This window comes from Dipodomys spectabilis, unplaced genomic scaffold, assembly GCF_019054845.1.
Source record: "Dipodomys spectabilis isolate Male_0828 unplaced genomic scaffold, ASM1905484v1 ptg000018l, whole genome shotgun sequence".
Taxonomy (NCBI): Eukaryota; Metazoa; Chordata; class Mammalia; order Rodentia; family Heteromyidae; genus Dipodomys; species Dipodomys spectabilis.
In genome coordinates, this window is record NW_024870695.1 from 14,441,497 (window position 1) to 14,509,005 (window position 67,509).

At 51.3% G+C, this 67,509-nt stretch overlaps 5 protein-coding genes across 8 annotated transcripts; 1 reads left to right on the forward strand and 4 right to left on the reverse strand.

Moving 5' to 3' along the window:
* Nucleotides 1-10,253: 10,253 nt before the first annotated feature.
* Nucleotides 10,254-26,646, reverse strand: Osbpl7 (oxysterol binding protein like 7). The gene is made up of 23 exons (XM_042674015.1): nucleotides 26,518-26,646; nucleotides 25,139-25,272; nucleotides 24,918-25,043; nucleotides 24,712-24,765; nucleotides 23,341-23,454; nucleotides 22,892-22,987; nucleotides 22,660-22,777; nucleotides 21,832-21,935; nucleotides 21,093-21,185; nucleotides 20,875-21,007; nucleotides 20,697-20,791; nucleotides 20,412-20,507; nucleotides 18,832-18,969; nucleotides 18,231-18,324; nucleotides 16,871-17,118; nucleotides 16,515-16,652; nucleotides 13,749-13,812; nucleotides 13,559-13,637; nucleotides 12,144-12,288; nucleotides 11,900-12,044; nucleotides 11,686-11,812; nucleotides 11,379-11,501; nucleotides 10,254-11,243 (listed from the first exon to the last, which is right to left on the reverse strand). Exons 2-23 carry the CDS (start codon nucleotides 25,211-25,213, stop codon nucleotides 11,135-11,137), a joined length of 2,514 nt encoding a protein of 837 aa, XP_042529949.1. The 5' UTR covers nucleotides 25,214-25,272; nucleotides 26,518-26,646; the 3' UTR covers nucleotides 10,254-11,134.
* Nucleotides 26,647-30,633: 3,987 nt separating this feature from the next.
* Mrpl10 (mitochondrial ribosomal protein L10) lies at nucleotides 30,634-39,141 on the reverse strand. The gene is made up of 5 exons (XM_042673748.1): nucleotides 39,056-39,141; nucleotides 35,709-35,878; nucleotides 33,108-33,272; nucleotides 32,776-32,920; nucleotides 30,634-30,935 (listed from the first exon to the last, which is right to left on the reverse strand). Exons 1-5 carry the CDS (start codon nucleotides 39,105-39,107, stop codon nucleotides 30,682-30,684), a joined length of 786 nt encoding a protein of 261 aa, XP_042529682.1. The 5' UTR covers nucleotides 39,108-39,141; the 3' UTR covers nucleotides 30,634-30,681.
* A 157-nt stretch (nucleotides 39,142-39,298) lies between these two features.
* Nucleotides 39,299-45,262, forward strand: Lrrc46 (leucine rich repeat containing 46). The gene is made up of 8 exons (XM_042673985.1): nucleotides 39,299-39,552; nucleotides 39,653-39,758; nucleotides 41,434-41,542; nucleotides 43,522-43,568; nucleotides 43,830-43,939; nucleotides 44,101-44,170; nucleotides 44,416-44,561; nucleotides 44,801-45,262. Exons 1-8 carry the CDS (start codon nucleotides 39,543-39,545, stop codon nucleotides 45,154-45,156), a joined length of 954 nt encoding a protein of 317 aa, XP_042529919.1. The 5' UTR covers nucleotides 39,299-39,542; the 3' UTR covers nucleotides 45,157-45,262.
* Nucleotides 45,263-46,695: 1,433 nt separating this feature from the next.
* Scrn2 (secernin 2) lies at nucleotides 46,696-51,066 on the reverse strand. Of its 4 annotated transcripts, none has more exons than XM_042674034.1 (8): nucleotides 50,982-51,066; nucleotides 50,447-50,620; nucleotides 49,754-49,935; nucleotides 48,815-49,014; nucleotides 48,198-48,412; nucleotides 47,919-48,088; nucleotides 47,599-47,779; nucleotides 46,696-47,373 (listed from the first exon to the last, which is right to left on the reverse strand). In XM_042674034.1, the coding sequence occupies exons 1-8, from the start codon at nucleotides 51,048-51,050 to the stop codon at nucleotides 47,215-47,217; spliced, it is 1,350 nt and encodes a 449-aa protein (XP_042529968.1). In that variant the 5' UTR covers nucleotides 51,051-51,066; the 3' UTR covers nucleotides 46,696-47,214. The 4 variants fall into 4 exon arrangements, with proteins under 4 accessions (XP_042529968.1, XP_042529970.1, XP_042529969.1 ...); XM_042674036.1 differs by lacking the exon at nucleotides 50,982-51,066 and adding an exon at nucleotides 50,927-50,966; XM_042674035.1 differs by lacking the exon at nucleotides 50,982-51,066 and adding an exon at nucleotides 50,909-50,929.
* A 6,662-nt stretch (nucleotides 51,067-57,728) lies between these two features.
* On the reverse strand, nucleotides 57,729-58,896 carry Sp6 (Sp6 transcription factor). The gene has a single exon (XM_042674132.1). It carries the CDS (start codon nucleotides 58,868-58,870, stop codon nucleotides 57,731-57,733), a length of 1,140 nt encoding a protein of 379 aa, XP_042530066.1. The 5' UTR covers nucleotides 58,871-58,896; the 3' UTR covers nucleotides 57,729-57,730.
* Between the last annotated feature and the right edge of the window lie 8,613 nt (nucleotides 58,897-67,509).

Below are 67,509 nucleotides of genomic sequence, written 5' to 3' on the forward strand. Positions count from 1 at the left end.
CTTCCGGCTTTTTTCTTTTTTCTTATGTGGTGCTGAGGAATCAAACCCAGGGCCTCAGGCATGCAAGGCAAGCGCTCTACCACTGAGCCACCTTCCCAGCCCGGAAAGGACACTTTTAAGTTCTCTTATATGAGGTGGTGTCAGGATGGAGGCTATTTTTGGAGGCGGAAAGGTGGGGGAGTGGGAGAGTCTTGCAGGATTCCTTTATCTGGCCAAATGCCACCTTGGTACACTACTCTGATCGGATGAGATCTTTGTACTTCCTTTGGAGAAGGCTTGACTTTTCCCAAGACAGAGATTCTTCCTTTGGCTTCTGTACAGGTATAGAAGAAATTTATTATTCTTCTTTTCACTTCTGATACTCAAGATTTTGTGGCCCAATGTATTTTTTTTTTGGGGGGGGGGTCCGGTCATGGGGCCTGAACGCTGTCCCTCAGCTCTTCAGCTCAAGGCTAGCGCTCTACCACTTGAGCCACAGTGCCACTTCCGGCTTTTTTTCTTTTTGCTTATGTGGTGCTGAGGAATCGAACCCAGGGCCTCAGGCATGCAAGGCAAGCTCTCTACCACTGAGCCACCTTCCCAGCCCCCAATGCCTGTCTTTATGTTAATGAGCTGTAAGGTCAGGGAAAGACCTGCTCACAGAAGAGAGAGGCCTCTCTCTCACATGGATCCATCAAGTTGCATCCACCACTAAAAACAGACCATCTGACATTAGAAAACGATTTCAGGCAGAGTGGCCTCCTCTATGCCCTCGCATTGGCATCAGCTTCTGTAGCTGTTAGTGAAGATCCTTCCTTCCTCCCTTTTAACATTCCTTCCTTCCTTCCTTCCTTCCTTCCTCCCTTCCTTCCTTTTAACTTTCCTTCCTTCCTTCCTTCCTTCCTTTCTTCCTTCTTTCCTTCCTTCCTCCCTTCTCCTTTTCTTCTTTCCATCTTTCTTCTCTTTTTTATAGTGCTGGGGATCAAAACCAGGACCTTACACATGCTAGGCAAATGTTTTACAATTGAGCTGAACTCCAGTCCCATTGCTTCCTCTTTTAAATTCCTGTAACACTATGGTATGTTCTTGATTAATGTGTGTACGTGTGTATGAATGTGTGTGTGTGCATGTGTGTGAAGGGAGGCAATTGCTTTCACCAGTCACTCCAGTCGGCTGTGAGTGCTCTCTTGCAGGAATTCCTCTCATGCGTGTGATTTGTGGGTATGACTATCACTTTAGTACTGAGGATGATTTTAATTTGTTTTGGTCATTTCATGAATGGAAAGGTATACACAACCATCCATCTGCCAGCAGCTCTCCATTTCTAGCCACTGAATGATTAGTTCAAGTAGAATAACAATGCCCCTCAAACTGAATGAGGTTTACAAGGGTCCATGTTTATCGGGGGAGTTGTGAATGGTAGAGAGGTCACATGACCTGACGGTCCAGAGCAGTGACAGGAAACAAAAGGCAGGAGTGCCCATCATGCTTGCTGTCAGCCAGGACACCAAACCCAGAACAGAGAATGAGGCCTCAAGGCCTGCCCCAAACACCCAGCCACATTGTTCTCAAATGCCAAGGAAGCTCCACAGGACTCTGACCTTATTTTTTTTCTTTTTGGTCATGAGGCTTGAACTCATGGCCTGGATGCTGTCCCTCAGCTTTTCAGCTCAAGGCTAGCACTCTACCACTTGAGCCACAGTGCCACTTCCAGCCTTTTCTGTTTATGTGGTGCTGAGGAATCGAACCCAAGGCCTCATGCATGCCAGGCAAGCACTCTACCCCTGAACCACCTGTCCAGCCTCTGTGACCTTATTTTGGAAAAGAAATTTTGAGTCACCACCTCTTGGAAGATAGCATCAGGAGAGGCAGGCTGGAAGATTCCAGAACAGGGTCAAAGTGAATGCCTGAATGGGAAACCCAAAGCTGTATGGAGACCAACAAGTTAGTGCCCTCTGCTGTCCATGGTCCTGGTGGCTGTGAGCATTTTGCTGTAGAAGAGACTGAACTGTCACCAGTTTTGACACGTGGTCTGGTGATCAAGAACTTGAGAAAGTTCCCTACCAGGGCAACGTGAAGTCAACCATCTTGACCTCATCTAGACCACTGTATAAGTCTTAGAATTTCCTTGAGATGGAGCATCACGAGAATCCCACATTAGAAGGAGCTCGATGAGGGTCACTCACTGAGTATTCAAGCAAACATCAAATCAGGCCTATAATCCCAGCACTCAGAGGCATGAGTCAGGAGGATTGTGAGTTTGATGCCAGCCTGGGATATATAGCAAAACCCTGCTCCAAAAACAAAAGAGCATAGTGCAGTGGTTCATGCCTATAACCCCAGCTATTTGGAAGGCTGAAATCAGGAGGATCATAGTTCAAGACTAGTCCAATTCCCCCCCCCCCCCCCCCCGCAAAAGAAAATTAGTGAAGTGCCAATAAAAATCAGCACAAGCTGGGTGCCAGTAGCTCACACCTGTAATTCTTCCTACTCAGAGATTGAGATCTGGGGATGGCAGTTCAAAGCCAGCCTGGGCAGGAAAGTCCATAGACCCTTATCTTTAATAAATCACTAGAAAACTGGAAGTGGTGCTGTGGCTCAAGTGGTAGAGCACTCGCCTTAAGCTGAAGAGCTCAGGGACAGTGCTCAGGCCCGGAGTTCAAGCCCCACAACTGACCAAAAAAAAAAAAATCTGAGCACAACAGTGTACACCTGCCACTTAAGATATGTGCAGTGACTGTCTAAACTAGCCTATGCAAAAAGCAAGACCCTATTTGGAAAATAGCAAAAATAAAGACTGGAGATGTGGTTCAAGAGATAGAGCACCTGCCTAGAAAGTGTAAGACCCTGAATTCAAATCCCAGTACCACCAAATCAAAACAAAAAAAGCATGAACTATATTCATCTTATTTGCCAAATGTTTTAATCATTAGACAAAATATCAGTCACCATGTATTTGAGAATAACACATAGGTCAAAGAAGAAAGCATAGGGGCTGAGGGTTTAGCTCAGCAGAAGGGCGCCTGCCTGGCGCATGCAAGGCCCTGGGTTTGGTCCTCAGCCCTGGGGTGGGGGGGGGGAAGCTACAACATAAAGCTGGGCGCCAGTGGCTCACACTTGTAATCCTAGCTACTCAGGAGGTTGAGATCTGAGGATCACGGTTCAAAGCCAGCCCAGGCAAGAAAGTCCGTGAGACTCTTATCTCCAATAAACCACTAGAAAACCGGAAGTGGTGCTGTGGCTCAAGAGGTAGAGCCCTCACCTTGAGCTGAAGAGTGCAGGCACAGCGCCCAGGCCCAGAGAAAGAAAGAAAGAAAGAAAGAAAGAAAGAAAGAAAGAAAGAAAGAAAGAAAGAAAGAAAGAAAGAAAGAAAGAAAGAAAGAAAGAAAGAAAGAAAGAAAGAAAGAAAGAGAGAGAGAGAGAAAGAAAGAAAGAAGAAGAAGAAGAAAGCATAGCCAGGCACCAGCAGCTCATGCCTATAATCCTACCTACTCAGGAGGCTGAGATCTGAGGATTGTGGTTCAAAGTCAGCCCATGAAGGAAAGTCCACGAGAGACTCTTCAGTTAACCTCTGAAAAGCCAGAAGGGGAGCTGTGGCTCAAGTGGTAGGGTGCCAGTCTTGAGTGGAAAAGCTAAGGGCCAGCTTACACCCAGGCTCTCAGTTCAAGCTCAAGACAGGCATTAAAAAGAAAGAGAAGGGAGGAAGGGAGGGAGGGAGGGAGGGAGGGAGGAAGGAAGGAAGCAAGCAAGGAAGGAAGGGAGGGAAGGAGGAAGGGAGGGAGGGAGGAAGAAAGACAAAAGAAATTCCCATCTTTTGAAAAAGCCATGGAAGGAGAAATGGCCTTCTCCTACCGACCCTCTTTACCTCTCCCTGCTGCAGAGCCCCGCGCATCCTGGGTCCCGCGTCTCCCCGCCTTGGTTCCGCGTCTGCAGTGGGTGGCCTCTGACGCTGACCGCGGTTAAGGAGGGGACCCCAGGACTGGGGTGCCCCAGGCGGGCTCTGCAGCAGCAGCGATGCCGCTAAGGCCGCAGCCCGGGGTCCCACGCCGCCGGGAACCTGTGCCTGTGCCAGGCGGGAACCCTCCCTGCCCGCGCGGTCCAGGCCACGGGGACGCGGCTGCGGACGCGGCTGGCCCTTGGTCTCCCGGCCAGGGCTCGTGGCGACCGCTCCCTGCCAAGCCCCAGCGAGGTGTCCCCACCACAGGGAAACTGAGTCTGAGCGCTGCGACGGCTCTGCGCCTCCCCTGAGCGGCAGAGCCTGGCCATCCTGGGGGCCCTGGGACCTGGGCCGCAGCTCCATCCCGCTCCATCCTGCTCCGGCATCTCCAGTCCCCTGCCTCGCCTCGCCCGGACCCCACAGGCTGCTCCTGAGCACGCCTGCGCCAGGCCCTGCCCGGCTGCTCCTGGGGGCCATGTTCCCAGATTTCGTCCCATCTCTGGGCATCCAGACGGCATCTGGACGCCAGGGAGGGGGTAGGCACCTATTTCTGCCTCTAACTTTGCTAAGCCGGGACTTCTGTCGTCCAGGACTTTCTATCCCTGTCCCAGGTTGCAGGGTAGCAGGGTTCTCTGGCATGGGGGCTGGGGGACACACAGGGTTCCTCACAGCTGGAAGGTGGGACCAGTCAGTGGCAGACCCAAGGATGCTGAGTATCCTAGGGCACACCAGTAATCCCTACAGCAAGGAGGCTGGAACAGGTGTATTCCAGATCCAACCGGGCCTGGGCTGCTGGCAAGACTTCCCTCAAGCAACAATTAACTGAAAACACAACGAAACAGACCAGAAAGCCCAGTGGTGAAGGGGATCCGAGATGAGTTCTGCCTCTTCACCTTGGCCAATTGGCAGACTCTCCCAATTTCCCCTTTTTTTTTTTTTACTTTGGCAGTCATGATGGGTGGGGTGATGGGAAGATGGAGAGCTATGGCACCTATGGAGGGCCAGTGTCACGTGCGGCTCTGCAGCCCCTGAACTGAGCGTCCTCATGTGGAAAAGGCCATCCTCAGAAACGCAGAACAGCGAGAGCGCAAGCATGTTCACATCAATTGGTCTCTGAAGTGTCCCCACACATTGTCAAATGCAAAGCATCGTTCCAAAAAGGTGAGGGAAGCCAGGTGCTGGTGACTACCACCAAATCCTAGCTTCTCAGGAGGCTGAGATCTGAGGCTCACAGTTCGAGGTGACTACCACCAAATCCTAGCTTCTCAGGAGGCTGAGATCTGAGGCTCACAGTTCAAAGCCAACCTGGGCAGGAAAGTTGGTGAGACTCTCATCTCCAATAAACCACCAGAAAACTGGAAGTGGGGCTGTGGCTCAAAGTGGTAGAGTGCTCATCTTGAGTGAAAAAGCTCAGGGACAGCACCCAGGCCCCATGACCACCAACAACAACAAAAAGAAGAGAGTGGAGGCCAATGTACCCTGCCATCCCCACATCCCACTCTAGAAGTCCATGGTGAAATTCTATTAGCTAAAACTTCTCTAAATCATCAGTGGCTTAATAGAGACCTTCCTTCTTGTCCCCATTCTCATCCCTCCCAGGAGGCGCCAATGATGTCTCCTCCTTCAAAATATGCACCCAGGGCTGGGAAGGTGGCTCAGTGGTAGAGTGCTTGCCTTGCATGCATGAGGCCCTGGGTTCGATTCCTCAGCACCATATAAGCAAAAAGAAAAAAGCCTGAAGAGGCGCTGTGGCTCAAGTGGTAGAGCGCTAGCCTTGAGCTGAAGAGCTGAGGGACAGCACCCAGGCCCAGAGTTCAGGCCCCACGACCGGACCCCCCCCCCCAAAAAAAAAATATGCACCCAAGGAATCCTCTCCTGCACACCCCTAACATTTGTGGGGACGGGGACAAGCCTTATACATGTGATTCCATGCATTATACTATGTGTTAAAACAAAAGTTGTAAAACTAACAACTTAAAATACATTGTATCCTCCAACACTGACAAATTTGAACTTTATGTGCTCTAAAACAAAGCTTTGGACTTTGAATTCTGACTTCCCAGAATTCCTTGTCAGTGTAGACCTGGCCCAGATCTCAATAGCTAACTCTCCCTCCACCCATTGTGTTTGTAATAACTTAGGGAAAAGTCTTCTTACAAGAGCACTGGGGTGTGGGGAGCCTGGATCAGCTCTTCTGAGAGGAGCTGGGTGGGGCTGGCCTCCAGTAGACCATCTGGGCAGCTTCTGGGAGTGGCTGGGGACACCTGTGCCTCCCAGAACAGGGGATTTTCCGACTCCTGAGTGTCCTCTGAGTCATGGAAAGCAGCGGAGGGGTGACTGCTGTTGCCACCTATTACCACTGACCTGGGCCCCTGCCCCAGCTTCATTCTCTGAGACCTAGCCGAAGGTAGAGCTCAGGAAGACTGAACTGGGCCTTTCTAGAGTCCCAGACGCCCTCTTGAGGATATTTGGAGAATTGCACCAACTTGTCCAAGTCCTACTTTGGGTTGCTTCTTTCCACTTTCCTTTCTGCTGCTCTCCTGACTAGTTCACTTTTTTCCACTACACCTTCCTTTCCCATAGCCATGCCTAGTTACCTTCCATCCTCCAGAGAGATCCTGCATTTTGAGAGGCCTCTCATATTCGGAACCAACAAGGCCCATGGTTCTGGCACCGTGGGAGTATTCTATGAATGGCTTGGACTTGTGCATAAATGACCCCTGGAAACATCTTTCAATACCCCAGAGACTTTGAACTCAGCAATGACATATATGAGAAGATATGGAATCACTCCAAAACCCTACCCCAGGCTGAGCTCTCCCAACTCCATGCCGCAGTGACCACCCTGTTCCAGAATCCCTTCCCCAGCTGACTCCAGTCCATCAGGACCTCAGGAGCTCTCAGAATACCCCTCTGATGATACTGGCCCTTGAGGATAGACAAGAAAACAATAGCATGGTGAGAATCAGGGATACCAGCCCTTGAACCACCTCATTTCTTGAGTAAGACCCAGCTGAGGCCAGGTTGGGACTTTCTCTGAAGTCTGTGCTGCCTTTCTTACCACCCTAAGAGCTATAGAGATGGGTCCCAGTGGGAGAGCACTGAGTGATGTCTCCTTCTCTGCCTAGAGGGTCTCAAAAAAAGGACAGGTCTCAGCCGGGTGCTGGTGGCTCACACCTGTAATTCTAGCTACTTAGGAGGATCCGAGGATCTTGGTTCCAAGCCAACCTGGGTAAGAAAGTCTGTGAGACGCTTATCCCCAATTAGCTACCAAGATGCCAGAAGTAGTAGAATGTGAGCCTTGAGTGAAAAGGCTAAGAAACAGTGCCTAGGCCCCGAGTTTAAAACCTAGTACTGGCATTTTAAAAAGGGGAGAGGGCTGGGAAGGTGGTTCAGTGGTAGAGTGCTTGCCTTGCATGTATGAGGCCCTGAGTTCGATTCCTCAGCACCACATAAGCAGAAAATGCTGGAAGTGGAGCTGTAGCTCAAATGGTAGAGTGCTAGCCTTGAGCTGAAGAGCTGAGGGACAGTGTCCAGGCCCAGAGTTCAGGCCCCATGACCCACAAAAAATAAAATAATTAAAATTAAAAAGGGGAAGAAAAAGAGAAGAAGGAAAGAGGATGGAAGGAAGGAAAGAAAGAAGGAAGGAAGGGAGGAAAGGAGAGGGAGAGGAGATGAGAGGAAGGGAAAGGAAAGGAAAAGCAAAAGTCCTTCAGAAGGGAACGTCCATCGTCTTCTGGACCCGGAATAAACAGCCATAATCTTATCTTCCCACCCTGACCTAAAACTGGCAAGCTGGCATTTGGGCCTGTGCAGGGAGAGTACTTGGCCGTGGAGGCCACATGCACTGTCTTAGAAAAGGTCTTGAATGTTTGGAAGCTTTCACTGGCTTTGGGATGGGTTGAGGTTATTTCTGGCACATGGTGTCATGTTTTAGCTTTAACACTCTCCATAAATAAACTAGAAATGGGAGGCAGGAGGATCACAAGTTTGAGGCTAGCCTGGGTCATATAGCAAAGCCCTGTTTCCAAATCTAACTGAGGGGGTGTGAGAAAAGGGCAATTGGAAGGGTTGCTGTAGTGTAGGGTCCCCTAGGTTTTGACACTCCCAGAGGAAGCAAGACTTCCTGTTAGGACACCCTTCAAACCACACCAATGATGTGAGGGGCCGGAGGGTAGCCCTGCTGTTTCAGTACAATGAGGTGAAGCGAGAGGCTGAGAGAACTGGTAAACTACAGAGCAGCAGCCACATCACATCTTCTCCTCTGACACTGAAAAAGTGCAGAAATCCAACAGTGGAGAGGCAAAGGCAACTGGACTTGGCTTTGAAATAACCTGGGATTAGACTCAGCCTCAGTGGTGGGGCCTGCCTCTTGCCCTCTTCCCTCCCTCCTTTCTAGCATGATCACTATGCAGGAACACACTGTGGAAGCAGCATTCCGTGCTGGACAAGGGCCTAGGACCATGCAGTTTTCTTTTTCTTTTTTTGTGCTGGTCTTGGGGCTTGAAGTTAGGGCTTACATGCTGTCCCTGAGCCTTTTAGTTCAAGGCTAGTGCTCTGTCATTTGAGCCACAGTTCTACTTCTGGCTTTTTGGTGGTTCACTGAAGATAAGAGACTCACATACTTTCCTGCTTGGGCTGGCTTTCAATCACAATCCTCAGATCTCAGCCTCCTAAGTAGCTAGGATTACAGGAATGAGCCACTGGTACCTGCCTGGCAAGCATGTAGTTTTTGTTTTGTTTTGCCTTTTTGGCCAGTCATGGGTCTTGAACTCTGGGCCTGGGCTCTGTTCCTGAGCTCTTCAGCCCAAGGTGAGTTTTCTACCACTAGAGCCACAGTGCCACTTCTGGTTTTCTGGTGGTGTTAATTGGATCTGCACGGACAAGTCTTTTAAACCATGACCCTCAGATCTCAGCCTCCTGGGTAGCCAGGATAACAGGTGTGAGCCACCAGTGCCCAGCAAGCATGCAGTTGTCTACCTGATTGATGATCTGGATTTTTGCCTCTAAGCACTGGGAAGTAATGGTGGTTTTTTAGGCAGAATGAAGTAGCCTTGTTTTCTCTTTCGAACTATTACTCTGAAAGCCAGCATGAGTGTGATCATCAGGACAAGGGTTTAGAAGGCCCAGCTTTAGGAGATTTTGGAACCAGAATGAAGGGCCAGAGTGGAGGGACATGAGGTAGAAGGGCAGGAGAGGCTCGAAGGAAGGGGGTGCTCCTAGGCTTTCAGTTCATGTGAGTAGGTAGCAGCATTCCCTTTCTAGGACTGCATAACAAAGTTCTACATGAGTGACAGACTTCTGTAATCCCAGCTCCCAGGAGGCTGAGGTGGAAAGGCAGCCTTGATCTTTGTTTTTATCTTGAGACAAAACAAAAATTAACTAAGCCCAGCACAGCTGGCTGATGCCTGTAATCCTAGCTACTCAGAAGGCTGAGTATCACAGTTCAAAGCCAGCCAGACTCTTATCTCCAATTAACCATCAGAAAAACCAGAAGTAGAACTGTGACTCAAAGTAGTAGAACATTAGCCTTGAGCACAAAAGCTCAGGGACAGCACCCAGGCCTTGAGTTCAAGTCCCACAACTCACACACACACACACACACACACACACACACACACACACACACAGCTAAACCAAACAACAAACTCCAGAGATCATTTCTCTCACAGCTGAGGCCAGAGGTCTTTCAGACAGTGGGGCTGATTCTTTCTCAGAAGCTCAAAGTGAGATTTCTCCGTGAGTCTTGTACCTTTTGCTGGCTGCCAGCATCTTGGCATTCTTGGCTTGCAGATGTCTCTCTCCAATCTGCCTATATGCCCATCCGGCCCACTCCCAAATGTCCTGTTTCCATGGTCCTCTTCCCCCTGGGTAGATCTGTGTGCCCAATTTTCTCTTCTTATACAGAAATAGTCACTGAATTAGGGGCTACCCTAATCCCTTATGACTCTTAAGATTTCACTGTATTTGAAAAGACCCTATTTCCAAATAAGGCACCTCATTCCCAGGGCTAAGGGGTTAAGAGTATATATTTTGTTTTGGTTTTTTTTTTTTTTGGGTCTGGTCATGGGTCTGAACTCTGGGCCTGGGGGCTGTCCTTCAGCTCTTCACCTCAAGGCTAGCGCTCTACCACTTGAGCCACAGCGCCACTTCCGGCTATTTTTTCTGCGTATGTAGTGCTGAGGAATCGAACCCAGGTCCTCATGTATGCGAGGCAAGCGCTCTACCACTGAGGCACCTTCCCAGCCCCAAGGGTGTATATTTTGATGGAGGATGAGTCAAGGCTATGGACCTTCTGTGGAACATAATTTTTTTTTTCAATGAGGTCAGAGGCCAATGTCTGGATCAGTTTTTATTGGAGCTTGGAATGTCACAGCAATTCACCTGACTCAGAGGCAAACTGAGCAAATGAGCAGCAATGATGGTGGACATCCAGTGGGATGCCCAGGCTACATTGAAGAATCCTGCTTGCCTGCAAGCAGGACACACACACACACACACACACACACACACTCCTACTGACTTTACACTCATGCCTGCGCACTCCTTCCCTGTGGGCCTGAGGCCAGGCATCTCCACCTTTGGGAGAGGCCTTGTCCACTTCGGGGCATCTGCTGAGCTGAGATGGAAGGATCCACAGGAGGATGAGGAACAAGGGAGCAGGAGCCTGCCGGAGCTTTGTAGTTAGGAAGGAAAGGGATGCAGCAGGGGAAGGAGGCCAGGGACCAGCCAGAGGGAGCTGGAGAAAGACCTGCTGGACTGGGGCAGAGGAGCAGAAACTGGAAATGGGGCAAGTGGGAGAAGAGGCCATTCCATTTCCTTCACTTACTTGAACCTCTCACAGTGGGGCCAGTGCCCTGGTGACAAAAAGCCTGGGGATCATCAAGGGGTCCCCTGTGTCCTAGGAAGGCACTGAAACAGGGAACTGAGGAGCCTAGCGTTTTCCCCAAGCATCCCTAGGGGGGATAGAAAGGGGAATGGCAGAGCAAGAAGGGTCTCACATGCCAGTTGTTGGAGCAACAAGACTGGAGAAACAGACTGACTCCAACCCCAACTGTGCAGTGGGGGTGAGCTAAGCTGCAGCCCCTCTGGCCAGCAGAGGGGAGAGGGCTGGAGCCAGGGCTGCCTGAGGGGGGCGCCTGGCCTCATCCATGTGTCCGTGGAAGAGGTAGGGACAGGAGGAGAGCAGGCCCTGAGCCTCCTGCCCCAGGGCCAGGGCTACCAAAGCACAGCCCCATCCAGGTTCCCGTAGCCGGGCTCGGCGCGCAGCCTCCAGTATGTGTGGTTAGTGACCCACCACTCCTTGCCGCTGCTGTCTGTCTGCCGCCTGGGGGAAGAGGGTGGGTGTGGGCAAGGCTGGGCCCTGGAGACTGCCCTCCCATGGTGAGCCCACTCCAAGTGGAAGGGGCTAAGGGAAAGGCCTGGGCTGAGGAGGGACAGAGTAGAAGGCAAGGTTGGGCACCTGAAGAAGCGAGCCTGGTGGACAATGTTGTTCTCCTCCATGACTCTCCTTCTGTCTCGCTGCAGCTGCTCAATCCTTCGCTTCTGGGCCTCAGCAGCCTGTATATTCCCTTCCTCCAGGTACCTGAAGATCCAGATCCCAGTCAGTGGGACTCTCCCGCCCCAAATCAAAGCTTCTTTCCCCTGCCTGGCTCTGTCTCTGGGGTGGTTTACTAGCATCAGATCCAGGCTCTGCAAGGAGGGACCTTCTTGCGGAGGCATTGGGGCTTGGGCAATGGGCCTGGGGGTACCTGGGTTGGGGCACTGACCTCTGGTCAGGACGCAGCCTAGTATCTGTGGATGGCAAGGTCCGCTTCAGCTCTGCTGTCAGCTCATTCAGCTCCAAGGCAAACTGAGTGAAGCCGAAGTTGCGCTCGTGGTCTGGGGGCATGGAGTCTGGGGGGGAGGTAAAGGACTGGGGCAGGGGTCCTGGGCCACAGTTCCTCCTCACCCTGCCCAGCTTTCCCTGATTACCCTACTTACTGGGTTTCCAGATGCATTGGCCCCCTGGTGGGGGACCCCGATAAAGCCCCTCATTCCACTTCCCAAAGAGTCGGTGGAGGACACGGCCACTGCGGCTCAGCACGGCACCCTGGACCTCATGCACGTTGGAACTCCAGTACTTGGCCTGGGGTAGAAAAGGCAGGGCCTGAAGTAGGTTCTCTGGGCCCTGGAGAGGCAGAGGCTGCTGGGAGTGGGCAGGTATGGTAGGATAGGCCACGCCTACCTTGCAGAAAGTGATCTTGCAGTGGCAGGAGCTGTCCTGTGTGTTCCGGATGAGCACCTCCCCGTAGTGCTCTATCCAGCGCTGGCCACTCAGGATGTTGTGAATGCAGGACGTCACCTTGTTCCATTCAAAGTGATCCCCAAACCTGAGAGAGACAGGGCACGGAAGGGTAGTGGCAGGCCCTAGGGAACAAGTGGTAGAGGGTGGAAGGATGCCTGTCTCACTGGTACAGGTCACGTGGCTCTGGGGAAGGTGAGGGAGGACTCAATCACTTTCCCATAGTGCATGGAATGAACAAGTCTCTTACAAAACACGCAAGAGAGATGGAGGTAAAAGCCAGGCACTGGTGGCTCATGCCTATAATCCTAACTACTCAGAAGACTGATATCTGAGAATCTTGGTTGGAAGCTGGCCCAGGCTGGAAAGGCCATGAGATTCCTATCTTCAATCAACCACCAAAAAGGCACAAGTGGAGGTGTGGCTCAAGTGGTAGAGAAACAACTTTGAAGGAAAAAGCCAAACCACAGCATGAGGCCCTTGCCAGGCGCCAGTGGCTCACACCTGTAATCCTAGCTACTTAGGAGGCTGAGACCTGAGGATCACAGTTCAAAGCGAGCCTGGGCAGGAAAGTCCATGAGACTCTTATCTCCAATAAACAACCAGAAAACCAGAAGTGGCACTGTGGCTCAAGTGATAGAGCACTAGCCTTGAGCTGAAGAAAGAAAGAAAGAAAGAAAGAAAGAAAGAAAGAAAGAAAGAAAGAAAGAAAGAAAGAAAGAAAGAAAGAAAGAAAGAAAGAAAGAAACAAGGAAGGAAGGAAGGAAGGAAGGAAGGAAAGCAAGCAAGCATGAGGCCCTAAGTTCAAGCCCCAGTATTGGCAGGAAAAAAAAAAAAGAAATAAAGATGAATTTATGAAAGGTCCCTGCCAGTCTGAAGGAACCTCCTTTCTTCTCTGGCTTCAGTTACCCACCTGTAGAATGAGCTTTTTTTTTTTTAAGGTGGGAGATTGGGACTCGAACTAGGTACCTGATGTTTGGCTCATTGGCAAGTGCTCTACCAACTGAGCTATGCCTCCAACCCCTGTAGAATGAGCTTAGATGAGAGTTTTGTTTCTTTCAAATGTGGTTGTGACCTGTCATCAGTTTAGGTGTGTGTGTGTGTGTGTGTGTGTGTGTGTGTGTGAAGTGCAGCGTTAGTGTGAATCATGGTCAAAACTATGCAAGACACCAAATTAGAATTCATCGAGCCCCTCCATCTTTACTGCTCTGAGGCTTGTCACCTTTCTTTATCACAGCTGCTGCAAACGCAGGTGTAAAATGTACACACATGGCCACCAGTTCCAGCAGCTTCAGGAGCACAGGCTCCCATGAGCAGCCCTGGTGTTGGCTTGGCGGTTGGGAGTTTCCGGTACTCACCTGGGCAGGCTGACATTGACTGTCCCCACAGGCACAATCTCTAGGGATTTGCCCCAGAACTTGTTCTTCCACTTCATGTCTGGAGTTGGGTTGGGAGAAGAAACAGCAGAGATAAACTCAGAGGGTGTCCCAGCCACTTCCTGGCTGTCCTTTATCCCTGCCCCGTCTCCCCCTAGATCCACCCCCTCACCTTGCCAAAAGATGAAGTTGTCCGACTCTGCGTGGCATGCCGAGATGGGAGGGTGATGGGAGACCTTGGTGAGCAAAGAAGTTCTTTTGAGGCTGTCCCTAGGAAGCCTGGGGTCTCCACTGGGCATTGAGGGGCCTCCCAAAGCTCCCTGCCCCCACCCCAGTTCTCTGGGAACCAGACCAGTCAGTTCCAGGTCCCCTGTCTCCTATCATCCTTGGCCACCATCCAAATCTATATCCTCTCTTCTCTCCACAAGGCCCTCTATTCTTGCTCTTGCCTGCTCCCCTCAGAGGCCCTCTGTAGCCCTGCCAATGATGCCCTTGAACAGCCCTGCTCAGACCTAGATAGTTCCCCCAGCAGTGCCAATGGCCTCTACCTTGTGCCCTGCCTGAAACCCAGCCCTTCCCCTGAGGACCATCTTCTCTCCCAATCTCTGCTGAAAGCTGATCATATCAGCTGGCTCCGCCCCACACTCTTGCAAACACTTGGCCTTGTCCTCACTTGGAGTGGCTCCATTGTGACCTTCAACTCTAACATCCCGCCGCCCTCCCTCCTCCCTCCTCTCCCTGTTCCCTGTCTCCCATAATCCCATAACACTGTCCTCCCAAACCATTTTACTTTCTCCTGGTTTGCCAACCCCACCCTAGACCTAGATTCTCTTCTATTCTCTCCCCTAAGACCCCCGGCGACCTGCTCCCACCACTCTCCAGAAATGTAGGCACAGACTCCTCTGTGCACTGCTGGTTCCAATCTTTCCCCTGACACATAGAGAGAAACTTCCAATTCCACATTGCTGTACTTCTGGGTCCTTGGCAGCCCTGCTCCCATCAATCCTACAAGGGCTTGGACCCAAGCGAGTCTCTTTAACCTTTGTCCCCATGCCAAAGGAGAACAGAGGGTAGGTAAGGCCTCTGAATGCCATACCCCACTCATTCCTCCACAGCTTCTCAGCCCTCCTGATCCTCTCCCTTTTCTGCTCCATCAGTCCTGTCCTCTCATCTCAATGAGCAAGTCTCCCCTTTCTAGACCTGCACATCTCTGCTATGAGAGGCTTGTTTCCTACTGTGTACTCAGTTGTACTATTTCACATTGTTACCATCTTCTCACAAATCCTGCTGGCATTGGTGGCTCATTCCTGTATCCTACCTACTCAGGAGGCTGAAATCTGAGGCTTGAAATTCAAAGCCAGCCTCAGGCAGACAAATTCAAGAAACTCTTATCTCCAATTAACTAGTATAAAAGCCAGAAGTGAAGGTATGGCTCAAGTGGTGGAGTACCAGCCTTCAGCAAAAAAGCCAAGCAAGAGCTAAAGGCTCTGAGTTATAGCCCTGAAACTGGATGGATGGACAAATGAATAGACAGACAGACAGGCAGACACACACACACACACACACACAAAACAATAACAACCACAACAACAACAAAACCACAGCTGATACTCCCAGGACCACAGACCATTTGCCCTCCTGCTCAGAAATAACCCAGAGGGAGTCTCTGATGACATTGCCAACCCTCTACACTGACCACTCCCAGATCTGCTAGAGCTCCATACAGCTCCAGGCCCCTGACCTCAGAGCCAAACTTGACATCTTCTGTGGAAGTCTAGTCTATATGGCAGCATGTCTTGTTAACTCAGTTTCCATCCTGATAACCAGCACTTCCACATGCCAACTGAATTCCTCCAAACTCCTTTCCACTGACCATTTCCCCATCCCTACACTGCTGAATCCCCCTCTAGATCTGTTTCAGGTGTGTCTCCCATGAGACGTAGCTTTGGAGCAAACTCTCCACCCAGCATATACCATGGTGCCTGGCAAAGAGCCATTGCCTCCCAATCCTGCCTGCCTTCAGGATTAAAAATAAACAGAACCCCAGAATGCTGCTCACTTTCTCCTACAAGGCTCCTCAGGATTGAGCCTTCCTTGCCTTCCAGCTCCATCTTTTTTTTTTTTTTTGAGGTCGTGGGGCTTGAACTCTGGGCCTGGGCGTTGTCCCTCAGCTCTTCAGCTCAAGGCGAGTGCTCTACTACTTGAGCTACAGCGCCACTTCCGGTTTTCTGGTGGTTTATTGGAGATAGGAGTCTCACGGTCTCTCCTGCCCGGGCTGGCTTTGAACCGCGATCCTCAGATCTCAGCCTCCTGAGTAGCTAGGATTACAGGCGTGAGCCACCAGCGCCCGGCCCAGCTCCATCTTTAACCTTTTTTTTTTTTTTTTTGCTATTCCTGGGGCTTGACCTCAGGGCCTGGGCACTGTCCCTCAGCTTCTTTTTTTTTTTTTCCAAGGCTAGTGCTCTACCACTTGAGCCACAGCACCACTTCCAGCTTTTTCTGTGTGTGCAGTATTGAGGAATCGAACCCAGGACTTCATGCATTCTAGGCAAGCATTCAACCACTAAGCCACATTTCCAGCCCTCTTTAACCTTCTTAATCTCTCCACCTTATCTTTCACACTGTCTGGTATACCCCAGTTCCCCAAATTCCTCTACTCCTTGGCTTTCTCCCACTCATCCTTCAAGACCTGGATTGAAATCACCTCCTAGAGTGCGCCTTCCTGAGTGGATCCTCCCTTCTACCTGTTTCAGCCACCTTCCCACAGGGAGCAGAGACCTCCATCTTTTTCATATGCCACTGGGCCTGGCACAGGCTCCCTGCACCATGCTGTTCTTCAAGCTTTGGTGGTGCTACTCATCTATCCTGAGGTCCCTGAAACCCAGAGCCTCCCCTGCCCCAGCCCTGGAGGCCAGCCCTCCCACCCTAGGGACTACACCTGCTCGCTGATGAAGCGGAAGCCTCGGTCCGGCCGCTCACACTCATAGGTCTCCCCCAGGACAGGGTTGAAGGGCTTGCAGCCTGCCCGGTGGTACGTGGAGGAGTAGGCAGAAACAGCAAAGGCTGCTATATACACCTGCAGGAAGGGTAGGGACAATGCCATGGGGATAAGGAGCTGAGAGGGGGGGTCTTGGAAAGGGGATACCAGCCCATCATAAGCAAAGCCTGGGGTCTGGATGAGGAACTCCAAGCACAAGGATCTTCCCAGACAGGACTTTGGGAGACAAGGATTTGAGAGACAGGACTCCAGGAGATGGGGTGGGGGGTAGACAAGGAAGAGCCTTGGGCAGGTACCATGCGCTCGCAAGGGTCAGCCACGCGGCTGGCCTGGTCCAGGAGGCTGCTGTACTCCAGCTCCTCGCAGAGCCGCTGCAACGTGTTGAGTGGCTCGTTGAGCTGCACAGGCATCGACACCTTGGACAGGTCTTTCCCAATGTTGTTACGTAGGATGTTCCACAGGCTCACATCCACCCCAGGCCCACTGGCAGCTGGCAGGCAGCGGCGGCGGGGAGGCCCGGAAGCTCTCCCTGGAACACATTCCCCTGCGGCCAACACCACCATGTCAGTCTCCCATGGATACTGGCATTCCAGACCTAGCAGGCCCGTCTGTGCTGGTGGATATGCCAATGCCCAGGGCCCTTTTCTGCCCACTGTGGGTGGGATAACTGATGATCTAGCTGTTGAAAAGCTAGGTCCCTTGCTATGGACAATGTCTTAGAAGTCCCCAGAGTCCCCTCTCCTCACCTCCGATCTCCTTATAAACAGAAGACACAACAAGAGGTTGATTATTAATCATGTACTAGTAGTTCATGCCTATAATCCTACCTACTCAGGAGGTTGAGATCTGAGGATTGCAGCTCAGAGTCAGCCCAGGCAGACAAATCCAAGATAGTCTTATCAGTTAACTAGCAAAAAGCTAGAAGTAGAGGTGTGGTTCAAGGGGTAGAGTACTGGGCTTGAGTGGAACAATTGAAGCAAAAGCACTAGGCACCGGGCACTGGGCACCAGTGGCTCACACTTGTAATCCTAGTTACTCAGGAAGCTGAGATCTGAGGATTGTGGTTCAAAGCCAACTCTGGGCAGGAAAGTCCATGACATTCTTATCTCCAATTAACTACCAGCAAACCAGAAGTGGTGCTATGGCTCAAGTGGTAGAGCACTCGACTTGAGCTGAAGAGCTAAGGGACAGTGCCCAGGCCCAGAATTCAAGCCCCACAATAGGGCGGGGGGAAAGTGCTAGGCCCTGAGTTCAAACCCCAGTACTACACACAGAAGATGTAGATTATTCTGCCTCTTTTATAGGAGAGGAAACAGTAACATTAGAGGCTCTAAGCCACTCTGCTAAAAACTGGCCAAGAAGGGCCTTTTGTCTATTTTTCAGTCCCTATGGAATCATCTCCTTTTCTGTCAAGCCCTATTTAAGTATTCTTGCCTAATGGGACAAAGGCCAGACCAGGCCTAAATCTAGCCTACTCCTCAAAGCTGCTCCTAGAACATTCCTTAGCTCATGGCTCTGGTGTCACCTCTGGGGTCAACATCCAAAACCATTAGCCCTCTAGTCACCAGAGGGATGTTCTGTATCTGGATAGATACAGTTTCTCCATCTCCCCCCTTCCAGACCTTCTTGTCCCATGCCCACACACCCAGCTGGTACCTTTCTGGTAGCAGTCAGCTCCCCTGAGGTCCAGCACCTCCTCAGACAGGCTGGTAGTGATTTCACTGGTGCACGACTCTTCTTCCTCGGAGCCCTGGGCCAGAACATATGACAAACTGGGCAGACTAGGTCTCCCCAGGCAGCTGAGCAGAGCTCAGGGCCTAGCAAGAATGTGCCCAGCTAGCCCTTTGGGAGGAAGGGAAAGAGAAAGAGCCCCAGAACACTCCCCTGGGAGGTCTAACATGGTAGAATGTGCCCGGCCTCCTAGGAGAGGACCTAGAACTCAACTAAAATGAGGGAACTTGGAAAACTGGCATGACACCAAGGGAAGGGAAGTTGGTGGGGTGGGGGCGGGGAGAGGGCTGCTGAGATGCAGGGTTTAGGGCAAGAGGATTAAGAAGCATGGAGGTGAAATGGGGTCATGGGAAGATGACTAGAGGTAGACCTGAAGTTGTTTCCAAGAACCCAGTGGGGCAGACACAGTGAATTGGAAGATGAGTCCCCAGCAGAGATTTCTGTGCAAAGCCACAGAGTCTCTCTGAGCCCACCTGGATCTTCCTGAAGTGCTTCCCCGCTCCCTGCCAGCTTCCTCCTCCCTCACCTCATTCTCTGAAGAGCTGGCGGAAAGCAGAACCTCGCAGGCATCAAAGAACTCCGTGTGGGAGTCGGCAAGGGACAGGACGCTGCTCTGGGACAGCTGGGGGGTCAGCTCTCGGCCCTTCATGTACAAAGCTTCTTGCTGTGGGAGCCAGATGGGCATCAGGCCCCCGGGGCCACTCTGGAGGCCAGGAAGGCCTCCTCCTGGCCTGACCATTTCCTCCAGAGGAAAGTCTATTAGGGACTCAGAGCCTGACACCTGCTGAGCAGGCAGAGGCAGAGGAGAAGGAGTGGGGTACGAACTGCAGCCTGAGAGGAGGGCTCATGGGGTCCATAATAACTGCTCACACTTCCTGGCACGGACTCTGAGTCCTTTTGACGTGTTGAGTCATTCAAACCTGACACCCACCCCTACTTTACAAAGGGGTGGGGCCCCCATCAGGGCACTGAGGCTCAGCTCAGTAGGCCGCTCTACTGTGGAGCCCGATTCAGAACCACAGAGTCCAGCCCTAGAGTCCAGTTCTAAACAGTGGGAGCCTGGTCCTAATCAGTTAAGCTTCTTTAGGCCTCAGTTTTGTCACATGGAGACGAATAATCATCACCTTCATGGACTCTAAATTAAAGTAATAGCTTTCTGTAGATGTTAAGGATCAGTCAAAAATAGCTATGTGAAAAAAAAAAAGCTGTGTAGGCTGAGCATGGTGGTGTACGCATGTAATCCCTGGTACTCAGGGGCAAAGGCAGGAAGATCAAGATTTCAAAGCCATTCTGGACAAAGTTAACGAAACCCTATCTCGAAGCAAACACAAACAAGAGGGCTAGAGGTGTGGCTCAAGTGGACCATCATGCTATACAAGGGGTCTAGCGCATGAGAGGTCCTAGGTCCAATGACCAATATTATAAAATATGGAAAAGAAAAATGAAAATTTTTTTCTTTCTCTTCTTTCTTCTTTCCTTCCTTCATTTTTATCTTCCTTCCTTCCTCTCTTTCTCTCTTTCTTTTTCCTTCCTTCCTTCCTTTCTTCCTTCCTTCCTTCCTTCCTTCCTTTTTGTCAGTCCTGGGGCTTGAACTCAGGGCCTCGGTACTGTCCCTGAGCTTCTTTTGCTCAAGGCTAGCACTCTACCACTTGAGCCACAGCACCACTTCCAGCCTTTTCTGTGTATGTGGTACTGAGGAATTGAACCCAGCACTCCATGCATGTTAGGCAAGCACTCTACCACGGAGCCAGATCCCAGCCCTCTTTTTGGGGTGTATCAGTACTGGGGCTTGAATTCAGGGCCACATGTTCTCACTTGGCTTTTTTACTAAGGCAGACACTCTACCATTTGAGCTATACATCCACTTCTGGCTCTTTACTGGTTAACTGGAGACACAAATCTCACAGACTTTTCTGCCTGGGCCAGCTTCAAACCACAATCTCAGCCTCCTAAGTAGTTAGGATTATAGGCGTGAGCCAGTAGTGCCCGACCTATCTCAGCTATTTCAGGACTAAAAATAACTTTTTTTTAAACCACCCAGACCTTCACTCCTGCCAGGAAAAATAGAACCAGAAAAATGACCCTTTCAGCCACCCTGCTCCTTACCTCCTCAGGATTGAGGGAACTGAAGGAGTCCGCGGTGGTATCTGAGGAGATAGACAGAGAGTGCAGGCGCCTCTGCCCAGCTGGAGCCTCGGAGACCTGAGGCAGAGGTTGAGAGGACAGTGGTCAGAGGCTAAAGTCCTCCCCAATCCGCCACTTTCACCTCCCCAGGGTCTGCCTGTGCCATCTTCTCAGCCCAGGTGCAGACCTGCTATAGGATCTGGGACCGAAGTCCTCTGCCTGGAGCCCTCCCCCTGACCAAGATCCCCCCCCATCCCCAAGGCTCACCCCCATCCTTGACAGCTCTGAGCCCTGGTGTAGGTCCCTCAGTCGGTCCCGTTCAGTGGTGAGGGCCGCCAAGACGCTGCTGAGGGAGCTGTGTACTGTCCGGGGAAGGCAGGCCATCAGACTCCTGGCCCTTGTCCTCCCATTCCTCTCTGTCCCCCCACCTCCGGTGTACACTCACCCTTCTGAGCCAGGGCCCAGAAACTACGCTGCAGGTGGGCATAGTCTGGAGGTGGCAGCCCACGGGGACCTGAGGAGTCTCGAGACTCCAGGTAGCGGGACAGGTTGGGAACAGAGCCATGGAGACGACCAACCTTGTGGGTAAAAGGGAATAGGTGAAGCTACAATCTCCTCCGGGGCACCCCACCCCTGCAACTTGGGGCCCACACCCCACCTCACCCGTCCAATGGTGTCGTCCTTGGCAAAGCTCTGTGTACACCACATGCGACTGGTCCGTTTTCCCTTCTTGGGTCTCTCTGTTGTCCCAGAGGCCTGGCAGGTTGAGATCAGATAATTGCATTTGACCGGCAGTAGCCAGCCACGCTCAGAAAAGGCATGGAGGACAACACAGGTGACCCCAGGTACATAGGGTATGGTACCCTCGGGGAGGTGTGTCCACAGGAAGTCCCAGGAGAGAGGCATCTAAGCAGTGTGGCTCTTCAGAAAACCACAGTGAGACTGGTGCTGGTGGCGCATGCCTGTAATCCTAGCTACTTAGGAGGCTAAAGATTGAGATTCAAAGGCAGCTCGGGCAGGAAAAGCGGTAAGACTCTTTTTTTTTTTTCTATAAGACTCTTATTTCCAAGGAACCACCTAAAATCCAGAAGTAGAGCTGTGACTCAAAATGGAAAAGTGTTAGCCTTGAACAGACTCAGGGACAGCACCCAGGCATTGAGTTCAAGCCCCACCACTGACAAAAAAAGAAAAAAGAAAAGAAAAGAAAAAAGAAAGGAAGGAAGGAAGGAAGGAAGGAAGGAAGGAAGGGAGGAAGGAAGGAAGGAAGGAAGGAAGGAAGGAAGGAAGGAAGGAAGGAAGGAAGGAAGGAAAGACCATAGTGATAGGGAGAGAAATGAAGGCCTATCTGAGAAGTAGCTGAGGAGGGGCCCTGGGCAGCCCCAGCCTCAACCCTGGCCCCTACCTGGTGTGTAGGAATCACAGGGGCTGAGGGGATTCGGTGCAGGGACTCTAGGCTCTGGAGGAGTCTGTGTAGTTCCTGCAGCTTCCCCTGACACTCCGAGAGAGCTGGGGGGGTAGAAGAAAGGAGGATGTTGCTCTCTTACTACCAGCCGGGGATCCCAATCTGTCCCATGGCTTCCTTCTTCCTCCAAAGATGTCACCAGCAGCCAAAGAAATCCTCACTCTGCTCCCCTCCCTTCTAGGCCTAGCAGGCCTCCTCTGCCTTTCTGGGAGGCCTGAAGCTCCATCTCTGTAGACCATTTTCATCTCTGTTCTCTGTGCACAGGCCAGGTACCCTTCCACTCTCCTGCTCTTGGTGTGCATTTCCCTCTCAGGGCCAACAGGTCAGTCTTGTACTGCTGGAACCAAATTCTTTTTTTTTTTTTTTTTGTCGGTCGTAGGGCTTGAACTCTGGGCTTGGGCGCTGTCCCTCAGCTCTTCAGCTCAAGGCTAGTGCTCTACCACTTGAGCCACAGCACACTTCCAGCCTTTTCTGTTTATGTGCTGCTGAGGAATCCAACCCAGGGCCTCATGTATGTGAGGCAAGCACTCTACCACTGAGGCACCTTCCCAGTCTATAGGACTGCATTCTAAAGCGCACTTTCTCCCTGGACTTTTGCCCACAATAGCATTGTGGACCCTCCCTTAGGGGAGGGTCCACCAAGGAGACTTGATCATCCTGGAGGTAGAAGTATCTCTACCATCAGACTGGGGCTTCCTGTTGTTCTGATGCTACCTAGACCCAACAGCCTAGGCTTTCCCCACACAGGTACTGACCTAGAACCCTTACCGTGAGAGCAGCGGTCTAGGCCATCACTGTCCCTCAGCCAGGAAGACACCTTCTCTCGAGGTCCAACACCAGGTAGGGCTGAGGCACTACTCGTTGTTAGAAGTTGGGTGCCAGGAACCTGTGGGTCAATCAAGCAAGGGTCAGGAAGGAAGGTGTCCACCTCCCCTGGTCTCACAGATTCCCCCCAACCACCATCCTGAATTGCCACATCTCATCCTGGGGCCCATCCTACCTTCCGATGAGCAGTGCTGGACATGTCTAAGCGCTGAGCCAGGCGGTGGGCACGGAGCTGGGTCACCCAGCTTTGGAAAAGGTCCTGGGATTTGATCTGTAGAAGTGTTGGAGAAAAGGAGCAATATCTAAAGAGAGGGTCTACTTTCCAGGAGCAAGAATTTGGGGCTCTGGTCCCCAGGCAAGAGGGGTTCTCTCTGTTAAGTTTGCACAACTCCTTCCCTCCTGCAGGCTTGCAGAGCACAACATCTCAAGTGCCTGAGCCCTTGGCTCTGTCTCTTCACATAAAAGTTAACAGGGTGCATCTGCCTTTGACTGTTTTATGATGGCAACTTTCTCTTTGACAACTTAGGAAAAGATCCTGAGGCCCTCAGATCCTGAGTCTCTGGGCCTGTGCCACAGACCTTTGCCAGGATGGTGACCAAACACTTCCTGGATCCTAGATGTTACCTTGAGGTGGTAGATATTGTCCTCAGTATCAAGGTCAATGCGCTGAGCCTTTTTGTTGATGGACATGACCGACAGCCGGACATCAATGGAGCCATGGAGTTTCCCCTTGGTGATCTGGGGTGGAGGATTAGTAGAGGACAGGAGTTGATTTTAGGTTCCCAAGGCTATAGAACTCCCTGAGGCCCCTCTTGGTTCAAGGGCCAGACAGCAATTCACCCTCAAGTCCAAGTCACACTAGAAGGGCATTGTCAATTATTTCCTGTATACACAATGTGCTATTATATCCAGCTTCTTGCTGAGCTCTAGGAAGCCACAGGGCAAGGATCTGCACGGCATAAGAAGGACACAACACCTGGAGGAAATCTGGGAGTAAAGCCTTGCTCCTTATTCCCAGCACGAGAATGGGGACAAGGAGCAGAATGAGAAAACTCCCATTCCTTGGGCACTTAGTTGGTACCCAGGAACATTCCGGAGAGCCTGCAGTGCAGTCTTTCCCCAGTGCCCATGATAACAACTTTATACGTGTGCAAGCATGCTCCTTGTCTTATGGGGAGGATGCTGACACCCAGGGAATGTAGCTGTCTCTTAGTATCCTCAGGGGAAGAGTTCTAGGATGCATGAAGATACAGAAATGCATGGACACTCGAGAGAGACCCTTATATAAAGAGGCAGTATTTGCATAAAACCCATGCATCCTCTTCTGAGCCCTTTAAGTCACCTTTAGATTACATATATTACTTAATATTGTGTATATGCTATGTAAACAGTTGTAAATATTAGCTTGTTTGGGGAATAGTGTCAAGAAGAAACTATATGATCAGTACAGGTGTAAGTTAATATATATAATATTTATTATATATAATAAAATATTTTTATTACATAAAATATTATATATAAAATAAAATTATATATATATATATATATATATATATGACTTTTTGTCAGTCATAGGGGCTGAACTCTGGGCCTGGGCATTGTCCCTTAGCCCTTCAGCTCAAGGCTAGTGCCCTACCACTTGAGCCACAGCACCACTTCTGGCTTTTTTTCTGTTTATGTGGTGCTGAGGAATCGAACCCAGGGCCTTGTGCATGCGAGGCAAGCACTCTACCACTGAGCCAACTTCCCTGCTCTTATATGATATTTTTTTCTTTTTGATCTACAGTTGGTTGAGTCTGCAAGTTGGAAAGCCAGAGGATACAGAGAGCCAAATATAAAATGCCAATAGTGTACCCCAGGATTCACACCCTGCTCTGGCTGAGTCTAGATTCCCCTACCCCTCCCTCCCTCTCTCCCCTCCCCCCCCCCCCAGCCTGCTCAGAGCATTCTGGAAAAGACTCCTCTCACACCCCTTGAGACAGGGCCCTGACTTACGTCTTGCCTGGTTGTAGCATAGTGCAGGATCCCATCCTCGAGCACAAAGTACCTCTGTGACATTGCCCAGAAGGGATGGGAAGGTGTAGCCGAGAGGACAGGGTGGGGAGAGAGCAAACACACAGACTTTTCTTTTCCATACACAAACACCAGAGCAGTCTAGCAGCCTCCCACATGTGGCCCCTCCCCTTGCCCTGTCACCCTACCTTGTGCCAGCCCTTCAGAGGCCACTTCCTCTTCTTGAGCAGGTGGCCTTCCTGCCTCTCAGGCATGATGCCTTCTGTTCCCAGCCTGCCCCGAGGCTCCTCTACCACCTCCCACAGTTCAGAGGTCTGCAGAGAGGGCAGTTGCTGATGAGCCCACCACATCCACCCTCTTCTACCTGGACCCCAAACAAGGCCCACCCATTGGTGCTCCCTGCTCAGACCTGTTGGGCACTGCTGGGCTTTGAGGACTGAGTACTCTCAGCCAGGGAAGGGCTGTCCCTCTCTTGGAAGTCCATGGAAGAGGCAGGTACAGCAGAGTGGAAAGTAAAGGATGTCACCTTGTTTGGGGAAGGGCCTAGAAGCAAGAGAGAGACCACTTGAACACAGACCCAGCTATCACAGATCCTTACCCACAAACCAAGATCAGGGCAGGCAGACAGAATGGTGGAAACCTCAGAAACATGGCCCACTCCACCTTAGGAACCTACCCTGGGGCTCCAGGAAACAATTGGTGTTTTCTTAGGATTCCTTGGTTGGGGGTTGGGGGGGGTGGGAATCCAGAGGTGAGCTGGTCTCCAAGAAGAGATAGAACTCAGAGTCTGAGCAGGCAAGAACTCATCAATCCAGATGCCTCTTCCTCCGGGACCCCCATGCCCCACCACTATGGCTTGGTGACACAATTACCTTGCAAAGAACCCCTCAGATTCTCACCAACTGGACCCCATAGCTTCTAGTTCTTGGGCACCCCCCCCTTTTTTTTTTTTGCATGGGGACAACTCCTATCTCCCCACCCCCTGTGTCTCTCCCCACCGAGCATACCTCTAAGATTCCCTCCTTGGACCCTCAATTATCCTCAAAGCTTCACCATCTGTTTTCTATGACCCCAGTCCTTGTGGCTCCTGAGAAGTAACTCCCACCCAGAGAGCGCAGAACACTGGCTGATAGACAATGTGGGTGGGAGAAGTGGCCAAGAACACCCAGAGGTCTGCCCAGGTCACCCAGCAATGCCCACAGGCGCCTTTGGCACGGGCCCTGGCCATCCTGGCTCCACTGGGATATCAATAATGCATGAGGCTGTGTGTGTGAGTGAGTGAGAGAGAGAGAGAGAGAGAGAGAGAGAGAGAGAGAGAGAGAGAGAGCGCTGGGGGAGGGGACTGGAGGGGCAAGGTTGGCCTGGGGCTGGGGAAGCAGCTCAGATCTCCTGATCAGTGCCTAGGGAGCACCTGAGGAACTGAGGCAGGAATGGGAAAGGGACAGGACATAGCAGTTGGCAGGCTAAGGGTGGCCAGGAGGTCACAGCACGGGGGGGTCCAGGCTGACCCGAGGGAGAACTCCTGCAATCGGCCACTGAAAGTTGCTAAACTCTTCTGGTGTTTGGGAATCTCGATGCCCTTGTCCTGGTCCCCAGGGCTGCCTGCAGGGAGGTGGGAGAAGGGATGTTGGAGGGTGAGGCGGGGCTGTCAGTGGAAAGGAGTTAAGCCAGGTGGGCAATCTCCTGCTACCTCCATTCCCAGCCCTGTCTCCAGATAAGCAGACTCTCCAGTTCTAGGTAGGAGGCCCTCCCGGGGAGTGGCAGGTAGTGCCAGCCAGGCCCCCTTACCCCAAGGTCCATGGACGCCCGTGCTCCTTGGCCCGCTCTGCCTCTGAGTCACTGTCTCCGAGTCACCCGGCTACCTTCTCACAGAGCTGAGCAGTGGCAGCTGCTGTGGCTGCTGCTGCTGCTGCTGCAGGAACCAGGAAGGAAGGAGACGTCGGAGCCTCCCCTCCAGCCGGATCTCCCCACCTGCCCCTCCCCCGTCGCCTCCTCCCGCCAAGCTCCGGGCAGCCGCTCAGCTCTGCCCCCCTGCTCCCCGGAGGACTCAGGGCTCAACCACCGGAGTGGCTTGGGAATGGGGTGGGGTGGGGGGACCACAGTCACCACAGCAGGGTTCCAGACAGATCAGAGGACTGATACCTGCGGGCCACCAGCCAGTGGTGCTATAGGATTTATTCTACCTAGTATGAACTCGCCCCCAGGGAGTGCCCAAGGCCATTTCCTTATTGACCCTGGTGTCTCATTTTACATCTGAAATAGACTACAAAATTCAGCTGCAGAGGTGATCTGGTTGATGGGAAGGGTCAGATGCCGCCCTACTACCCCTTGTACACCACAGTGCCAGGAGCCAAGTCAGCAGGGCAATCAGGGCAGGAGGTAGAGATGGCCTGCAGCCCTGCAGAGGCTGCTCATTGAGGGGGAGGCCTGTGGGGGTCTGGAAATGCCCAAGTAGTAAAACAAAACTCCAGGGCACTGAGTCTCTAGAAGGGGGACAGGTATGAGCCAGTCACCAGCCGGCTGTTATAAAGGAAAGCTAACTTGGGTCCCTTCACTTTCTGGGCACATTTATACTTCTGCTGGAGTACTGTGTTCAGTTGCCCAAGTGTGAAAATTGGCCCAAGAAAGATCTAGAATTCTAGAATTCATTCAAATGGATAGCTTTAAGTGCAACAAAGCACTCCCCCCCCCCCACACACACACCTTTTTTTTTTTTTTTCAAAAGATGTTTTGAAGCTAGGAGCTGGTGGTTCACACCTGTAATCCTAGCTACTGAAGATCTGAGCATGACAATTAGAAGCCAGCCAGGGCAGGAAAGTCCATGAGACTCCTATCTCCAATAAAGTACTCAGAAAAAGCCAGAAGTGGCACTGTGGCTCAAGTCGTAGAACACTAGCCTTGGACAAAGGTTCAGAGGTGGCACCCAGGCCCTGGGTTCAAGCCCTAGGACCAGATCTCCCCTCAAAAAAAAAAAAGAGATGCTTTTGAGTTTTTGTGGTGGGACTTTGGCACCAGGAGGTGACGGTATGATGTCACTTATCTGCTTGTTGCCTCCACGCAGTATTGGTCATGGTCAAAGGTCTTTTGCATCACTGAGTCGCTTGCTCTCCTGGCTCCATTCAGAACCCCAGGACTGCTCCAGCCTCTAGGGGAGGGGTGCCACGTGTATCCAGCAGAGTTCAGGAGGCAGGGAGAACCACTAAGCAGCACTGGGCAGACCAACGCTGGCATCTGGGAGCCTCAGAGGGCCTTTTAATTCACTTCACAGTGATTGAGCATCCTTGGACACCTACAGAGTTGGGCACTGTGGGAAGTTGGGCCTGGCTCAAGCCATGGAAAAGTCATTGCAAATCTTACTGCCAGACAGTGTCTGTCCAGGACTAAGGACACTGGGGCATGGCTCCAAGTCCCACAAGGAAAGCTGAAGAACTCTCTTAATTCACCACAGGATCTACCTAGGATGTGCTCTCAAGGACAAATGGTAGGCCAGTAGCTCAACATCAGATCCTTTATAAGGAGCTGCTGGTTCTCTAAGACTTGGGGGGGAGGGGGGGGGGGCGGAGACTGTAGGTGTGGGGGGGGACCACATTAATAGGACAAAGGGTGAACAAATGCAGCAATGGTAGTCACTAGACTCTACATTGAAAATGAACTATACAACTTGTGGATAGGATGGGAGGGGGAAAAATGGGAGAGTGAGGGAAGAAGTGACATTGTCCAAAAAGAAATGTACTTTTTTTTTTTTTTGTCAGTTGTGGGACTTGAATTCTGGGCCTGGGCACTGTCCCTGAGCTCTTCAGCTCAAGGCTAGCACTCTACCACTTTGAGCCACAGATCCACTTCCGGTTTTCTGGTGGTTAACTGGAGATAAGAGTCTCATGGACTTTCTTGGGGTGCTGGCTTTGAACTGCAATCCTTAGATCTCAGCCTCCTGAATACCTAGGATTACAGGTGTGAGCCACTGGCACCCAGCCAAGAAATGTACTTTTTTTTTTTTTCCCCAGTCGCAGGGCTTGAACCCTGGGCTTGGGTGCTGTCCCTCAGCTCTTCAGCTCAAGGCTAGCACTCTACCACTTGAGCTACAGTGCCACTTCCTGTTTTCTGGTGGTTTATTGGAGATAAGATTTTCATGGAGGGGCTGGGAAGGTGGCTTAGTGGTAGAGTGCTTGCCTTGCATGCATGAGGCTCTGGGTTCAATTCCTCAGCACCACATAAGCAGAAAAAGCCAGAAGTGGCACTGTGGCTCAAGTGGTAGAGCGCTAGCCTTGAGCTAAAGAGCTGATAGAACCCAGGCCCAGAGTTCAGGCTCATGACTGACAAAAATAAATAAATAACAAAAACAAACAAACAAAAAAAAGATTTTCATGGACTTTCCTGCCCAGGCTGGCTTTGTACCATGATCCTCAGATCTTAGCCTCTTGAGTAGCTAGGATTACAGGCGTGAGCCACCAGCACCTGGCTAAGAAATGTACTCTTTACCTGACTTATGTAACTGTAACCCCTCTGTACACCTTTACAATAACAATTTTTTTAATCGTATTTTTTTTGTCTTTTATTTTTTGGTACTGGGGATCCAAACCAGGATGTTACACATGCTAGGTAGATGCTTTGCCAATGAGCTAAATTGCAGCCTCAATTTTTAAAAATTGAATAAAAGAAAACCTTGGGGGGAAGCCTCCTACTCTGGTGGATACCAAGGCCCCCCATTACAAAGACTCCTAGCTCCCCTAGTCCTTTTGTGCAGACCCACTTGAGACGTATTAGCTACTGGGCACACGTGACAGCGGACAACAAAAGGATGAGCATAAACTGAGTGGCTCACGTCTGTAATCCAAGCTACTGGGAGGCTGAGATCTGAGGATCGTGTTTCAATGCCAGCCCAGGCAGGAAAGTCCATGAGACTCTTTTTTTTTTTTGTCGGTTGTGGGGCTTAAACTCTAGGCTTGGGTGCTAACTCTCAGCTCTTCAGCTCAAGGCGAGTGCTCTACAGCTTGAGCCACAGCACCACTTCCAGTTTTCTAGTGGTTTATTGGAGATAAGAGTCTCACGGTCTTTCCTGTCTGAGCTGGCTTTGAACTGAGATCCTCAGATCTCAGCCTCCTGAGTAGCTAGGATTACAGGCGTGAGCCACCGGCGCCCGGTTCCATGAGACTTTTATCTCCAATTAACCATCAGAAAACTGAAAGTGGTGCTGTGTTCAAAGTGGTAGAGAATTAGTCTTTATAAAGCTCAGGGACAAGGCCCAGGCCTTGAGTTTAAGCTCCAACTAACAACAACAAAGGAACAAGCATGTAAGAGATGTCATTTGTGTGACTGATACAAGGGAAGAGGACTTATAGGAAGTAGGAAGAGTGAGAGATGACGGAAACAAAATGCATTTCAATTTGTCACAAAGCTGTGCAACACAGCATACCCCAAAAGTGGAATCTATCAGGGACCCATTTCTGGATAATCTAATGAAGAAGCTCTAGTGTGGATGGTCAGGGCTTCAAAGCAGTGTCTGCTTCAAGTCCCCATTCTGTCAATGATCTTTCACAGGGCACTGAATGTCTCTGCTACACCATGAAGATAAAGAAACATCGTTTAGCATGAGACCCAGCACAATGAAGGCTGTTAATGAGTCACTGTTAGCCCAATTACCAGCTCATCCATTGTTGAGGTTGTGGGGTAGGTTGGGAAACACAGGAGGACAAGAGGGTCAGGGCAAGATGCCTGGGAAACTTCCCCTTTCAGGTCCCAGGTTAAGAAAATAAAGCTCAGGGATGCCTCTATTTTGAAAGAGAATTCCTCTGCATCTCCAAGTGGTCCTGTATCTGAGGAGGTGATCATGAGTGGAATCCAAGTCATGCATGCCACTTTCCCACCCCAAATGCTTCCACATCTCCAATGGAGGATAGCACAACCAATAAGGGCAGAGTGTATTTATGTGCAAGGCTAGGTAAAATGGGCCGGCTAGGAATCCAGAGCAGGATCAGGAGGATCTGGCTTCCCATTGGCTGGTGTGACAGCATCTTCTTGTTGTTGTCTGATGTACTGATCCATCAGGGCAGTCAGCTGCACAGGCTGGTGCTGAAGCAGGGAATGGGTCTGGCCTACAAGAAGGGTGAGCCCTCCTACCAGTTCACCCTGCAGCAGGGGTAGGCTGGGCAGCTTGGAGTAGTTGATGAAGCCTTGCCTGCTGAGGATGGTGTCATCAATGCAGCCACCTGGAAAAACACAGGGTCAGCTGGGACACTACAAATGCCTTTCTCCCCTGGAAACAAAGTCTCACTCTTAGGAATCCATACTCCATTGTCCTTCTCCCCTCCTAGCCTGTCCCAGAATCAGGGTTCCATTTATGCCCATCCACTGCCACTGTTAGAGATGGATAGAATCCTCTCTCCTAACTTGAAAATTTACATAACTCTGGTCCCACGTCCTCTAAAGTCAGAAATTCTGAAATTTTCTTTTTCTTTTCTTTTTTTTTTTGGTCGGTTGTGGGGCCTGGGCCTGGGCCTGGGCCTGGACGCTGTCCCCCAGCTCTTTATTTCAAGGCTAGCACTCTACCACTTGAGCCACAGTGCCGACTCCCGGCTTTTTCAGCTTATGTGGTGCTGAGGAATCGAACCCAAGGGCCTCATGCATGCAAGGCAAGCACTCTACCACTGGGCCACCTTCCCAGGCCAGAAATTCCTAAATTTTCTTAAAGATAGGATCACAGGCCAGGTGCCGGTGGCTCACTACTATAATCCTAGCTACTCAAGAGGTTGAGATCTGAGGATCATGGTTCAAAGCCAGCCTAGGCAGGAAAGTCTGTGAGATTCTTCTTTCTCATAAACCACCTGAAAACAGGAAGTGGTGCTGTGGCTCAAGTGGTAGAGTGCTTGCCTTGAGCTGAAGAGATGAGGGACACTGCCCAGGCTCAGAGCTCAAGCTCCGCAACTGACAAAAAAAAAAAAAAAAAAAGATAGGATCACAGAGTAGGAAGAAACAGAGTTAATGTTTGATTTATAAAATTTCAGTTTTACAAGACTGAGTTATATAGATGGAAGGAGGTGATCATGGTTCAGGATTACAAATGTATCTAATACCACTCAAGAGTGAAAAGTGGCCAGGCACAGGTGGCTCATCCCTGTAATCCTAGCTACTCAGGAGACTAAGATCTAAGATTGGAGGTCTGAATCCAGCCCAGGCAGGAAAGTCTATGGGACTCTTATTTCCAATTAACCACCAAAAAGCAAGAAGTGGAGCGGTGGCTTAAATGGTAGAATGGTACCCTTGAACAAAAGAGCTAAGGAGGAGTGCCTGCAACACACACGCACATGCATGTGCATGCATGTACACAGAGTTAAAAATAGTTCTGATGGCCGGGCGCTGGTGGCTCACGCCTGTAATCCTAGCTACTCAGGAGGCTGAGATCTGAGGATCATGGTTCAAAGCCAGCCCGGGCAGGAAAGACATTGAAACTCTTATCTCCAATAAACAACTCAAAAAACCAGAAATGACGCTGTGGCTCAAGTGGTAGAGTGCTAGCCTTGAGCTGAAGAGCTGAGGGACAGCACTCAGGCACGGAGTTCAAGACCCATGACTGACAAAAAACAACAACAAAAAAAGTTCTGATGGTAAAGTTTACATCATATGTATTTTACAATAGAAAAATTGGAAAAAAGAGAATGAAGTATGTGGGAGGAAAGTATAAACACAGATTTCTATGAAATCTGGATGTCCTGGGGACATGGGCAGCACTTGCCTGACAGTTTTATCATCACCAATGTCTAGGAATACTAGGCATCGTCCCTAAGCACCTTTTATTTGGATACTTGTTTTAAATACCTTCATCTGTGGAGCTTCAGCACCGAAAACTCTCTGGTGGTAAGATTCCAGAGGTCTAAATTTCCCCTCCCCTACCCCAAAGCTCCTGCTCTGTCTTCCTGTCTCCAGAAATGACCAGAAGCAGGGAGACAAAACAGATACAGAGTCAGCCCAGCATGAGAGGAGGCCCTTCTCCAGGCTCTGTGCTCACTGCACACTCCATAACACCCTTGCCGACCAGTGCTGCTTACTCACCTAGCAATGGCAGGAAAGGCACAGTTTTTAAGATCCGCACCATCTCCTTGACCTTGGGCTCCTGACTGACCAGCAGCATATTATGACCCACAAAAAGGGGCAGCAGGTTTTGGTACTTAGAACCCTCCAGAAAAGGCTTCATAACCTGGGGTGACAAAAAAGAACTTCTGATGGGGGACAGGTCGAAATAGGACCACTCACCTTGTTCACAGACTGAGGGTGCAACCCAAGGGGTCCTCTAGGCATCAGGTGAAAGGATGGGAAATACCCCTCCCAGGGAGCAGAACAGAGCATGTCTGGAGGGCCTGGGGGCAGACAGGCCCTACCCTTACCTGATTGGGGAAGATCTTCATTAAGATGTTATGTTTTCGCAGCTGGTGACGAATGAGAATCTTGTCCTCTGCACTCATAGCTACATTCTGGCACACCGCAATCATTCGATTGTCTCGGAAAACTGCTGCTATCTCCTTACGAAGGAGGCGAATGAGGCCTGTCTCCTGAAGGCAGAAATGAATGGTGAAGGGGTGTCTGCTGTTTTTTCTCTTGGCATTGCTCACTTCTTGTAGAGGTGTTAGGACTCTCTGTGATGCCCATATTTGAAACGTTGGGGAGCAAATAAGGCTGTGGGCCCCCAGACTCAAGGACTTGTTATAACTTCCACAACGCCCACTGTAACCTTTCCACTTTCATTAGCAAGTGGCAATATTCACAGCAGCGTTTTTAAACCTGGTAATTCTTGCTTCTCCCCAAACAGGTCACCCAGCTGCGCTAGTCAATACTGTTTGATAGTGATATTGTAGAATTATTTCAATTACCCATCTGATGCTGTTCTCACATTGAATTATTTTTCCAGTTATAAATACAAGGCCAGACACTGGTGGCTCATACCTGTAACCCTAGGAGGCTGTAATCAGGATGGTGAGATGGGAGGATCATGGTTCAAAGCCAACCAGGGCAGAAAAGTCCGTGAGATTCTTATCTCTAATAAATTATTCAGAAAAAGCCAGAAGTGGTATGCTGTGCCTCAAATGGTAAACACTAGCCTTGAACACAAAGAGGTTCAGGGACAGTACTCAGGCCCTGAGTTCAAGCTCAACACCAGCAAAAAAATTTAAAAAAAAAAATTTTTTTTTTGGGTCCGGTCGTGGGGTCTGAACTCTGGGCCTGGGCGCTGTCCCTCAGCTCTTCAGCTCAAGGATAGCACTCTACCACTTGAGTCACAGCACCATTTCCGGCTTTTTTTTTTTTCTGCTTATGTGGTGCTGAGGAATTGAATCCAGGGCCTCAGGCATGCAAGGCAAGCGCTCTACCACTGAGTCACCTTCCCAGCCCTAAAAAAATTAAATTTTAACTAAATAAATAAAAGAAAGAGCTAAGGTGTAGTTCATGGTGAGTGCTTAGTGTATATGAGAACCTGGGTTCGATCTCTCTTTAGCACAAAAACAGGAAGGAAGGAAGGAAGGAAGGAAGGAAGGAAGGAAGGAGGGAAAATACAAGATAACTTTTAGAAGTTTGGACTTAAAAGTGGCCAGGCACTGGTGCTCAGGCCTGCAATCCTAGTTACTCAAGAGGCTGAGATCTGGGCTGGGAAGGTGGCTCAGCGGTAGACTGCTTGCCTTGCATGCATGAGGCCCTGGGTTCGATTCCTCAGCACCACATAAGCAGAAAAACTGGAAGTGGCACTGTGGCTCAAAGTGGTAGAGTGCTAGCCTTGAGCTGAAGAGCTGAGGGACAGTGTCCAGGCTCAGAGTTCAGGCCCCATGACTGACCAAAAAAAAAAAAAAAGAGAGAGAGAGACTGAGGTCTGATCGAGGTTCAAAGCCAGCCTGGGCAGGAAAGTCCTTGAGACCCTTATCTCTAATTACCAGGAAACGGGGAGTGGCACTGTGGTTCAAAGTGCCTTGAGTAAATAAGAACTCAGGGGGGACTGGGAATATGGCTTAGTGGTAGGGTGCTTGCCTAGCATGCATGAAACCCTGGGTTCGAGTCCTCAGTATCACGGAAACAGAAACTCCTATCTTCCATTACCCTCACAAAATCCCCAAGTGGAACTGTGCCTCAAAGTCCTGGAATACTAGCCTTGAGGAAAAGAGCTCAGGGACAGAGCCCAAGCCCTGAGTTCAAGACCCATCACAGACAATAAATAAAGTTACTATGGCTTAAAATCCTACTTCATTGGAAGAAAAAAATCTTTGTGTGTGTGTGTATGTGTATGTGTGTGTGTGTCTTTTATTTGGTTTTATGTAAGAGATAGGGTCTCACTATATTTCAGGCTGGCCTCAAACTTGCTGTATAACAATAGATTGGCTTCAAAACTGGTGTTATCAGGCTGGGAAGGTGACTCAGTGGTAGAGCGCTTGCCTTGCATGCATGAGGCCCTGGGTTCGATTCCTCAGCACCACATAAGCAGAAAAAAAAAAGCCAGAAATGGCGCTGTGGCTCAAGTGGTAGAGTACTAGCCTTGAGCTGAAGAGCTGAGGGACAGCGCCCAGGCCCAGAGTTGAGGCCCCACGACTGGATCCAAAAACAAACACACAAACAAACAACAACAACAACAAAAAAACTGGTATTATCTGGACTTAGCCCCTGAACACTGGGATTACAGGCATGTACCATCACACCCAGCAAAAGATTATTTATTTATTTATGTTGGTTGGTTGGTTGTGAGGCTTGAACTCAGGGCCTGGCTATTGTCCCTGAGCTCTTCAGATCAAGGTGAGCACTCTACTACCTGAGCTACAGTGCCACTTCTGGTTTTCTGATTGTTTACTGGAGAAGAGTCTCATGGACTTTGCTGCCCAGGCTGGCTTTGAACTGCAATCCTCAGATCTCAGCCTCCCAACTAGCTAGGATTACAGGTGTGAGCCACCAGCACCGGAGATTATTTTAATTTACCATCCCAGCACTAAGTGATATGCATCCAGTGTTCTTACCTCCTTTGGAGGGCTGGGGGGAGGTGGCAGGCATCTTGGGTTGATGGCAAGTTTGGGGGGAATATACTCAGTCACAGCCATCAGCTTCTGCCGCTGAAAGTGCATGACACGCCAGTGGCGGGTTACTGCCTTGGAGCCATAGCGCACAGGCTGGAGGGTGGGCAGCAGGCCTAGGAGGGGAGACAAGGCACATAGTGAGATGCAGCCTCTTGAAGACCCTAGATAATATACTCTGACAATAGCCAAAAATAGAACAAAGAATTGCCTGACAGAGCAGGCTGTCAGTGGCTCAAGCCTGTAAACCTAGCTACTCAGGAGGCTGAGATCTGAAGATTGTGGTTCAAAGCCAGCCTGGGCAAGAAAGGCCATGAAACTTTTTTGTTTTTTTGGTCATGGGGCTTGAACTCTGGGCCTGGGCACTGTCCCTCAGCAATTTAGCTCAAGGCTAGCACTCTACCACTTGAGCTACAGTGCCACTTCCAGTTTAGTCTCCCAGACTTTCCTGCCTGGGCTGGCTTTGAACCATGATCCTCAGATCTCAGCCTCCTGAGTAGCTAGGATGACAGGCATGAGCCACTGGCACTCGGCTCCATGAGAATCTTACCTCCAAAGAACCACCAGAAAACTAGAAGTAGCACTGTGGCTCAAAATGGAAGAGCACTAGCCTTAAGCAAAAGAGCACAGGGACAGTGCTCAGGCCCCGCATTCAAGCCCCATGGCAGACAAAAAATAAATAGAAATAAAAAAATTTAAAAAAGAATTGCCCGACAGAAATCCTGAATTGTTTCTTCTCATTCTAGTGGATGACCTTAGATCAGTTGCTTGATTCCTAGAGGCTCCCATTTCTCTGGTTCTTTTTTTTTTCCTTAATGTGCAGAGATGAGATTAAAAAGGAAAAAAAAAATGAGCACAAGGGCTCCAGGCTGTATCTCAAGTGGTAGAGCACCAGTTGCCAGCAAAAAAGCTGAAAAAGTAAAAGGTCTTGTGTTCCAGCCCTGGTATTGGGGGAAAAAGGATTTTGAATTCATTATTCAAACTGGGAGAGTGGGCTGCAAACCTTTCCTTTTTCTTTCTTTTTTTTTTGCTACTACAGAGGTTTGAACTCAATGCCTCCTGCTTGCTCAGCTGGTGCTCTGCTACATCTCGTCTGGCTGTTTGCTGGTCATTTGGAAATAGACATTATTGGACTTTCTTACCCAGTCTGCCTTCTAAACACAATCTTCTAGATTTCAAGTGTCAGCCATTAGTGCCTCTCACAAATCTATTCTTTTCTGTTGTCAGTCCTGGGGCTTGAACTCAGGGCTGGGGCACTGTACCTGAGCTTCTTTTGCTCAAGCCTAGCACTCTACCACTTGAGCCAGTGCTACTTCTGGCTTTTTCTGTTTATGGTACAGAAGAATAAAATCTAGGGCCTCACACATGCTAAGCAAGCACTCTACCAGTAAGCCACATTCCCAGCCACAAATCTTTTCTTTTCTTTTTTTTTGAACTCTGGGCTTGGGCACTGTCCTTGCACTCTTCAGCTCAAAGCGAGCGCTCTACTGCTTAAGCCACAGCGCCACTTCTGGTTTTCTAGTGGTTTATTGGAGATAAGAGTCTCATGGACTTTGCTGCCCAGGCTGGCTTTGAACCGCAATCCTCAGATCTCAGCCTCCTGAGTAGCTAGGATTACAGGCGTGAGCCACCGGTGCCCTGCTACAAATCTTTTCTTTTCTTTTTTTTTTTGGGTCCGGTCGTGGGGCCTGAACTCTGGGCCTGGGCACTGTCCCTCAGCTCTTCAGCTCAAGCCTAGCATTCTACCACTTGAGCCACAACACCACTTCCGGTTTTTTTCTTTTTGCTTATGTGGTGCTGAGGAATCGAACCCAGGGCCTCATGCATGCAAGGCAAGTGCTCTACCACTGAGCCACCTTCCCAGTCCCTACAAATCTTTTCTTAAATGATCGAATTCTAAATATTTTGAGCTTGAGGGCTCAATTCTGCCAAAAGCAGTCACAGACAATATATACGCAGATGAGACTATGTTTCAATGAAACTTTATTTATAAAACAGTGACCATGAACTGGGGGAATGTTGCTTAGTGTTAGAGGACATCCCTATCACTGAAAAAAAAAAGCAAAAAACAAAAACAGTGGTTCCTTATTTAAGCCAGTGGTTCTGAAGTACAGTCACCCCAATCCAGCCAGCAATATCAGCATCATATGGAAACCTGTAAAAAATACAAATTCTCCCCCATGCTTGTGGTTCACGCCTGTAATTTTAGCTACTTGGGAAGCTGAGCTCTGAAGGATGGCAGATTGATGCCAGTCCCAGGCTAGAAAAGGAGGGGGCTGGGAATGCTTAGTGGTAGAGTGCTTGCCTAGCATGCATGAGGCCCTGGGTTCGATACCTCAGGATCACATAAACAAAAACAAAAATGCTGAGTGAGGGCTATACTGCTTGGAGCTTTGGTACCAGCCCAAAACAAAACTAACAAAAAATTCAAAAGCAACAACAAACAAGCCAAAAACAGCACTAGATGCCTAACAAGCATAAAGCCCTGGGTTCAAATAGTTACCATCAAAATCAATCAGTCAATAAACTACAAATTCTCATGCCTCCTGCTCTAAGACCTGAGGAGTCAAAAACTCATGGGGAGGAGGGTGCAAAAATATTGTTCAATAAGCTCCTTCCACCTCCAACAAAGCTTACACGTGCAAAAGTTTGTTCCTATGACTTGAAGCAAGAGGTGAAAAACTCGCTACCCCACCCTCACAGCTCTCCCAACTAAGTCTCCCTACACTGTTTTCTTGTGGACTGGCAATGCTTGAGATTATCCTTGAGGAAAGCAAGGAGAGGCTCAAACACTGGGACAAAACGACCCCATTCGTCCTCTCAACAAGGCCTAAGACAGGAGAGTCTCAAGGCTCTAATGACCAGAGTGCCTGGAGAACTGCTGGGCAAGAGGTGGCCACCCAGCTTTTACAAGCAGGTATGGGATCAGCCGGAATTGCACATACTAGCTGCGACCTTCCTTGCCCAGTTACCCAACTGATCCCAAACCCACTTCCCTATCTGTAAAGAGGCAGGGATAATGCCTTCCTCGTAGTGTTCTTGAAAACATAAATAAGGAGGCACATACAAACCATACATCGGAATCCCTAGCCTATAGCGAATGCTCAAATTCATTCGTTCAACAGCTACTGCATGCCTACTAAGGTCGGGCACCATGCCACCTACTGGCTACACTGAATGGCCCATGGTCTCGGTAGTGGTAGGGATCCCCGGGAGCCGAGGTCAGAGATTGCAGGAGGGGGTGAGAAGTAGGGGAGAGAAGAAGTGCAAGCAGGTCTCGGGCCGCCCCTTACCCGCCAGGGGCAGGAGCTCCCCTCTCAGCTTCACGGCCACGGCCGCAGCCATTGCTACCGGAAGAATGGCGACCGAAGCCGAGAGGAGACGGAAGTCGCTAAGGATTGTGGGAGCAGCAATCCTGTCGCGGGAGGCGGATCTCACGATGGGGCCGTGTCACGCATGCGCCGAGCAGGACCAGTAATGCTTGCCTTTCCTCCTCCTCCCCCCCCCCCCCCCGCCCCGCGACCTGGCGTCCGGTCGCTTAGCAACCACGCGGGACTCCCTAGGAGTCGCTTAACCCTCCAGCCTTCAACACCTCGGTGTACGACCAGCACAGCCTCTCTACTTCGACTTACTTCTGTCGTCGACCCCATTCGAAAACTAGTTGTTCGGAATCAACTCCTTTCCCTTGTCTCCTAAGTCTGGGTTTGTCTCACCTGGGTTCCGCCATCCCGCGGGGCCTACCGACTCCCGCCTCAGGCTAGCCGCCATTTACTTTAGATCATGTTTGGAGGTGAGTAGGGAGGAGGGTTGGTGGGTACAACAGTTGGCAAATGGCGATGGCAGGCCTCCAAGGAGGAAGGAGAGTGACAATCGGCCTCGCCATGTCACAGCTAACCGGGCTCCCAGTCCCGAGGAAGAGGGTGTCTGCATCACCGAAGCCCTTATCACCAAGCGCAACATGAACTTTCTTGAGGATGAGGACCTGTCCGAGAAGATGTGAGTGCTGGAGACGCGAGGGTGCTGGAAACACACGCATGACTCTTTCTCTGAGCTCTCCTGATCTGTCTTATTTATGTGTGTCTCGCTAATTACTGTACACTACAATCACTGGCAGTGTCCAATTGATTTTTCCCTCCTCAAAGATCACTCTTTTTAAACAAGAGGTAGTGGTGCAAGCCTTTAATCCCAGGACTCAGGAAGCTGAGGTAGGATTAGGAATTCCAAGCCAGACTGAGTTGCATAGCGGCCAGCCTGGGCTCTCTAGCAAGATATATATAGTCAGTTGTGGGGCTTGAACTCTGGGTCTGGGCGCTATCCCTCAGCTCTTCAGCTCAAGGCTAGTGCTCTAGTGCTTGCTACAGTGCCATTTCCTGGTTTCTGAGTGGTTTACTGGAAGTAAGAGTCTCATGGGCTTTCCTGCCTAGCTGGCTTTGAACAGTGATCCTCAGATCTCAGCCTCATGAGTAGCTAGGATTACAGGCCTGAGTCACCCGTTCCCGGCTAAGATCTTGTCTTAAATTAAAAAGAAAATTCTCTTTTTTCCCCAGCCTCTCTCACCTGCCTTAGATAATTCTTTTTTTTTTTTTTTTTTGGAGGGGGGGGGTCTGGTCGTGGGACCTGAACTCTGGGCCTGGGCGCTGTCCCTCAGCTCTTCAGCTCAAGGCTAGCGCTCTACCACTTGAGCCACAGTGCCACTTCCGGCTTTTTGCTTATGTGGTGCTGAAGAATCAAACCCAGGGCCTCTTGCATGCAAGGCAAGCTCTCTACCACTGAGCCACCTTCCCAGCCCCTGCCTTAGATAATTCTGTTGCCACTTCGCTGCCCAACAAACTCTTGTCTCCCTGTCTCCATTCTAGTCTCCCTATAATGTTGCTGAAATGGTCCTACAAACACCAAATCTGATCAGGCATTCCCTGATTCTCCTCTCTGTTACTTCCAGAATGAAATTTAAATGCCTTATGAAGGTAGCCTCCATCTTTTCATCCTTATTTCCAGGCATTCCTAACCAGTGTGCAATTTCTTACAAGTTCTCCACATTTAGTACCTTATTACTCAGATGTAGGGGCAGCAGCATTGGACTTATTGGGCTTATTGGAGATGAAGAGTCTAGCTAGGCTAGACTGTTTACAACATGTGGCTCATGTTTGTAATCCTAGCTACTCAGGAGGTGAGATCTAAAGATCATGGTTCTTTGACCCGAGCCCAGGCAGACAAAACTCTGAGATTCTTGTCTACAACCAGCCTTGAGTGGGAAAAGATAAGTGAGAGTGTAAGCCCTGAGTTCAGGCCCCAGTGTCAGCCCAAAAAGAAAAAAACAAGCTGTCATGGGGCTGGGAAGATGGCTCAGTGGTAGAGCGCTTGCCTTGCAAGCATGAGGCCCTGGGTTCGATTCCTCAGCACCATATAAGCAGAAAAAGCCGGAAGTGGTGCTGTGGCTCAAGTGGTAGAGAGCTAGCCTTGAGCTGAAGAGCTGAGGGACAGTGCCCAAGTCCAGAGTTCAGGCCCTACTACCAACCAAAAAAAAAAAAAAAAAAGTCATCATCAAGACTATTCAACCGTCTATCTGTCCTTAAAATACTTTTCCGCTTCCTCCTCTTCCTCTCTCCCTCCAATCTTCTCTGCTGAGACCCCAAAATGGGCTCTGTTACACACTCTGCCCACTTTTCTCCAGATTTAACAACCTTGCTGAACTACAGACTGTCCGCTTGGACAGGGAGGGGATTACCACCATCAAAAACTTAGAGGGGCTCCAAAATATTCACAGCCTCTATCTGCAAGAGGTAAGGTTTTATTCCCAGCCTTTCCTCTCCCCCCATTCCCTGTTGATTGAGTCTGTCTAATGTGAAAGTAGCCAAATGGGTCATTTTGTGTAATTCTGGTGTTTGGGTAGGTTGTCCTTCCTTTAAATTATTTCCACATGGTTGGGTAAGTCGGAATTGAAATAGTGATCTTCCAAAAGGGATTCTTGTCTTTGTTGTGTTGCTGTCGCTGTTGTTTTTCAGACAGGGTCTCACTATATATCCCGTGTTGGCTTCCAATTCAAGATCCTCCTGTCTTCACCTGAGAAGTGATGGGATAACAAGTGTGCACCACAGTACCAGGATGAGTCACTATTCTTTAGGCAGACACTAAGCCTTTCAAATTACACAGCTCAAGCCCATTTCCTGTTTTGAAGGCTATGTGGTGTGGTAGCTGTATGATCTTCAGGTTGAATATACCCAGATCCCTTAAACTTTCCCCCACAGAAACTTTACCTATTCGGTTGACATATGTTCATTGTGGCTGGGTGCAGTGGCACAAACCTATCATCCCAGGCTACAATAGCTGGGTGTGGTAGCATGTGCCTGTCATCCCAGCAATTCCAGAAAGCACCAATAGGAGGATCACAGTCCAGACCAGCCTGGACATAAAGTGAGACCCTATCATGAAAATAAGTAACACATATAAGAGCACAAAGCTCCAGTTCAAGTCTCAGAACCATAGTGGCAAGAATAAAAGAGAAAGAGAGAGAATAAATGAAAGAAAAAAAGAAGGAAGAGAGAAAAGAAGAAAGGAATGAAGGAGAAGAAAGGAAGAAGGAAGGAAAGAAGGAAGAAAGAAAGGAAAGAAGGAAGGAAGGAAGGATGGAAGGAAAGAAAGAAAAAGAAAGAAAGAAAGGGAAGGAAAATTAAGAAAAGAACTAGTGTGCTGGGTGCTGGTGGTTCACACCTGTAATCCTAGCTACTCAGGAGACTGAGATCTGAGGATCGAAGTTCAAAGCTAGCCCAGGCAAGAAAGTCTGTGAGATTCTTATTTATTTATTTATTTTTTGGTCGGTCATGGGGTTTGAACTCTGGGCCTGGGCGCTGTCCCTCAGCTCTTCAGCTCAAGGCTAGCACTCTACCACTTGAGCTACAGCGCCACTTCCGGTTTTCTGGTGGTTTATTGGAGATAGGAGTCTCACGGTCTCTCCTGCCCGGGCTGGCTTTGAACTGCGATCCTCAGATCTCAGCCTCCTGAGTAGCTAGGATTACAGGCGTGAGCCACCAGCGCCCAGCGTCTGTGAGATTCTTATCTCCAGTTAACCACCAGAAACGAAGTGGCACTGTGGCTCAAAGTGTAGAGCACTAGCCTTGAGCTGAAAAGCTCAGGGACAGTGCCCAGGCCCAGAGTTCAAGCCCCATGACCAACAACAGCAACAACAACAAAAAAGAACTAATGTGAAAAGGGGCTGCAGAGTGGCTCAAGTCATAGAATGCCTCCTAGCATCACAAAGCCCTGGGTTAAAACTCTAGTACTACTAAAAAGTATTATATGTATATAAAACACACACACATTCATTGTTCCTTCAGAGCATATAAGCCATACGAGCCCTTTGGTTTCCTTCCCTGATTCCCAGGTCTCTCTTTGGTCGCACCATTTTAGCCAGCCTCATTTACACCATTAGCCACTGACCACTCCAACCAGGAATGGGTGATCATTCTCAATGTTTGACATCTCCAGCTGTGAAGGTGGACATGCTGGTAGCACATACCTGTAAGCCCAGTTAGTAGGGAAACAGGATTGTGCTCTGAGCCTAGCCCATGCCAATGTATGAGACACTATCTGAAAAACTAAGAGCAAAAAGACTATAGTGTGTCTGAAGAGGTAGTGCGTGGAGCCCTAAATTTAATCTCCAGTATCACCAAAACAAGTAGGCATGGTCTGGAGATTTTCCCCTTAAAGGGCTTCTTACCTAGCTGACTTCAGCTTGGTCTCCTCCCCTCGCTTCCTTCTGCAGAATAAGATCCAGCGCATTGAGAATCTGGCGTGCATCCCCTCCTTGCGGTATGTGGTGCCAAGGCTTGGGTGGGGAAGAAGTAAGGAGTAGGTGTGGGATACCTGGCAATCCCTAACAACTGCTCAGAGTTCCCCCAGCCTGGCCCCTTATCCCATAAGGACCCAGCAAGCCTGCCCCAAAGAACATGTATTCACACTTATCACCCAGCCGCCTAGGCCAGCGACCCAGGACCCTGCATGGTATCCCCACCCTTCCTCCAGCCATCCTATGATTCACTTGTATCTCTGTCCCGTTTCCTCCCCCTACAGCTTCCTGTCTCTGGCAGGCAACGAAATCAGGCAAGTGGAAAACCTCCTTGACCTCCCATATCTCCAGTTTCTGGACCTTTCTGAGAACCTGATAGAAACACTGAAGCTGGGTAAGAACACCCTGGCCCCAGCTCACGGACCATGACCCGTGTGGCGGCCTCCCTGCCCCCTGCCTCCACGTCCCCATGCCTGCACTCCCCATCCTGCTCCCCGACTCACGTACCAACTTCTGAGAGCTAGTCTAAGAACCTCACTTCTCTCTGCTGTGCAGATGAGCTCCCCCAGAGCCTTCTCATCTTCAACCTGACTGGAAACCAGTGCACCGAAAAGGAGGGTTACAGGTGAGGAGGGACTGAAGGTAGAACACACCTCTCCCTCTGCTTGCAAACCTGGCAGCCCACGACCCCTTCTCCACACCCCCGCAGTCCATTCCTGACAGCCCACTAGGGCCAGCCCTAAGCCCATCCCCTAGTCTGTGATCTGCACGCGCGCGCGGGCGTGGGGACTGTGGCCCATGTTGTTGTGTCCTCCCAGGTTCCACACTGGAGGCCCCCTCCTGGGTAGCTCTCTTCTTTCTGTCCTGCAGGGAGATGGTACTGGAAGCTCTGCCTCTTCTCCTGGATCTGGACAAGCAGCCTGTGTTGGAGCGCTGGATCTCAGATGATGAGGATAAGACCTCAAGCGATGAAGACGAGTTCCCTGAGCTGAGTGGCCCATTCCGTACAGAGCGAGGTGACTCTGTTGTCCCAAGACTTGTAGTACCCCCAAGGTCGGGCCTGGGGGGAAAGCTAAGATGGCAGGGATGTCTGGGGAGAGATTCCTAAGCCCAGCCAGCACCTGGGCCAGAAGTGGTGGACAGTATCCACCAGGTACATCCCAGGCATGATAGGAGGATCATCCCAGTTGGAGGATGAGGGGGCCTGCCCTCTTGCTGAGCCCCAGGCTCCATGGTCCACCCCCACCTTTCCTAGGCTTCTTCACAGAGCTGGAGAAGGACATGAGCAAGAACCAGGAGCGCAGACAGAAGGCTGCCCTGTCAGAACACATTCTGAGGATGGAAATCCAGCCTACCCTCACCGACCTGTCCCTGCTGCCTGGGGCGCCCATGACAGGGGACAGCCTCCCTTCTGTCACTACAGAGCCGGGGAAGGAGCCCCTCCCAGAAGCTGTCACTTCACCTTCAGCCTCCTCTCTCACCAGGAAACCAGGCAGGCTCTTTCGTAGGGGCCAGAAAAGCTCCAGCCAAGCAGAAACGGGGGCCCTGGGGGCCTCTCAGGTTGGGCCGCTCAACACAACTAAAACTGTGACCAAAAGAACCAACAAGTGAAGCACAGACTCTACTCTCTCTCCCTCTCTCTCGCTCCCTCTCCCTCTCCCTCTCTCCCCCCCTCTCACACAGGAGTGAAGCCCCTCTTGTGCAGACTCCTCCCCAAATAAAGGACCTCTAGGCTTGTAATTCCTTTCTGGCTACATGGGTGCATTTCAGGGGAAGGATAGTAATACAGGCATCAGGAAACAGAAAAAAAAAAAAAGCTTTGATTAAAAAGCCTGATTCTAAACCAGGCACCAGTGGCTCACTCCTGTAATCCCACTCAGAAGGCTGAGATCTGAGGATCGTGGTTCAAAGCCAGCCCAGGCAGGAAAGCCCATGAGACTCTTATCTCCAATAAACCACCAGAAAAGTGGTAGTGGCACTGTGGCTCAAGTCATAGAGCGCTTGCCTTGAGCTGAAGAGCTGAGGGACAGTGCCCAGGCCCAGAGTTCAGGCCTCATGACCGGACCCAAAGAAAAATAAGCTTGATTCTAAACAAGCTCCCAATCTTTCAGGAATGACTCAAAGGGCTGGCATTCCTCCAGTTCCCTAGTTGGCTTCCTGGCTCCTGAGTGGGCAGGAAGCAGGCATCACCACAGAGAGGATTCTTTTCCCTGGGGCACATTTCACTGCCAACCCAAGGAGAATGTTCTTCCCAGGTCCAAGCCAAGGACCTGCAGTCTTAATTGTCACCACACAGTAGTCAGCCCCCGGGCAAGACATGATCTTTGGTGTTTGTGTATATTACATTTAGTGACACGCCTTTCCTGTGCTCCCAGCCCCTTCACCACCATACAGTTATGTCTTTGAGGCTAACCAGAAAAGCTGGTGGCTCACGCCTGTAGCTACTCAGGAGGCTGAGATTTGAGGATCAAGATTTGAAATCGGGCTGGGAAGGTGGCTCAGTGGTAAGAGTGCTTATCTCGCATGCATGAGGCCCTGGGTTCGATTCCTCAGCACCACATAAGCAGAACAAGCTAGAAGTGGTGCTGTGGCTCAAGTGGTAGAGTGCTAGCCTTGAGCTGAAAAGCTAAGGCCTAGAGTTTAAGCCCCATGACCAGCAAAAAAAGATTTGAAATCAGTGCAGGCAGAAAAGTACATGAGACACTTACCTCCAGTTAACCATGAAAAATACAGAAGTGGAGGTATGGCTTGAGTGGTAGAGTGCTAGCCTTGAGTGAATAAGCCACATGAGAGTGTGAGGCCCTGAGTTCAAGGCCCAGTACCAGAACACACACAAAATAAGTTCAGGGTCAGCCTGCGCTACATACCTAGACGCTGTCTTTAAAAAGAGAAGGATCCAAGCTGGGCGCCGGTGGCTCATGTCTGTAATCCTAGCTTCTCGGGAGGCTGAAATCTGGGGATCGAGGTTCAAAGCCAGCCAGGGCAGGAAAGTCCATGAGACTTTTATCTCCAATAAACCGCCAGAAAATCAGAAGTGGAGCTGTAGCTCAAGTGGTAGAGGGCTAGCCTTGAACTGAAGAGCTGAGGGACAGCACCCAAGCCCAGAGGTCAAGCCCCATGACTGACAAAAAAAGACCAAAAGACAATGCACAAGGGATAACACTTGTGTGTCTTTAATTTGTAACAAAGCCTTACAGACAAATGCAAATAGTAAATCTTCTTTTGCAACCCAGAGTTCATTGTTAAGTATGAGAATTTGGTATGATTCCCACATGGTTGGCAGTGTGGGGTTTGTTAACTCATACAGGTTGGCCCTGAGAATAAAGTGATATAAAAGCTAAAAAAGAAAGAAAATGCACAAGGGCTCCAGTCATCAAATGCTTGCCTAACAAGCACCATGTGCCTGAGTTCAATGCCTACTACCACGAGAAGAATTCTCTGCCTGGTACCACAGGCCTCGAAGCCAGTCTAGGGCTGCCCTTTATCCTCAGCTCTCTTACCCTACCTTAGACCTGGGATCCAGTTCACTGAACAAGTTAATAGAACACATTTATTAAAGCAAAGGCCTTACCACCCACTTAGAATATGGCTGAGGGTATTGCTGTGATTGCTCCAGAGCTGCTAGTACCAGCAGTCCTGTGCCTACCCAGGCCAGGAGGACCTGTGTGGTTATGCATAAAGCTGGCTCTCCCTCTCTACAAAGGCCTGGAAGAGGCTGCCCAGCTGCTGGGATGCTGGGGTCTGCTCGCTGGTCAGCAGTCCCCGTGCAATTTCCAGGCCTTCCTGCTCCAGGTCCCGCTGCTTCTGCCAGAGCTGCTGTCCCCGCTCCTGCCAGGAAAGGCTGATCAGGAACACGTGCTCGGTGCATGCAGGACAAAACCATAACCACCCACTCACACTGTCCGGGGCCCACTAGCGCCACAGGATGGAGGTCCCCTCTCCTCAGCTCTGCAGTCTCCTCCACTCCCAGGCCTGGCCTCTCGGGTTTCTAGAGTGCCCGTTGAGGGATGGAGATGGGTATCACCCTTAGCGAGGCTATTTCCTGGGGGTTACCTGCCCACTCTCCATCAACTCTACAGCTGCCTGGTGTCCACGGTAGAGTGTGTGTCGGCGATCCACCTGGGTCTGGAATCGAGGTAGGATCCGAACAGGGTCCTGATCTCCAAAAGTGGGAGACAGGACCTGGGGCACCTGAGCTGCCCCCAGCCCAAAAATGAAAGGTTTGAACACCGACCTAAGGAAACAGAGATGGAAGGACTGAAGCAGCTCAGCCCGTCAGGGTGAACCAAGAACACTTGGCTAGCAAGCGCAGTACACCCGGCTGCCCTGTCTGGTTTACATTCTCCTGTTCCCCCCTCCCTCATCCTCCTCACCTGGAGGGGTCTGGTGTGGCCGTGAGGAAGTGGACACAGGGCTGCGAGGGATCCTGGGGCAGGATGGACACCATGCTGGCTGTGGTGCGGAAGCCTCCAGAATCCATGCAGATACCACTCTCCTTGCTCCTGAGAATGTCCATCATCACCTCTGCTGTGATAGCCCCTGTCAAAGAAGAGCAGGGAGGCCTGGTAGGGGAGCTATGGGTGGGTTCCCACCCTAGGGCTTGGTGGTGCTGTGACTGTCCCGGTCCAACCCCCATACACCACTCACTGACCTTGCCGCGGTTGTAACAGTTCACGTCCTGCCCGGAAGCGGGCCTTGGCAGCCTCCATGCGCACAGGCTGCTGGGTCAGGGAGAAGACCTGTGTGAAGTCAAAGGTGCCCTGCCCAGCCCACCAGCCCTGGGCCTGGGCATGACTCCGAAGCTCTGGGTGTTCGGCTGAGATGTCTGTGCCAATGCTCAGCTGGTTGGAAATGTTTCGGGCCCCTGCTGTGAACGAGATGGGAGAGCCAAGTCACTCGTGGCACAAGGGAGCACCCATTCTGGGCCAGGCAATGGGCCAGATACTGAGAAAACAACAGCGATAAGAAAGCCAACCCTCATGGGGCTTTGTGATGGTGGGGAAAATGGACAAAACATTCCCAGAGATGGATGGAAAAGCAAAGAGGTACCTGCTTGCATGTAAGGGGAGACTACCAAGAGGTAGGCAGACCAGAGCACAAGAAGACTTAATCAGATCAAGGCGGAACGTTCCCAAATGGCATCATATCTTGTGTCCCCAAGACATAGCACTTAGATGGGACCCTCTCTACCCTACTTGCTCCCCCACCTCCCAAGGCTGGTATAAGGGGGGTTGCCTCTGGGAGGCAGGCCCAGGACTGGGCCCCTCACCCTGGATCCTCTGAGCAGCCCATAGCCTCCCAGCTGTCTCCATCACCCATGCCTCCTTCCGGTCAGCCAGCAGGAAGGTATTGTGGTAGCAGAATGGCTCAGGGTCTTCCCGGCAGCTGCCTCCCTGTCCATGGCGCTCCAGCAAGCATGAGATCACGTGCACGGCCTCCTGGGCAGAGCTGCTCCGTTCTAAAGCCAATCTGATAAGAAGTGAGAGGCCAGAAGAAACCCAGAGAAGTGTGATGATAAGTCCAAGTCACTCAGCAAATCCTCTGGCGCTCATTGCATTAAACAGAGTAATGAGCAGTGACTTCCAAGCTGTGCCCTGAGGGTCCGGGGAGGTGGGGGGGAAGCCTGAAACACAGCCTCCCAGAGGTGTTTTTGGACCTTATCAGTTTTATAAACCAGGCCTCTATATAACATTTGAATACAAAATAAAGCCACAACCAGTGGGGGAGGAGAGAATGGAAACAGCTACCACCACTGGGCCAGTATTCCCACCATACATACACTTGAGATGGAGCTGGGTGTTCTAGCGGCTCACATGTCATCTTAGCTACTCAAGAGGCTGAGCTCTGAGGATCATGGTTCAAAGCCTGCCTAAGCAGTAAAATACTGAGACTTTTAACACCAAAAAGCCACAAAAAGCTGGCAGTAGGAATGTGATTCAAATGGTAGAGCACCAGCCTTTAGCCAAAAAAAATAAATAAATAAAAGCATGAGGCTCGGAGTTCTAACCCCAGTACTGGCAACATGCACGCACGCACACACACACACACACACACACACACACGCACACATTTGAGGAGGGGCCAGGAGAGAGGAGAAGCAGGGCAGCCTCTCTGGAGAGATCAGAAGGGCAATATCAACAGCAAGAAGGCCCTATGGACCCGAATGGGGGAGGGGAGGATGCAGGAGATCAAGACAGCAGGTCCAAACCTGAGTAGGTCCATGCCCAGCAGGGCCTCCCCCTCTGCTACAGGCTCCTTGGTCCATACAGCTTCATTGCCAATGCAGACACCATGCTCATTTGCACCCATCTCAGCCCCCCACAACCAAGAAGGTCGGCTCAGAATCATGGCGTAAGTCTTGCATACCTGTTCCACCTCAATGTAGGTGCACTGCAGGTAGAGGAGAGAAGAAAAACAGCTACTCATAAAGGGCAGTCCCCACACTGTGCTGGTAATTTGCCAATCACCTTACACTTTTTTTTTTTTTTAAGTCAGTCGTGGGGCTTGAACTCTGGGCCTGTCCCTCAGCTCTTCTGCTCAAGACTAGTGCTCTACTACTTTGAGCCACAGCGCCACTTCTGGTTTACTGGTGGTTAATTAGAGGTAAGAGTCTCATGGGCTTTCTTGCCTGGGCTGGCTTTAAACCACGATCCTCAGATCTCAGCCTTCTGAGTAGCTAGGATTACAGGTGTGAGCCACCAGGGCCCAGCTCTTATTCCCATTTTACAGATGAGAAAACTTGTGTCCACCGGAGCTACGTTAAACTCTTGGTCCACGCTGGTAGATTTGAAACTCATATTCTTTCCACTACATGTGGCAGCATCCCAGCCCTGGAGCTCAGAGGAAGATGAAAATGTCCAGATTGCCCACAACTTCCAGCATCCTTCATGTCCTAACCCACCTGGAGGCGGCTCCCAGGGGCGTGGGTACTTGCTGGTACAAACACCACTTCCTGCACCTCGGCCCTAGGTCGATCCGAGTTCTTTGCAAATATCACAGCTGGGATGGCTGAGGCCGGGGGCACGGACACAAAGCAGTCACAGGAGCAAGGGGCATCAGGGCTCGACGCGGCCATCTGCGGAGAGGTGGGGATGATCTGTGCCCCTCCCGTGCCACCTTTCCACCCTGCCTGGGCTCGGGCCTAGGGCGCTCCCTCCCTCAATACGTGTGCCGTGGGCGTTTACACACCACGCATCGCATGCACACTCTGTGCACGGGATGCTCCAAACCGTGCACAGCCTGCAAGTCAGCACACGGCGAGGGCCCTGCCATCTCTCAAGGTCCCGGCGCCACGGGGAGTCCCGGACCCTCGGGACACCAAGTGTCCAGTCTCAGGTCTCCCGCGCCTCCCCAAGACGCGCACGCTCCTGCGCATGCTCACAGAGCCGCCCCTCTTCCGTCTACTCCGGCAGTCCCCGATATTGTACGCCTCTCACCCTCTGTCTGCCTCCAAGACCCTCAGCTCGGTCGCGGACACCACCTCCTCCGCTTCGGGTCAGGTCCATCCCATTGGACGGAGGCTCCCAGGTGACCTGCGTGGAAGGCCTTTGGCCCCGGGGGCGGGGCCGGCACAGAACACCTGCAGTTACGCCAGTCTCCATCAGGGTGCGCTCTAGCACCATTTCTTGGAGCGGGCCGGACTTGCAAATCCTGCCTGGCTCTCCTTATCCGAGTGTAATTTGGGGTAAGTATAAGATTTTTTTTTTGGGGGGGGGGTTGGGTTGTGGGGCCTGAACTCTGAGCCTGGGCGCTGTCCTTCAGCTCTTCAGCTCAAGGCTAGCGCTCTACTACTTGAGCCACAGTGCCACTTCCGGCTTTTTTCTTATGTGGTGCTGAGGAATCGAACCCAGGGCCTCATGCATGCAAGGCAAGCGCTCTACCACTGAGCCACCTTCCCAGCCCCCCGAGTGTAATTTGGGAGCCTCCTTTTTCAGGCTGAAAAAAGGAATGAATCCACAAGTTCATAGGATGGGGTTACTGTAGGGAGCTGGAGCTGGGAGTGGAAAAAAAGTCTGGGTAGAAGGGAAGATTGGTAAAATGGCGGTGACTGCTGTGGTAGCTGGAGATGAAGGAACCTTAGCTATTGAGTCTTGACTTGAATTTCAAAGATGCACTCTAATATACAAGCAATCACAAATCAGAGGGCATAGGGATCAGTTGGTGTATTCGTGTGGTTGGTGGGGGGGATGTGGGAGAGAGAGAGAGAGAGAGCGCGCGCACTGGTAGTGGGGCTTGAACTCCGGACCTTGTGCTCTCACTTGGCCTTTTCGCTCCAGGCTGATGCTCTACCACTTGAGCAACACTTCCACTTGCTGCTTTTTGCTAGTTAATTGGAGACTCATTAACTGGACAGTCTTACAGACTTTCTGCTCAGGATGGCTTCAACCTTCTATTTTGGATCTCAGCCTCCTAAGTACCTAGGATTGTAAGTATAAGCCACTTTTCTCAGGGCAGTTGATACATTTCAAAGCAAAAACAAGCCACACTGATGGTTTACACCTGGTCTATAATCTTGGCTACTCAAGAGGCTGAGATCTGAGGATCACATTTGAACCCAGCCTGGGCAGAAAAGTTGATGAGTTGTTTTTTGTTTTTGTTTTTTTTTGGTCGGTCGTGGGGCCTGAACTCTGGGTCTGGGCACCATCCCTGAGCTCTTCAGCTCAAGGTTAGTGCTCTACCACTTGAGACACAGTGCCACTTCTGGCTTTTTCTGCTTATGTGGTGCTGAGGAATTGAACCCAGGGCCTCATGCATGCAAGGCAAGCATTCTTACCACTGAGCCCACCTTCCCAGCCCCATGATGAGGTTTTTTTTTAAGGTCCAGGACTGGGACTGGAACTCAGTAACTAGTACCTGACACTTTTTCTCATTGGCTAGTACTATACCAACTAAGCCACACCTCCAATGCCAGTGAGATTTTTCTTATCTGCAATTAACCACCAAAAAGCTAAGGGACAGCACCCAGCACCAATACTGACACCAAAAAAAAAACAGGGGTGGGGATGTTTACAAGTTTGACTCCAAAAGTCTTTTTTTAATAGTGGAAAAGGGGGGGTACAAACTCAGGGCTTCCTGATATCAATAAGCAAATGTGCTCTACTGCTTGAATCTGTTAGAACCTTTACTGTAGTTATTTTGGGGATAGGGTCTAATGTTTATGCCTGGGAAGTCCTGCACAGAGGGTACTTTTTGCCTGAGCTTGCCTTGAACTTCAGTCTTCCTGACCACTAGGATATGAGTTACTGAGCCAGGCCCCAAAGCCCTACTCTACCCATAGTGCTCAATGGCAAAGGAGAAGTCTTGGCAAGGGAGACACAGAGCAGTTCAGAGGTGGAATCAGATCTAAGATGTCCTTATCTTCCAACTCAACAATCTCCCTAGCCAGCAGTTAAACAAATGTATCTTTTGCTTGGTAAAACCCTGCAGGAATGCACGTGCTCTGCTTCTAGGGTTGGCAGTCAGTCTGTAAATGGTTTGGGAGTATGCACACTCCAGCAATATTAAATCTTCCAATCTATGAACATGGACCATTTTTCTGTTTTGTTTTTCCTCCCTTCTATTTCTTCCATCAATGTCTTAGTTTTCAGTGTGCAGATTTCCCCCCTCCTTGGTTAATTTTATCCCTAAGTATTTCTCGTAACTGTTGTAAATGAGATTATTTTCTTGATCTAAAAGATATTTTGTGGTTAGTATATGGAAATGCGATTGATTTTTGTGTGCTGGTTTTGGATCCTGTGACTTTATTACTTTATTAGTTGTGAGCAGTTTCTTGGTGGAGTTTTGTCCCTAAGATTTCTTTCAAACCTACCCTCATTGCTAAACAATCAGATTAATGCTAGGATTAGTGGGATGGCAATGGGTGTATCTGGTGCATCATCCAGGAGGGCCGGTGAAGTTACCATCGGGTGTCATTCCAGCAGCAAATGTCAAGGCTCTGTGCCCCAAAACATCGGTGACACTGGCAGTGTGCAGGAAGCTGTACTTTCTTGAATGCCCGCTAGGGGACAGGCGCAGGCAGCAGGAGGAGGAAGGATTCCTTCTGCTGCTGCAGCTCATCTAGAGGCTTGGTTCCCAAGGCTGCCTTCTGTGTCACGTTTCCATTCCTAACTTCATTCACCCACTCTAGAGGAATTTCACTCCACTTGGAAGGATCAGAGAGGTCACCCAGCAGGTCAACCCACAGGTGCTGATTTCCTTGACTCACTTGGCTTTTTCAAGATCATCCTGCCTAGGTGCCTCATTTGAGGGGTCAGAGGTGACCTTGGGCTCGGTGGAGGGGAGAGGGGCGCTAGGCCAGCCAGGCAGCATTGCAAACAAGCAGAAAAGTGTCAGAGCCCCACCAAAGGCCCCTGCTAAGAATGCAGGTCAGCTGGGAGGAGTTGTAAGGGGAGGAGGGGCAGCCTCTGCCCTGCCCAGACAGGCCCAGCCGGCCCCACAGCTGCCCTCTTGTACCCTGGGGGTAGGGACTGGGGGGGGGGGAGGGGACCTGGAGAGAAGAGGTTCCTAGGGTCTAACTCTCCCCACCCCAATCAAGAAGACTAAAGAGCTGCTACACAGTACTGCCTCAGGCAGAAGTGAGGAGGGTGGCCCTCTTCTCCCCAGGCTGCTAAATCCAAGAGCAGTTAGAAACAAAGAATTGACCTCCCCAAATCTGGGCATTTTACTCCATAACCTTTCAATCCTCCTGATGTCCTCTTTCCAAGGCTGTCTTGAGATCTGTAGCAGAATCATCCAGATAAAGGACAGGATGGACCAACCTGGGAGCCAGATTTGGCTGAAGAAATTAGGTGAGAGGTAGAGTTTGGGAAATAGGAATCCACTAAGTGAATGAAAATAGTACAATTGTGGGGAGGAGGGGATGGAAGAGGAAAGAACCAATTCATCTCTGGCTCTCTAGAGCCAAGAATGAATCCTCCATGTGAGCTTTGTTGATGTAAACTAGACAACAGCCGAGTACCAATCACCGGGGCCGCCGGAGACCCTTGTACTACAGATGGGCATTTCCACGCCTCTTGGAGAACAGGCACCGTGGATGCAGTGAGGGTCTGTCTTATGAGCAGAGGAGTTGTGTAAGTATGGCAGGTCTCTAGCTGGGAGTTGTAGTAGCAACCTTTCCCTCATACTTTCCAGTTGGGCGGCAGCCCATCAGATATCTTGGCTGCCTTTCATCGCCTTGTCTGTGATAGGGATCATCTTGGGTGAAGAAATCGCTGTCACTCACCCCCACCTTGCTCACAGCCAGAGGGACTGGCTGACATGCATGCTCCCATGGGGGGGCGGGAAGGGAGCCAAGAGGCCTGAATTGGAAGGGAAGGATCCCCTTCTTAGGGTGCTTGTAGGGAAGGGGAAAGAGGTTGGGAACTTTTGGTAGAGGAAGGAACTATCTAGAAACTTCTCATCCCTACAGGGAAAGACCAGGGAGGGGCAGGCCCAGTCGACAGCTCTCTACCCTCCCTGTAACCCTACAAGGTAGGATCAGAGCCCAGCTCTGACCCAGCCAAATGAGGAAGGTTTCAGGATCAAAGGGCAAGGTCCACTCCACTAGCCCAGACCTGGTCCTCACTTCTGAGGGATACTGAGTCAAAAAAGGACAGCAAGCTAGAAGACAAATGAAGCAATGATGTGGTTGATGACTTTATTGTTGCATAAAAAAAAAAAAAAACCACGCACACAGGCTGTTTCTGCCTCCATCCCTCCCCCCCCAAAGTGGGTTCACAGCAGTTAAAGAAAAAAAATTCCTACATTTTCCTCTAGGGGGGGCTACCTAGAAGGACAGGCAGCCAAGAAACCTAGATCTATGAAAGAGGGAGAGCAGAAGAAAACCTACCCAAAGCCCTGGTACCTATGTAGCTTAGGGCTCAGGGCCTCTATAAGGGGGAACATCCGGGTCCCCCCCCCCCACCACCCTTGTGGGAGTTCCCCTTAGAATGGTCACTGGAAAAGACTGTCTTGGTAATGCAGGGAGGGGGTGGCTGGTTTCGATGGGTGGAGGAGAAAGGCATCCTACACCCACGGTGCCCTCCTTTCTCCCCCTCTGCACCTGGCCAGGCAACCTGCCGGCATGGCCAACTCTGCTCCTGTCCTCAATGCTCTCAGCGAGGAAGAACTCTGGTTGGGTTAGCAGGAAGTGGGGGGAAAGAGGGAGAATAAAGAAAGAACCTTACTTTTTAAACTACCCCAGGGTGAGGGGGAGAGGGGGCTCTGAAGTCAGCTTGTCCTTTTTTTTCAGGAGCTGCCCATTTCAATCCCAACTTTCTTCCCACCCAGATTACCAGCTCCTACTTCCCAGAGAGCTCCCAGACCTTGGCCTGGGTTCAAGCACCCCCAATAGAAGAAGAGATGCTGTGGATCTAGGTCCCAGACCTTGTACGGGGTGAACAAGATGGGGGTCTCAGGAGACCCCAGGCTCAGTAGAGAAATACACACATCCACATCCACACAGGTACGCAGCACACACATACAACATGCCCTAACATTAAATAAAATACCCTTTGCTTATAACTTAAAATCAGTACACAACTAATCCCTGCAGAGGGTTCTGGGTGGAGAGAGGGGAATAAAGGGAAGGGGAGGTCAGAGAGACTGGAGACCCCATACCTCAAGCCTGGGAACACCCCCAGCTCCAGGGTCCTGTGGCTTGCCAGGCCCTTCCCTATATCTATTTTCTTCTCCGTATGCCTAGCTCAGCTTCGGCTGGGCTTCTACCCTTCCCACCCCTGTGATCAGAATCCAAATGTATTTCTAGCATCTAAAGGGCAAGGGGGACAATTTCCTGGAATCCCTTCCAGTGGGAGGACAACTCCTTCATATGGAAGGGGAGATGACAAGGAGAGGACCATAGGGAGGCATGGAAAGGTCAAGCTAGGGAGCAGAACCTAGCTTCTCAGTGAGCAGAAGAGGCTAGACAGGTGCAAGGCCTCTACTAGGAGGAGAAAGGCGTCTCGGCTGGGACACCCCCATCTAAGTCCCAAGTAGCCCCACTAACCCTCCCCCTCCCATCCTTCCTCAGATGGAAGGCAAATGATGGGGACCCAGGGCAAAGGACTCTATCAATTAAAGAGCTGGCGCCACAGGATGCCTAAGGATCACGGCAGCAAAGTCCATGAGATTATTATCTCCAATAAACTACAGAAAATGCTGCTAGTGGAGCTGTGGCCCAAGTGGTAGAGCACTAGCCTTAAGCAAAAAGCAGTTCAGGGACAGCACCCAGGCCCTGAGTTCAAGTCCCAGGACCAGCACAAACAAACAACAACAACAACCACCAAAATAATCCAACCGAAGGTCATGGACTGGGTACTGAACTTGATTAAAACAACAACCACCAAGTGTTATGGCTGAATCAGAGTTGAAGAGGGACTAGGTTAGTTCCCTCTATCAGGCCACCCCTGATCCCTTTCCTTTCCTAAGAGAACTTCCCTGCTCAGACGTTCCCTTCTTGGCATCTAACTCTGCCTCGCACCACACAGCTCTGGCTGGGAAACTGTCCCTTGGTCTCCAGGGCTCCATCAGACCAAGTCTGGAAAGATTAAGAAGGAGGAACATCTCAAACAGCAAGAATCCTCCACGCTACACAGACACCCCCGCCCCACACACACCTCAGGGGGACCCTCAAGCCTCCCCCCCCATCTCAGCTCCCCCTCCAAAAAACCCTAGGGGCAGAAGCTCTAGAAGGGGGATGAAAGGGCGCTGGGCCGCGCGCAGGGCGGCTCTGCAGGCACTTTTATGTCCAGGCTCCAAGGCGCTTAAGGACGTGTCAGGACAGCTCCCTGCAGCAACCCGGACCAGCCCCTAACTCCTCCCAGCTCCTAGCCGGTCCCCTCCAACCATCGGAGGCCATCGGGGTGCCCCTTCCCAGCTGCCCAGCCTGGGGTGGGGGAGAGGAGGGAGAGGGGAGGTGGGGAGATAGTGAAATAGCGAAGGAAGAACGGAGGGGTATGCACAACTCCTAAAGCTCAGTCAACCGCACCCCATCCTGCCCCAGACTAAAAATCAAACAACAAAACCCCCTAGCCCGTCTCCCCGTGCCCCCCCTCCCCACTTTTCCTCCCCCTTAATAAATAACCAGCCCTCCCCCTTCCTCAAGGGGACATCCCTAACAGCGTCGGGCTAGGGGGACTCTTTGGAGATGTCCCCAGGAGCCGGGCGGGGAGATGGCACCCCGGGATCTGGGGGGCGGGGAGAGCGCTCAGTTGGAGGGCCCTGCTGCGCTGCTGCTGCCCTCGGCCTCCCGTTTCCCTTTGCCCCCGGCGGGCTCCACGGTGCCCCCGGCCTTGGGGTCGCCGGGGGTGGCTCCCGCGGCCTCCTCCTTGGCGCCCTCGTGGGTTTTCATGTGCTTGGCCAGGTGGTCGCTGCGCATGAAGACGCGGCTGCACACGGCGCACGGGAACTTCTTGGTGCCCGTGTGCGTCTGCAGGTGGCGCTGCAGCTCGTCGGAGCGCGTGAAGCGCTTGCCGCAGAAGAGCCAGTTGCACACGAAGGGGCGGTCGCCGCTGTGCCAGCGCAGGTGCGCCTTCAGGTGCGACGTCTTGGCGTAGGCTTTCCCGCAGCCGGGGATGTGGCAATTGTGCAAATGCTTCTTCTTGCCCCCGTCCGGCCCGCACGGAGCTCCCAGTCGCTCCGCCTCCAGACAATTGGGACAGCGACACACGGTCTGGCCCGAGCTGCGAGGCACCGATCGGCGGGAGCCTTTGGGGCGGGCCGCCGCATCCAGACTGGAATCCAGACCCTGGGACTCCGGCGCCGCGGCTTCCAAGACTTTAGCCCCATCGGGCGGCCCCAGGAGGTGCTGCCCTCCGGCGGCCGGGAGGAGGTGGTGCGGGTGCGGGTGGGGCGGCGGGGCACAGAGCTGGTGGTCTCCAACGTAGCCCCCCAAGCCGGCCTGGAGCGCCCCCGGGTGGCCAGGTGAGGTCAACGCACCCTGGGTATGGGGGAGGTCCATCCAGCTGGTGCCGGGATGAAGGTCCCACCACGAGCCATCTTCGGTGCCTGGATGAGTTGGCCGGAACCAGGATTCATAATGGTGTGACATGTCCGGCTGCAGGAGTTTGGAAAAGGGTCCCGGGGCCAGGGGACTATCGCTTTCCAGGTCCTCGCAGGTCACCCGCGAGGAGGCTCCTGGCAGCTCATAGCCCTGGGAGAAGTCTACCTCCGGGCCCAGCGGGAGGCTCTGCAGCTCCCCAGGCGGCAGCGGGGAGGGGTAGTCCCCGGCCTCCGGGCTCGTGTGGCCCTGGTATGTTTGGAGAGGCTGCAGGTCGAGGCGCGGCGGCGAAGCGTGCGGCGCGTCCGTGTGCTGGCTGCCCAGAGAGCCGCAGACAGCGGTTAGCATTGCCGGGATCCGGGGTGGGTGGGGTCAGGGACACCTCAGATGGAAGCTACAGGAGGCAAAGAAAAGAAGTGAGCCGGGGCGCTGGTGACTCACGCCTGTCATCCTAGCTACTCAAGAGGTTGAGATCTTAGAATCGCAAGGCAGCCCGGGCAGGGAAATCTGTGAGGCTTTTATCTTCAATTAACCACCAGAAAACTGGAAGCAGAGTCATGCGTGGCTCAACGTGGGAGAGCACTACTAGCCTTGATCACAAAAGCTCAGAGATAGGTCTTGAGTTCAAGCCCCACAACCCACCCCACCCCACCCCCCAAAAGTGAGGCAAATAGCCCGCACACTTTACCTCCTAACCCAGATCTTACACACACACACACACACACACACACACACACACACACACACGCCACAAAGTGCAAAAGAATACTCCTCTGGTCCCGTACTTCAGATCAGTTAAGTTTGGGCATGCAAGAAGGGTTGCAAACAGAGTCTCCCCAGGAGCACAGGATCCTGCACCTAGGACCCAGATCATAGATGACAGTGCCTGCTACTCCAACTGGCAATGGCATTTGTCCCCTGCAGACATGCTGCCAGCTCACATGGATGATCTTAGACTTCCTCTGCTTCCCTAGTTTAATTAGGACACCAATTGGAGAGGAAGGGTGCTTCTGAAACAGAAAGCTGGAGTTTTCAAAAAGCCCAAAGCAGGTCTTCATACCATTACCAGCCTCCGCAGCAGGAAGAACATTTCATCTCTGTACATACTATCCCCTGCTTCCTTCCTGGCTTGGTTGACTCTGTCTGAAGAAACCCACTTCCACACCAGCATTTCTCCTGGCAGTGTAGCTATGTGCCAGCTTTGGGACAGTTGCTTCCACTAGAGAAAGCCAAATCCTCTTTCCTGCTCCTGACCCCCAACAGTGCTAGCCAACTCTGGAGGTACCTATGCCCATCTTCAAGCTAAGAAAGACCCAGAAACAAGGGGAGGGAAGGGTCAGATTCCCTGGGGAAGAAGTCGCCAACAACTCAGGAGGGTATAACTGACACCCCCTCAAGGGATGTAGGATCCGGAATCCAGAAAGAGGAGGGCTGCAAGTAAAATCCTAATCACAAAACTTAAGAGCAAGAATTGCTCTTAAGAATTGCCCAGCGATTATAAGAGTCATGCACAATTTGTTAAAGCTACTCAGATGATCCTAACATACAGCACTATTAACAACAAACTCATTTTAAAAGAAAACCAAGTCCAGCACTGATGGCTCACACCTTTAATCCTACTGTAATACTCAGGAGGCTGGGATCTGAGGATCGCAGTTCAAAGCCAGCCTGGGCAGGAAGGTCGGTGAGACTCTTACCTCCAATTAACCACCAGAAAACCAGAAGTGGTACTGTGGCTCAAATGGAAGAGCACTAGCCTTGAGCTGAAGAGCTGAGAGACAGTGCCCAGACCCAGAGTTCAAGCCTCATGATGGACAAAAAAGAAAGAAAGAAAGGAAGAAAGGAAGAAAGAAAGAAAGAAAACCAAACTTGGAGTTGTGATTTGAATAAGGATGTCGATTTATTCAACCAGAAAAAAAAAAAAAAAACCTACCATACAGTACTGTGTGGTCTATGAACCAGGTCTCTGGGACCATTGGTTGTAACTCTGTAAACCACTAGAAACCTACAGGCCCAGCAGAAACCTGAACACCCAGTTGGGGAGGGATGGCGCAGGCTTGTAAACCTGAGGTAGGAAGATGAAGAGCTTGTGAGCTTGAAGCCAGACTGACCTAAACATCAAGACTGTGGAGAGAGAGAGAGAGAGAGAGAGAGAGAGAGAGAGAGAGACCCTCACCCCTTTCCCCACCACATAGTTGTAATCTAGTTGTAATCTTCTCACCACCTCTCCCTAAAGCCTAGGAGCCTTCTGTAATGGTGGGGGAGAAGGCCAGTCACTTAGAGAACCGGCTTCTCCATCTTTTCCTTCTCGGGTCTCAGGTGACCCGACCACCTTTTGCCTCTGGGACTAGAGAGAGACACGCAGTACCGCGGAGAGCCAGGGCGCCTACACAGGCTCTGGCAGCTTCACCACAAGAAAGGAACGAACAGGGTGAAGCAGCAGGAACGGAGCCCCAGGCCGGGGCGGGGCAGCCCAGAAGGGGCTGGGCGGGAGCAGCCAGGCCTGGGACCCTAATAGCTTTTGGCGCCTGGGAATTGCCCCCAGGAACTGGGGGGGGAGGACGGGGGAGGGAGCGGGAGGGAATGGGGAGAAGAGGATGATCCCAGCTCTCCAATCAATTGTCTTCTCCGGACAGAACTTGAGAACCCAGGCCCGGGGTACAGAGGCCTTGCTACCAGGATTTTAGGTTAAGAAGAGCGCAGCGCGCGCGTTCCCGGGCTTCCCGCTCCTCCTTTCGGGTCGGTGGGTAGAGACACCCTGACGCCTCGGTTCAGCCGGCTGCCTTCCCCGAATCCCAGCGCTCGGGCCCCGACGGACACTTCCCTCCTCTCGATCTACAGTGTTCTAGTCCTCCGGTTGTCCCAGTAGCTCCAGTTGCCCCAGTTTTCCAGTCTCTCCCGTCCTCTGAGTTTTCCCTCGATCGGGGCGGGGGGGGGGATCCCCTTACGCCCCTCCGATTCTTTCCGATCACCTCCGCTCCCCACCCCCACCCCCACCACCCGAGGCGGCTGCGAGGCATTCAGAGCGCGTCTTCCCAGGGTCTCCAAAGGGCGCAGCCCGGACCACCCAGACCGGGGCTCCTACCTGGAGGCTGCGCTGGGGCTCCGGGCACCGCGGGGCTGGCGCGCTCACAGGCGGGCGCTCATGGAGGCCCTGCGCTCGGGCCGGCGCTCGGCGGCGAGGGACTCAAAGCCGACGGCGAGCGGGGGCCACAACCAGACCAGACCCGAAGGCGGCGGCGGGAGGGCGGAGGGAGGGAGGGCGGGCGGCAGCGAGCGAGCGAGCGAGCGAGGCCGGCTCCGCCCGTGACTCACCGCGCTCTGCCTGCATCCCCGGCGCTCCGCTCCTTTTTCCTCTCGGCTGGCCGCCCCGCCCACCTCACCTGCGGCCGCCTTTAACCCGTGCGCGCTCGGCGGGGGACCCGGGGGCCGGCCGGCCGGGGCCGGGGCGGGGGAGAGGGAGGGACGGCTCCCAAGTCCCTCTCCTTCGCGCTCCGCCCTTGTCCCCCACATCCACCCTTGTCGCCTCGGGTCAGGGAACCTAGAGGGGTGTTTCCCAAATTCTCGAGACCAGCTAGATGGGGTAGAAAGTGCTGGGGGTGGGGGAGGAAAGGGGGGACCCGGCTCAGGTCCTGGGTGGAGGGGAGGGGGGATGTTGGAGGGGGCGGGCCCTAGGGGATGTTCACAGCCACTCTTAGGGTGCTGGTTGCCCGAGCAGCTTTTGATCACCCTCTCTCCCCACCACCAACCCCGGGGGACCCGAGGCAGCGCGGCGGGGAAACTGAGGGCAAAGAAGGAAACAAGCGGACTGAGCGCCAAGGGTGCGCGCAGCCCACCCACGGGCCTAGGCCGTGAGAACTTCGTTTAGACCGCGCTCCTCGCTCGTCCCTTCTCTCCGCCGTCCTTACCCTCTTTCCAGCGCCCCGGTCCTCCCTCTCTGCAGCTCGCCTTTTTGGGGGTGGTGGGGGTGGCCATTTCTCCCCGCACCGTCTCCCCCATTTTCCAGTCTCCAGCTGCCCCCTCTCCATTCGTCTCCCAGAGTGGTCTCCGCGCTCATCTTCCACCTCCCCTCGAGACATCAGCTCCCCCCCACACCGTACCCCTCAATCCACCTCTCAAAGATGTTTACTCTTCTCCTGATTTTGAGGGGTTCGCCCTCCCCTCAACCAGCCCCCCCCCCCGCATTCTGAAAGCTGTAGCAGGCGCGTGAATGGTCCCCGAGAAAAGGGACATTTCACCAAAGGATTGGTTTTCCTGATTCTTCCCTGAATATCTAACTGGAGAAAGATGTTACATTCCTTTGAGGAGCAAAAATAAAATCAAAATAACACAAAACGAATGCAGGCACGCGATGCCAACAGGCTGGTGAAATGCCAATGCTCCCGAAGATCTCACCTGAAAAATCCCTCTCCAGGTCCAGAGGGGTTGAGGTCAGGAGACTCCCTCCCAGCTCCTATAGGAGTGGGGGACCCTCCCCCCCATTCCCAGCCCTCCTAGTATGCTCTGTGGGAGCCGGGTGGGGGAGTGCTCTTCCCCCCCACCCCGTTGTCTCCAAAGTCACAGATTGATCTTCCTAGGCCAACTTCTCTCCCACCCCACCCCCCAAAAAAGGGTATTTCTGATCAGTTTCTGTATTTCTGTAGTTGATTGCGTTGGCTTCCCCTATGAACTTTGCTGTCAGCTTTCTTTTCTTTCGTTTATTTTTTTCTTATATAGACAATTTCCTAGAGTCGGGTTGGCATTTAAACCGATATAATCTCATCCCTACACCTTCTGTTCTACCCTCGGTGTTTTCTCTGACCTGCATCCCCACTTGAGACACGCTTGAAGTGAGATGTTTGAAAACTAGTATCTTCCATGTCCTCATTCATAATCCGGATCCAGTCTATGTCTCATTCAGCTACGCATCTTCTCTTTCTTTCTTTTCTTCCTTCCTTTCTTTCCCTCTGTCCTCCCTTCTTTCCTTTCTTTCTCTCTTTTTGCTTTCTTTCTTCTTCCTCCCTTCTGCCCTTCCTTTCCCTCCTTCCTTTCCCTCCCTCCCTTCCTTTCCCTCCCTCCCTCCCTCTCTCTCTCTTTTTCTTTCTACCTGATACTGGTGAATTCAAGGCCTCACGCTCATGCTTGCTTGGCTGGTGCTTTACCACTTGAGTCACACACCCCCATCCAGCTTTTAACTGATCATTTGAAGATTTTTTTTTTTTCTGGGGATTTTCTAGCCTTGATTCTGGGCTCTCCAGCTCTCAGGCTCCCTTGTATAGCTAGGATTATAGATGTGAGCCACTGCAATCTGGCTGCATTTCTCTTTCTCTCTCTCTCTCTGTTTTTTTTTTCCAGGGCTGAGGACCGAACCCAGGACCTTGCGCATGCCGGGCGGGCGCCCTTCCGCTGGGCTAAACCCCCAGCCCCGAATTTCTCTCTTTTTAAAGTTTAATTTCCTTATCTGGACAGCCTGGGTACAAGTTAGATAGGAGAAAAAAATCTATCTAAAAAGTACTAGCCAGGTGCCCATGGCTCACACCTGTAATCGTAGCTGCTCAGGAGGCTGAGACCTGAGGATCACAGTTTGAAACCAGCCTGGGCAGGAAAAGTCCAAGAGACTCTTATCTCCAGTTAATCATAAAAAGCCAAAAGTAAAACTGTGGCTCAAGTGGCAGAGTGTTAGCCTTGAGCACAATAGCTTAGGGACAGTGCCCAGGTCCCAAGTTCAAGCCCCAGTACTGGCACAAAAAAAAAAAAGGAAAAAAAAACCACACACCCTAAATCCTTAGGGGTACGTTGATGCATAGGGTAAAGAGAATATATCCTAATTGTAAATATTAAATTCATTCTCAGGCATATTCCCAAAGACACTTGTGGGTCGTATTGTTCTAAGCCTCATTTTCCTTGGCCACCTTATGGGTGAAGGATGGTGTGTTTGGATGCTCTCCAACATCAGAGATGGGAACTTCTGATCGAATCGTCTTTCCGGTAATTAGGGCTCTGAGATGTTAGTCACAAAGAACCGCTCTGGGTTGTCTTGGCTATCATAAATTCACCCTCTCTGTCAACACAGCTGAATCTCAGCGCACTCAGCCTTCAACTCCTAGCTAGTGGGATTTGTATTCTAGCTCATAGCCACTTGAAGAACACAGCTAGAAGTTCATGCAGTCTGGGGTAGAGCTTTTGACCTAGATGATTCATTCCTGGGTTTGAAACTGATTAGACCCCTTCACCATTCCTGCCTTTCCCTCTCAGCCACTTGCCTCATCCCCTGTACTGCCATTAAAGGTAGGCGCTAAAGCCAGCGCTGGGGTCTGACTCTTAGGGGAGAAAAGGCATCGCTTTTCCCATTTCTAGGTGCCAAATTTCTTTATCTTTGCAGTGATGCTGTCCATCTTTTCTGAGAAAACAGCAGGGGAAAGGATAGCAGACATCCTTCCCCAGCCCCACTTTACCTATGCCCCACCCTTACCCACAGCCAACGCGGGGCTTCCCTGTAGCGATGCCCTGCATCTGCTTGCAGCTCATCAGCACCAAATTCAACAGTAACAAACTCATCCCTGGGAAGTCCCAGCTGTCCTCTTCCTGCCCAGCTTACCATTGTCTTTCTCTCAGACACCCCCAACCCCCAACTTCATTCCTCTGCAGTTCTTATTTCCTAGATCTACCTGTTGATGGCCAGAGTCGGATACTCACATGACTAACATGCCACCATAGTCCATATTCTTTTCCTGATTCCAAATTCAACCATGCTGCCCACCACCCAAACTGAAGTCTGCCTAAGATTTGAACACTTCTGCTTCTCTCCGATTCCCTCAAAGCCAGTCAGATTCCTCACAATATTGACCTCCCATTTCTGACACGCCTTTCCTTTGCAAGCCTTATCTGTAGTGAGAGTGATCCCCTTTGTACCTGGAGTACCTGGCTGAGTCTGCCTGTTCATATTAGGTAGCGTTTATTGAGCACCTACTATGGGTGCTCCAGGTGCTTTACACAAATCTCCCTAGTTCTCATCAGCATGCAACAAAGTAATTATTATTATTATTCCCAGAGTACAGATTGGGAAGCCAGGGATCAAAGAAGCTAAATGACCTGCTCAAGATTACAGAGCTGTTAAGAGCCAGAGGAGGAAACTGAGTCCAGAGCAGATTTCCGAAGCCCACATTCTACCTGCTACTATATCTGGCCTCTCTATGGCAGACGTGTAAGCCCTAAGGGTCTGGCTGCTCTAGACCCTGAGTGGGGAGGGGACAGTGGAAATAAATTGATCTCAGAATGGAACCACCCATCATTCTGCCTGATAGGACAAGTCCATCTCCTTCTGAATTGCTGAGATGAGACACAGGATACTAGCCTTCCCTTCCTAACCTCACTTTTCCCACAGAGTTTGCACTGTGCCCGTGTTAAAAAGAACTGCTCCTGCTAAAATTTGTTTCATTCAATCCCACCCTTTAGTGGTGGGGAAATGGAATCCTAAGCAGGCTGAAGGTCACATAGAAAGCTAAGAAGCCAAGAGGGATCTAAGACCTGATTCCTTGTTTCTCTTCCGCTCCTCACTTCCAGGCTGCATTTCCAGAGCAGCAAATTGATGCCTCAGAACACTGGGACATTCTCCTTTTCCTACTCCATTCTCTATAAATCTTAGTGTCATTCGCATCATGCATTCCTTTTCTTTCTACAAGCAAACCCGCTGAGAGAGTGCACATAGGTGCACCTTGGCGCTGTGTGTGCGCAGCGGGGCAGTGTATATGCCTGTGCGTGTCCTCTCTCTTCCATGGGTTCAGGAGAAGTGCAGGAGTTTCTCCTTTCGCATTTCTGTAGATATCCTGCCATGAGTAGCTTCTGTGTGGAGAGTGTTTGCCCTGAGTGCCACACTTTCTTCAATAGGAGGTCTCTCATCACAAGAATCAACCACACTTTTCTCTCCCTCCGGGCTCTCAGCCCAGCCTAGTCCAAAGATCACAGCTGGAAGCCTTATGAATCTCTGTAGACATTCTCCCTCCTCCCCCCCCCAAAAAAAACCCTCCTTTTTATCACCCTCCCCAGTTGAGAAAGAATCAAGCCTCTGATCCCTGTTGGTGGGAAGTCCTCTGTCCTGGACAGGGAACAGCCTCTCTTACCAGTCCATGGAGCCCAGAGCTGGCTGGCAGCAGCAATGAGGGGCAAGTGGGGGGTGATTGGAGAACCAGGCTTTATAAAGGAGGCGACAGTCAGAGCCAAAGGGGGAGGTGAGAAACGCAGGCAGGGATGCTGCCAAATCCTCACGGCCTCGGAAGCTTTTAGGATAATCCAGGAAACAGTGCCCCCCCCCCTCCCTCTCCTGGGGGAATGGTAGGGGGTAAGAGCTGAGGCTGCCAGGAAAGGGGAAATTTCAGCTGGAAGAAGCAGCAGGGGGTGGGCGCAGGGCCGGGGAAGCAAGACTTTCTTCCCCAGGGTTGGGTGGGCAGTGGGAAAGGGACCAAGTGATTCTTGGGGGATGGAGGAAATGAGAGCTTTGTTATGGAAGAGTACTGGGGTAGCTCCAGCTACCCCAGTACTCCCTCCCACCCCCCACCCAACACTTTTGGAGGTTTTTCTCCATGGATTTGGAGGAAAGAAAGAGAGTTGTACATTTAAGACCTGAAACACACACACACACACACACACACACACACACACACACACACACACACAGAGCTACAAGCCAGTCCTTCCCTGCAGAGCTCTGTCTCTGAGTTGTAATTACTTCAGCAGGTCTCTCTGCCTCTGTGGGAGCCTCCTTCTGTCTCCCTCTCTCCCTTGTCACCCCCTTCTCAGACCTCTTTCAACTTGCATTCCCCCAAGACTTAGTCTACCTTTGGACTTGGAATCTTTCAGAGGAAAGAGAGAGCCAGAGAGTGATGAGGGGGAGGGGAGGAGAGAGAGAGAGAGAGAGAGAGAGAGAAAGAGAGAGAGAGAGAGAGAGAGACTCACTCCTGTAATCCTAGATACTCAGGAGGCTGAGATCTAAGCATCACAGTTCAAAGCCA

What these genes read in the sequence shown, in the direction of transcription:
- Osbpl7 (XM_042674015.1), bottom strand. Translation starts at nt 25,213, where the DNA reads ATGGACTTCCAAGAGAGGGACAGCCCTTCCCTGGCTGAGAGTACTCAG. An exon ending in ACAATATCTACCACCTCAAG is followed by an intron (nt 22,988 to 23,340) that starts GTAACATCTAGG and finishes ACACTTCTACAG; the next exon opens with ATCAAATCCCAGGACCTTTT. An exon ending in CAACTTCATCTTTTGGCAAG is followed by an intron (nt 13,638 to 13,748) that starts GTGAGGGGGTGG and finishes ACCCAACTCCAG; the next exon opens with ACATGAAGTGGAAGAACAAG.
- Mrpl10 (XM_042673748.1), bottom strand. Translation starts at nt 39,107, where the DNA reads ATGGCTGCGGCCGTGGCCGTGAAGCTGAGAGGGGAGCTCCTGCCCCTG. An exon ending in GGAGCTCCTGCCCCTGGCGG is followed by an intron (nt 35,879 to 39,055) that starts GTAAGGGGCGGC and finishes CTCCCCTCCTAG; the next exon opens with GCCTGCTGCCCACCCTCCAG. An exon ending in TGAAGATCTTCCCCAATCAG is followed by an intron (nt 32,921 to 33,107) that starts GTAAGGGTAGGG and finishes TTGTCACCCCAG; the next exon opens with GTTATGAAGCCTTTTCTGGA.
- Lrrc46 (XM_042673985.1), top strand. An exon ending in GCGTGCATCCCCTCCTTGCG is followed by an intron (nt 43,569 to 43,829) that starts GTATGTGGTGCC and finishes CTCCCCCTACAG; the next exon opens with CTTCCTGTCTCTGGCAGGCA. An exon ending in ACCGAAAAGGAGGGTTACAG is followed by an intron (nt 44,171 to 44,415) that starts GTGAGGAGGGAC and finishes TCTGTCCTGCAG; the next exon opens with GGAGATGGTACTGGAAGCTC.
- Scrn2 (XM_042674033.1), bottom strand. Translation starts at nt 50,817, where the DNA reads ATGGCAGGGCCCTCGCCGTGTGCTGACTTGCAGGCTGTGCACGGTTTG. An exon ending in CCCCTGGGAGCCGCCTCCAG is followed by an intron (nt 49,936 to 50,446) that starts GTGGGTTAGGAC and finishes CTCTACCTGCAG; the next exon opens with TGCACCTACATTGAGGTGGA. An exon ending in ACTGTTACAACCGCGGCAAG is followed by an intron (nt 48,085 to 48,196) that starts GTCAGTGAGTGG and finishes CTTCTTTGACAG; the next exon opens with GGGCTATCACAGCAGAGGTG.
- Sp6 (XM_042674132.1), bottom strand. Translation starts at nt 58,870, where the DNA reads ATGCTAACCGCTGTCTGCGGCTCTCTGGGCAGCCAGCACACGGACGCG.